Source organism: Mangifera indica, chromosome 5 (assembly GCF_011075055.1).
Source record: "Mangifera indica cultivar Alphonso chromosome 5, CATAS_Mindica_2.1, whole genome shotgun sequence".
Lineage (NCBI taxonomy): Eukaryota > Viridiplantae > Streptophyta > Magnoliopsida > Sapindales > Anacardiaceae > Mangifera > Mangifera indica.
In genome coordinates this window covers 4,305-73,876 of record NC_058141.1, presented here as the reverse complement: position 1 = coordinate 73,876, position 69,572 = coordinate 4,305, and the positions used below count along the sequence as shown (strand labels likewise).

The 69,572-nt window shown below is 32.7% G+C and overlaps 7 protein-coding genes and 1 pseudogene across 18 annotated transcripts; 5 read left to right on the top strand and 3 right to left on the bottom strand.

The window, feature by feature from the left end:
• Positions 1-1,456: 1,456 nt before the first annotated feature.
• LOC123216882 (pyruvate kinase, cytosolic isozyme) lies at positions 1,457-5,529 on the top strand. 2 transcript variants are annotated; one of them, XM_044637519.1, is made up of 4 exons: positions 1,457-1,519; positions 1,830-2,115; positions 3,335-3,796; positions 4,463-5,529. In XM_044637519.1, the coding sequence occupies exons 2-4, from the start codon at positions 1,858-1,860 to the stop codon at positions 5,273-5,275; spliced, it is 1,533 nt and encodes a 510-aa protein (XP_044493454.1). In that variant the 5' UTR covers positions 1,457-1,519; positions 1,830-1,857; the 3' UTR covers positions 5,276-5,529. The 2 variants fall into 2 exon arrangements, with proteins under 2 accessions (XP_044493454.1, XP_044493455.1); XM_044637520.1 differs by having other exon boundaries at positions 1,474-1,553.
• A 7,814-nt stretch (positions 5,530-13,343) lies between these two features.
• On the top strand, positions 13,344-16,429 carry LOC123217473 (alpha-galactosidase 1-like). 4 transcript variants are annotated; one of them, XM_044638522.1, is made up of 15 exons: positions 13,344-13,520; positions 13,942-14,000; positions 14,108-14,164; positions 14,276-14,310; positions 14,414-14,517; positions 14,657-14,732; positions 14,814-14,872; positions 14,975-15,040; positions 15,144-15,227; positions 15,310-15,374; positions 15,486-15,568; positions 15,643-15,733; positions 15,825-15,874; positions 15,959-16,099; positions 16,189-16,429. In XM_044638522.1, the coding sequence occupies exons 1-15, from the start codon at positions 13,357-13,359 to the stop codon at positions 16,279-16,281; spliced, it is 1,227 nt and encodes a 408-aa protein (XP_044494457.1). In that variant the 5' UTR covers positions 13,344-13,356; the 3' UTR covers positions 16,282-16,429. The 4 variants fall into 4 exon arrangements, 3 of the variants coding, with proteins under 3 accessions (XP_044494457.1, XP_044494455.1, XP_044494456.1); XM_044638520.1 differs by having other exon boundaries at positions 14,108-14,310; XR_006502491.1 differs by having other exon boundaries at positions 14,108-14,310; positions 15,969-16,099.
• Positions 16,430-18,760: 2,331 nt separating this feature from the next.
• LOC123217472 (alpha-galactosidase 1-like) lies at positions 18,761-21,642 on the top strand. Its single transcript, XM_044638519.1, has 15 exons — positions 18,761-19,051; positions 19,151-19,209; positions 19,320-19,376; positions 19,551-19,585; positions 19,669-19,772; positions 19,896-19,971; positions 20,055-20,113; positions 20,208-20,273; positions 20,350-20,433; positions 20,518-20,582; positions 20,673-20,755; positions 20,845-20,935; positions 21,031-21,080; positions 21,174-21,314; positions 21,394-21,642. Exons 1-15 carry the CDS (start codon positions 18,858-18,860, stop codon positions 21,484-21,486), a joined length of 1,257 nt encoding a protein of 418 aa, XP_044494454.1. The 5' UTR covers positions 18,761-18,857; the 3' UTR covers positions 21,487-21,642.
• Positions 21,643-22,874: 1,232 nt separating this feature from the next.
• Positions 22,875-25,731, top strand: LOC123217471 (alpha-galactosidase 1-like). Its single transcript, XM_044638518.1, has 15 exons — positions 22,875-23,356; positions 23,448-23,506; positions 23,603-23,659; positions 23,735-23,769; positions 23,857-23,960; positions 24,048-24,123; positions 24,208-24,266; positions 24,337-24,402; positions 24,480-24,563; positions 24,651-24,715; positions 24,810-24,892; positions 24,966-25,056; positions 25,136-25,179; positions 25,253-25,393; positions 25,478-25,731. Exons 1-15 carry the CDS (start codon positions 23,184-23,186, stop codon positions 25,580-25,582), a joined length of 1,242 nt encoding a protein of 413 aa, XP_044494453.1. The 5' UTR covers positions 22,875-23,183; the 3' UTR covers positions 25,583-25,731.
• Positions 25,732-31,697: 5,966 nt separating this feature from the next.
• Positions 31,698-34,593, top strand: LOC123215813. Its single transcript, XM_044636060.1, has 8 exons — positions 31,698-32,105; positions 32,187-32,274; positions 32,400-32,485; positions 32,953-33,031; positions 33,211-33,270; positions 33,798-33,919; positions 33,998-34,069; positions 34,176-34,593. Exons 1-8 carry the CDS (start codon positions 31,825-31,827, stop codon positions 34,276-34,278), a joined length of 891 nt encoding a protein of 296 aa, XP_044491995.1. The 5' UTR covers positions 31,698-31,824; the 3' UTR covers positions 34,279-34,593.
• A 712-nt stretch (positions 34,594-35,305) lies between these two features.
• LOC123217062 lies at positions 35,306-43,978 on the bottom strand. 4 transcript variants are annotated; one of them, XM_044637812.1, is made up of 8 exons: positions 43,850-43,978; positions 43,526-43,730; positions 43,364-43,397; positions 41,846-42,039; positions 41,602-41,746; positions 41,425-41,510; positions 41,120-41,211; positions 35,306-35,926 (listed from the first exon to the last, which is right to left on the bottom strand). In XM_044637812.1, exons 2-8 carry the CDS (start codon positions 43,621-43,623, stop codon positions 35,649-35,651), a joined length of 927 nt encoding a protein of 308 aa, XP_044493747.1. In that variant the 5' UTR covers positions 43,624-43,730; positions 43,850-43,978; the 3' UTR covers positions 35,306-35,648. The 4 variants fall into 4 exon arrangements, with proteins under 4 accessions (XP_044493747.1, XP_044493749.1, XP_044493748.1 ...); XM_044637814.1 differs by lacking the exon at positions 43,850-43,978 and having other exon boundaries at positions 35,306-35,752; positions 35,831-35,926; positions 43,526-43,838; XM_044637813.1 differs by lacking the exon at positions 43,850-43,978 and having other exon boundaries at positions 42,767-43,397; positions 43,526-43,837.
• A 6,648-nt stretch (positions 43,979-50,626) lies between these two features.
• On the bottom strand, positions 50,627-66,586 carry LOC123216789 (katanin p80 WD40 repeat-containing subunit B1 homolog KTN80.4-like). 5 transcript variants are annotated; one of them, XM_044637358.1, is made up of 21 exons: positions 66,444-66,586; positions 66,047-66,190; positions 58,525-58,630; positions 58,287-58,414; positions 58,028-58,158; positions 57,711-57,828; positions 57,356-57,582; positions 57,127-57,229; positions 56,460-56,530; positions 56,281-56,355; positions 56,032-56,175; positions 55,690-55,921; positions 54,993-55,523; positions 54,425-54,499; positions 54,219-54,340; positions 52,977-53,111; positions 52,213-52,287; positions 52,000-52,112; positions 51,424-51,540; positions 51,258-51,326; positions 50,627-51,138 (listed from the first exon to the last, which is right to left on the bottom strand). In XM_044637358.1, the coding sequence occupies exons 4-21, from the start codon at positions 58,312-58,314 to the stop codon at positions 51,075-51,077; spliced, it is 2,430 nt and encodes an 809-aa protein (XP_044493293.1). In that variant the 5' UTR covers positions 58,315-58,414; positions 58,525-58,630; positions 66,047-66,190; positions 66,444-66,586; the 3' UTR covers positions 50,627-51,074. The 5 variants fall into 5 exon arrangements, with proteins under 5 accessions (XP_044493293.1, XP_044493294.1, XP_044493296.1 ...); XM_044637359.1 differs by having other exon boundaries at positions 58,525-58,618; XM_044637361.1 differs by lacking the exons at positions 66,047-66,190; positions 66,444-66,586 and having other exon boundaries at positions 58,048-58,158; positions 58,525-58,914.
• Positions 62,177-64,960, bottom strand: LOC123216790 (annotated as a pseudogene).
• Positions 66,587-69,572: the final 2,986 nt, after the last annotated feature.

Sequence of the window (69,572 nt, the reverse complement as noted above, 5' to 3'; positions counted from 1 at the left end):
AGTCTTACAATGATTAATATCAAAATATCCCTCATATTTTTCTAATATTTCATTTAATCCCTTATAATTATTTAACATTTCATCTAACACCCTTATATGTTCTATTGTATCAAAATACATATATATATTCTTAACATTCTATTTAAAACGTTTTTACAATGTTTAATATCAAAATATCTCATATATTTTTCTAATATTTTTTTAACCCCCTATAATTATCTAATATTTTATTTAACACTCTTGTATGTTATCTTGTATCAGAATGTATCTATCTATTCTTAACATTTTATTTAAAACGTTCTTACAATTTTTAATATCAAAATACCCCCTATATTTTTCTAATATTTCATTTAACCACTTATAATTGTCTAACATTTTATTTAACAACCTTATATATTATCTTATATCAAAATGTATCTATCTATTCTTAACATTTTATTTAAAACATTTTTATAATGTTTAATATTAAAATACTCCTCATATTTTTATAACATTTCATTTAGCCCTTCATACTTATCTAATATTTCATCTAACACTCTCGTATGTTCCCTAATATGAAAATATATCTATTTATTCTTAACATATTAATTAAATCATTCATATATTATGTAATATCAAAATATCCCCCTATAATTATCTAATATTTCATTTAAAACTTTTTTATGTTGTCTTGTCTCAAAATACATCTATCTATTCTTAACCTATTATTTAAATCTTTCATGTATTATATAATATCAAAATACTTCTATATTTTTTTTTTATATTTTATTTTACCTTCTATAATCACCTAACATTTCATTTAACATCCTTGTATATTGTCTCATATCAAAATACATCTATCTATTCCTAATATTTCATTTATAATGCTCTTACAATGTTTAATATCAAAATACCCCTCATATTTTTATAACATTTCATTTGATCCCCCATAGTTATCTAATACTTCATTTAACATCATTGTATGTTGTCTTATATCAAAATATATCTATCTATTCTTAACATGTTATTTAAATCTTTATATATTGTATAATATCAAAATGTCCTCATAGTTTTTTAACTTTTATTTAACCCTTATATTATTATCTAATATTCAAATACTCCATTTAGATGATATATAAACTAGATTTAACAAATAAAATTAAGTTTTGAGTTAAGATTTATATAAATACATTTTTTTCATAAATTGACTTTTTTCGATTCAAATTCAAAAATACGAACTTCTTCTTTTCGAACAAACTCATACTAATTGATATTGAGTGAAAATGAGAGTGAGAGTGAGTGTTTAAGTGATATAAAAAGTGTGTGTAATAAGAGTGAGTGAGAGGGTTTATATAGATGTGGTGAAGGGTAATTTTGGTATTTTAAAAAAAGTTTAGGACATTTTTGCTTAAGAATAGGAAAAATGACATTTTTACTTAATAGAGGGGTAAAAAGGGCATTTAATATAATTTCCCTTCTTTTATCTACCACACTACTAGTTACCTCGCAAAGACATAGCCTCTTCAACTGTTTCGATTCGGTCAGTGTCTTCTTCATCTCATTTCTGCTACTGGGTATCGCTTTTTTCTTTGAAAAGTCTGCTTATTTTCTTTAAAAATTCGTTCTTTTTGGTCCACTTATTGAGATTTGATACTGTGTGAATCTCTCTTATACCTATAGATTGGATCTTTTTGTTTTTATTATTCTTCTCTTTACAGTGATGTTGAAAGTGTCTATAATTATAATTTTATGTTTTTTTATCTGAGAAAATTTGATTTCGAAAATGAAAATATGACGAAATATGGTGGGTTGTTTTCCAATTTTTTGAAATTCCTGATTATGATTTGCAGCTATTAACTGCAACTGGTAAAGTAAATTATGGCGAACATAGACATCGACGGAATCTTGAAGGGAGTTCAAGATGATGGGCGAGTTCCTAAAACTAAGATTGTTTGTACTCTGGGTCCTGCTTCGCGTTCTGTCCCGATGCTTGAGAAGCTTTTAAAGGCTGGTATGAATGTTGCTCGTTTCAATTTCTCTCATGGTACTCATGAGTATCATCAGGAGACTTTGAACAATCTGAAAATTGCCATGCAGAACACCCAGATCCTTTGTGCTGTTATGCTTGATACCAAGGTCTCTGATTTTATTACTTTTCTTCCCTTGTGTTAGCTTACGTGCTACCTTGTTGGTAAAATACTGTGTTAATGAACTGTGTTAATAAATGACAATAGAGTAGTCAAATGTTCATTGTAAAGTTGGGGGGAGGGATCAGCTGATGCTTTGGTTATTAGAAAACTAATTCGGAAAATTTAGATTCAGCTAAAGTTAATATAGGTGTGTTTGTGCATATTAGTAATTGTGGCTGACATGGATGGTTGAAGTTAGGTTGGCGAGGCTTAAACTTAATAAAGATCTTTTAAATTAGTATTTTCCCATGGTTTCTCTTGTTTGTGAACTTAGTTGAATCAGTTTTCCTCGTAGTGTCTCATATACTAGAGTTTTCTGCCTTTGGTACTTCCTATACTTATATATGCTACCCACCTTTGCAAGAGAAGGCTTACCTTGAGCTAGGCCTATCGTATCATTGATAAGGTTGATGGCTTACCTTCGAAAGAGAAGGAATATTCCCTTTGCACTGCTTGCAGAATGTTACCTCTATTTTTCATTGAAGTGTATGGGCTGAGAGAAATATCAGAACTTTTCAAAACTGGTATTTAGAAGAGTTTATTTTCTTGGTACTTCATCTCCATTGAATCTGATTTTTCTGTTTCTTCTTTTAATTTATTTTATGTGCTAGATTAAGGTGTTAGTTTTCTTGCCTATTTCCTTTTCTTGTTTCTCTCATATATTTACTAAGTGACATTCCCTCTCTCATCTCCTTCTCTTTTTTAGATGTTCTGTTAATAATTGATGTTGCTTGAGGAGCTGTATAGAAACTTTGATCATTTCTTTCACGAAACATACTGATAGTGTTTAGTACATATTTCATGACCATTTGTAAAGCAAGATATTTGATTTGTGAATGTGCTTGTATAAGAGGTACACAAAAACACACATACACTCTTGTTTTACTACAATAATCGGTGAGAAAGAAAATCCTAGTTGTCAAAAATATTTGAATAGACAATGATACTTGTCACTTATATTGCTTGCCTACTCTGCTCTACATTTTAATTATTACCATCTCAATTCTGCAAATATTGCAAACATATACTAGCTTTTTTATTGGCTGAAATTCAAAATGTGCGCTATCACATATTTGTTTATGAAATCTGCTTCAAGTGCTTATAGCTGGTTAGACCCGTCATCGTTAACTATTCTGAATGCATTTCATTTCCTATTTTGGTTACAGGGACCTGAGATTAGAACTGGTTTCCTAAAAGATGGGAAGCCTATACAACTAAAGGAAGGTCAGGAAATTACTGTAAGTACCGATTACACCATCAAGGGCGATGAGGAAATGATTTCCATGAGCTACAAAAAGCTGCCTGTTGATGTGAAGCCTGGAAATACTATCCTTTGTGCAGATGGCACCATTACCCTGACTGTTTTGTCTTGTGATCCAAATGCTGCAACTGTGAGGTGTCGTTGTGAGAACACTGCAATGCTAGGTGAGAGAAAAAATGTCAATCTCCCTGGTGTTGTGGTGGATTTGCCTACATTGACAGACAAGGATAAGGAAGATATCCTACAATGGGGTGTTCCAAATAATATAGATATGATTGCTCTTTCATTTGTACGGAAGGGCTCAGATCTTGTTAATGTTCGTAAGGTCCTTGGGCCCTACAGCAAGAATATAAAGTTAATGTCAAAGGTATGTTGATTTTTCATATAATTACTTTCAGGTTGCTCAAGAATTTGGCTAATATAGGCTAATAACATAACTTCATGCATGGATTTCTTTATGTTTTGGATTACCATTTAATTGGTATTATTGTTATCGTTGCTAGTAGGATTTAGGGCTTGCGGACCACATATTGTTTGTGAGGATTGGTGCTATTATTACTTGAATTGACTTAGTAAAGTGGTCTGTCAATCAAATGTATGATGATTATTCGTATGTAAGATGCCCTGTCTTTAAATTGTTCCTATTTTCTTTTTAATTAGTAATTGGGAAATTATATTAAAGAAAAGAGAAATAGGTTCATTAGTGGACTAGAAATGCTTTTAAACATCTAATTGGAGATGGGAAAAATCTATACAAGCAAGTGGCTAAAACTCTTTCATTTTCTTATATTTGTTTGTTTCTTAATTTCTATCATATATGCTGATCTGAAAAGCCTGGTTACATGCTTCCTCCAAGCATGATAAGCTTTCTACTTAAAAGAGCTTCCTTTTTCCTCTAAAGGGATTCTTTTTGCTGATGTGATCACTTGTTTGGTAGCTCTAGTTTATATGTTCATTTTTCTGTTGAAACTACTGTGTGATTCTCTTAAGCAGCAGTTATCCTTTGGTGGTTAATGATATTTGATTTCCCTAGGTTGAAAACCAGGAGGGAGTTGTCAACTTTGATGATATCTTGCGTGAAACTGACTCATTTATGGTTGCACGAGGTGATCTTGGAATGGAGATTCCTGTTGAGAAGATTTTCTTGGCTCAAAAGATGATGATATACAAGTGCAATCTTGTGGGCAAGCCTGTGGTCACTGCCACTCAGATGCTTGAATCAATGATCAAATCTCCCCGGCCAACTCGTGCTGAAGCTACTGATGTTGCTAATGCAGTTCTTGATGGCACAGATTGTGTAATGCTTAGTGGTGAGAGTGCGGCTGGAGCATATCCAGAGCTTGCTGTGAAGATTATGCGCAGAATTTGCATTGAGGCAGAATCCTCCCTTGATTATGGGGCTATATTTAAAGAAATGATAAGATCAACTCCTCTACCTATGAGCCCATTGGAGAGTCTTGCCTCATCAGCTGTCAGAACAGCTAATAAGGCTAAAGCAAAGCTTATTGTTGTGCTGACACGCGGTGGTACCACAGCCAAGTTGGTTGCCAAGTACAGGCCAGCTGTTCCAATCTTATCTGTTGTTGTTCCAGTCTTGACTACCGATTCATTCGACTGGACCTGCAGTGATGAAACCCCAGCAAGGCATAGCCTGACATATAGGGGCTTGATTCCTATCCTGGCAGAAGGGTCTGCAAAGGCCACTGATGCAGAATCCACTGAAGTGATTTTGGGAGCTGCTATGAAGTCAGCAACCGAGAGGGGATTGTGTAAGCGTGGTGATTCAGTTGTGGCACTCCATCGTATTGGAGGTGCTTCTGTTATTAAGATCTGCATTGTCAAATGAGATGGATAGCCTCAAGAGGCAGTGAGGCCATGGATTTTATTATGCTTTAAAAACCTCTTTATGCTTATGCTATGGTACCTTATAAGAAGTGGAGGATTCAAATATTTACTGTATGACCCGAGTTGTTTTACAGGGTACTCTTTGATTATTTTGGCCGTTTCCTGTGTTTTTAACTAGCTAATATTGTCTTACTTTCCTATGAACGATTGTTGTCTAAATAAAATCCGGGGTACTTTCTGGAGCATTTGTAGTTATGATCTTGCCATTCAATGATTAGTACTCTTAACAAAGTAAAATACTTATTTTTGTAACTCAAGATTGAATTGTTGACGCCATATAAAATGATGAAATGAAGTGATAGATACTGTAATAATACCAAATCGGTTGACAAGTTACTACGGAGACAAGGATGAGATGTTAACATTGTAAAGCAGCTTCATTTATTCCTATTAGGACTTTTTAACGATCCCTAAGTCACTCATTTCTGGCTTTGTAGTAGTCAATAAAAAATTAATTTGTGTTATTTTTATGTCAAAAATTTTATGTACAACAGGAGTTCATGTCTTTGAGTATTGTCTCACCGGCTAAAATCACACGTTGTAAAGAGATGTTGCTGCAGCTTGGTACATCGGCCTGGTAGTGTCAGTTCATTGACAAGAAATCATTTACATGTTCACATGATGATTGATTTGTACACAGGCTTTTTAGTTCTCACAAGATACCGTGAAAACATTTATAAATTATAGGCCAAAAGACTATGTCCCACCCAAGGTTTAGTGAAAACCCCCTCCTATCCATCAACTTTCAAAAATTGAAAGTCCCTCCCATCATCCAACTTCTATTAGAATTTTCTGATAAAGTTAAGGGTAAAACCATAATTTTACCAAAAATATTAAAAGAATTATAATTTTATCTCATTCTTCTCCCATTAAAGGTTTTGAAAAGTAACGTTTTATACCAATCTAAAACTTTTCCAGTTTTAAAAAATGACTTCCTACATATTTGTCGGGAGATCATCGTTGTCTCTTCCTCTTCTATTTGACAATTCTTATCGTCATATATAGTGGCCAGAGATAGAAGATAGAAACCCTAGTGATTTAAGAGGGGGAGGGGGGGAAGCTATTTTTTTTAAATTATAAAAGTTTTAGGTTGTAATGAAATCGTTACTTTTCAAAACTTGAAAGAAATTTAGATAAAGTTATAATTTTTTTAAATATTTTGATAAAATAACGGTTTTACATTTGATTTTAATAAAAATTGGATGATGGATGATACTTTAAAATTTTAAAAATTGATCGATAAAAATTTATATTTTCCCTAAAACTTGGTGAGAGTCAGTCTCTTGGCCTAAATTATAATTATAAGCAAGCAAGGAGCTTACTCTTAGCTTTTTCTGGTTCGTAGTCCATAAATTTGTTCTTGAAATAATGCTTACTTGACAAGGGGATCTCTTAGACATAAAATATAATAATAGTTTTGTCAGGCTTTCTTTCATAAACTGTGCTTGAGGTAGTCCAATCATCTCGTATTAAAATATTCAATCATATTTTAATTCTTAATTAATAAAGATTATTTTGATAATTTATTTGTTATCATTTATATTATTTTATATAGTTTTTCAGTAATAAAATATTATAATAATATTTTATTATCAATATAATTTGATTATCATCTTCATTTTAAATATTAAAATATTATCAAAGTAATTTTGATTTTATTATACTTATATTTTTATTTAAAAAATTTTTAAAACAAAAATAATTTTATTTTCAATTAATATAACAAGTAATATAAAAAATATTTTAGAATAATTATACTAAAAGATATTTAAGTAAAATAATTTATTAGTATTTTTTTATTACATTAACTAAATACAATAATTATTTATATTTATCAAATTTTACAAAGTATAATAATTATTTATATCTAATAATTTTTTAAATAATTTATCTTAGAGGTCATCTTTAAATTTTGATAATAAAACATTAATACTCTAAATGTAATGTTTATTCAAAAATAAAATACGAGCTTTTAAGTGTTTATTAAAAAATAAAACATGAGCTTTAATTTACTAATTTATTTCCCTGAGATTAGAGGGACCAAAGAACAATGAAATATGCTTGCAGATAGACATGTCCATGGGCTAGGCCGGCCTTCGGCCTGCACAATGATGGACCTTATATATATAAGGCGGACCTTAATCTGGTCAATCTTATTTAAACAATTTTTTTAAAATTTTAATTAAAAAATTTAAACACAAATCATTTTTTAATTATTAAAACTGAGAATAGTATCTCAAATATTTTATTTATAATCCCTCACTTGTAGCAGAAGAATACTGTGGTACTTGATGAAAAGTATTATAAGTTTATAATATAATACATATAAATTAATTTATATACTGTATAATTACAAACATAAATAAAATATATATATCATATCATTTATCTACTCATTCTCAACATCTAAATTTTTGAATTCATTTGACATTGGATCTATTTATAATATTTTATAATAATAAAATTGAAATGAAAATAAAATTATAAATATAAAGAATTATTATTTGTGAATTTAGACAGTTTTTTAAAAAGAGTTGATGAGAGAAAATGAGATTGAGAATATAATGAAAGAATTGATATTGAAAGATTTGTAAATAAAATTATAAATGAAAAAGATTTGGATTGGTCTATGTGGAAAAATAAAAAAATAAAAAATAAAACAATGGCAAGAGCCATTGAGGGTTTCTGCCATTTTATTTTATTTTTTTAATTGTTAAACAGTATCATATTGTGCTGAGTTGACAGTCTACTATTAAAGCTTCACAATTTGGCTTAGAAGTCCCATAGGCTAAGCTAGGTCTGAATTTAGAGCTTTGATCTGAGCCCTCATTTGGTCTGACCTAATTGATATGTGTATTTGCGGATAATTGCAAATAGTTGACTAGCAAGAAAAATTTAAATCTTGTTATGCTAAAACATAATATATATTGATTCAGAAAATTATAACCTTCCTTGTCCTCTGTGGTCCTTAGGAGATCCGGGTCAGAATTTGCATGCTTCTTGGCAACTTCAATGTTCTGAAAGGACATGGGTATCTTCCATGTGTATAGTAGAATAATCAAAGTAAGGTGAATGCTAAAAGAAAATAACTTTCTCGAGAGTTCTCTTTCTATTTGTGTAACTACATTTGTGATTGAGGAATATCGATGAGTTGATGCGGTGGTGGTCCTTGGCCTTATATGCATGGCTTGATGGAATCTGAAAAACTTTGGCCAACTTTTATATAATATGTTGTTACTTGTGGGGGTAGATTCGAGTTGAATTAAATATAAATAAGATCAATTTAAGTTCAGTTGAAATACGTAATATTCAGTTGAAATTTAAACTTATTTAACTGGATATAAAATGTTTTCAGAATTAGTGTGGATGAATAATATTGTTGTAAAGTAATTGGTATTTTCAGAATAAAAAATAAGTTGAATTCAAACCAAATTGTCAAATTGGAATTCTAACTAGAATTTGACTCAAATGAGGCATAAAACATAGTGTGAAATATGGATAGTTGAGTGATTAATTCAAGGCTAAATTTTAATAACCATTTATTAGAGAGAGCAACTCTTTATTTTGTGATTTTATGTTATGAGTAATATTTTATGTACAAACTTATTTGCTAATAACATTAAATGATTTTAAAGTGAAAAAAAAAGTGAGCACATTATCTAATCATAATCTACTATCTCAGTTTGTTTTATATAATTTATTTATAGGTATAGTTTTATTCTTTAGGGAGAAGGACTATTTCCCACCTAACTTTTGATGCGTTTTCAAAATGTTACCCACGACAGATGAAAATCCACTTTTCCCACCCATGAGCCGTTAATATGGATGATATTTATTTGCATAAGGGTAAAATGTTCATTCTACACAATTCATCCCAAAATTGATGTGAGGGTTTTACCATTCACCTCCCTTAGGTTTTAGAAACTAACATTTAACCTTACCTAAAGTTTTTAAACTTTGAAAACTAACATTTTCGCCCTCAAACCTAGGGTTTCCATATTTTTCAAAATACAATCGCCCCCCATAACTTTCAAAACTAGCAGTTTCACCCTCATTCTTCAATTTCATCTCCCGACGTCGTCTCCGGTGTCGTCACCGACCTCCTCCTTCTTCTAGTGTGATAGCGGTGGTGCAATGAAGAGATCTTCATCTCCTCGTCGCATCATCCAGACGCTACAACGAAGCGTCGTCCTTCGTCTGTTCTTTCAGATCTGGACGACCCCTCATCGTCCAGATCTGGGCAACAAAGTGTCGTCTTTCGTCGTCCTTTGTAGTCGGAGATAGGAGATCGATCGATTGCGTCGATTGTCGGTGATGGCCGGAGAAGGAAGCAAACCCTAGGGTTGAAATCTAAACTTTTCAAACTTTGAGGATGGGTTAGTTATTAGTTTTAAAAACCTGGAGGGGGGAAACGGTAAAATTTTAAAGTTTTAAGGTTTTAAATAATAAATGACGATTTTGCCCCTGTCCTTAACTGAAAAATTGGACGGCAGTTTGGTCATGGGTGAAAAAAGTGAATTTTCATCTATCGTGGGTGGCATTTTGAAAACGCATCAAAAGTTAGGTGGGAAATAGTCCTTCTCCCTATTCTTTATCCTATACTTGAAAATAGAATAGTTGATGAACCTACACTTTGGTTTGCATATGCTTTTACCATTTTTCACTTACTTGAGTTAGCTTCTTCTACATAGATTTTCCCTTTGTAATTTTAATATTGGTACTAACATGGATCTGTGAATGATTATTCATATATTAAGTTGATCTGCCAAGCATGCATGCTTGCATGAATATTACTGCTGATTAAAAGCTCAAATGGAAGATGCGGGCTTTAGAATTTAAAGAACTGAGAATCCCAGTTTCAATTTCACAAATTTTGTTGCAACAGATGAGATATTGCAAAAAGAAAGAATTACAAGGCAATGGCTTTATTTCTTTAGTGGCAAAAGGACAACCCCACGCCGTGTAAAAAACTGGCTGGTGGGATCAAAGTTGGGGTGTCTTATAAACATTAAAGCAGCAAGCTGTCAATGCCAATGGCACGGATCTCAAAAGATAGCAGTAAACATCCACATATACTTACAAATTTATCCGGTCACAATATATAATATATTTAAAGATCCACATGCTTTGCCTTTACCAATTAATCATTCAATTAATGTAAATGGTCTGATCTCCCATTTTTTATAATTTAAGTAATGCATTATTATTCCCTGGTTTTATCCTGATAGCCTGGTTAAGGAAAACAAAGCACTTCCTTCTTGACGATTATGAATTCCCTTTTAAAGATTGTATATGCAATTAAGCAATCGTTGAGTCAGAAGATTTTATATTCTGAAAACGGAGGAAATTATGCTGATATGTAGTTAAAAGCGATAATGGATTGGTGACTCTAAATTTGTCAACTGGGTTTGTGTTTCTTTTGAAAGGGATTTGCTTCAAATTTACTATATATAATAGGGAAATTGAAATTTTTATCCTCGTTTGAGCCCACGTATACATTTATACCACACTTTTTACACTCTAAATATTTTTATCACTTTATAGGATAGAATGTCTAAATTACTCTTATCTTCAATCTTGAGAAACCAAAACTAAGTTTTCAGTATTACTTACTTTTAATGCACTGTAGAGAAAGAAAATATATAGATATTTAGTATCAATATTTGAAAAAAGAATTTATATTTATGTGTACTTGGTATTAAATATGTAAAGAATACATCGATATATATATATATATATATCTGAAGAATCAAAACAAAAATGAATTGCAAAATCTTGTAGGGAAAAAATTGCAGAAGCATGAGAGAATAATTTTTATTGCAGAAGAATCTTGCAGAGAATAAATTGACTTGTAGGGAATTATTTGTACAATAGTATTCACGTGATTTATCTTTAATATATATATATATATATATATATATATATATATATATATATAGCATTGATATAACACATCTACATCTATCTTAAACATACCATAAAAGAGAGAGAGATCTATACTTTGCACGAAAAAAATTTAATTGAGCAATCGACCGACGAAACTTGTTGAATTTACAAAGAGGAAATAATGGCAGGACAACAAGTAAGGTTTTCTTATAAAACCAAAACATAAATGTATTGTATTGTACCAAAATTATTTTAATTTGAATTCAGTCTAAATCACTTCAATTTAATTCTATCGGAATTCAATTAAATAAATCAAAATATTGTTAAATATTATAATTTTAATAATATTATTAATTAGTCAATTGGTTCAATTTTAAAAATAAAAAAAATGTCATAAAACTGATTTTGGTTGGAAAGATTTGGGAGGGGGGTTCGGCTGCACAAATTAATGGGTTGGCGTGTAAAAATAAGGGGTTGGCTACACCAACCCCTGTTTAGAAAAAAGCCAACCTCTTTTTTTTTTTAATTTTTTAAATTTATTTATATTTAAAAAATATTTTTTTTATTTTGACTTAATTTATTTATATTTAAATTAATATATATTTTTTGTTTAGAGTAAATATTTATATTGTTATACATGTATAATTTATTATTCTCTATTTGTTGGTCATATATAAGGTGAACATATTGACTAAAGATTACTATCTGAACTATAAGATGAATTAAGTGCACAACATTTTCACTCACCTTAGTGTCATACATAAGAGATATTATGATTTAAAAGAGAAACGCATAAAATTAACTGAAAATGAGAGGATATATGGATTACTAAGGTCATTATCAGATTATTGGACTTCAATAATTTCTAATTTTGTCCGAGATAAGAAATTCAAGAATTATTGACAATGTGTGGATGAATTACAGCTTGCTGAAGAACGCAGAATTGTAATGAATATAAGAAAATCAACTTCTCTCTCTATTTTCTGAAATCAACAAAGTGCGAGACATATAGGCTATCGCAAGCATTATAATAACTTTATCTTAGATAAAGTTCCTTCTAATATTGTTAGAGATAGAGAAAATGTTTTTTCTCAATCTGATTAGTAGAGATCGAATCCCTATAAATATGGAGAGCGTTTGATTATCAAGATGTCATATTTTAAATAGTACAAATCTCAAGCCAAGAATAGTTCAGAAGTTAGTCATAGTCATTGAATTTTACGTCCAAATTTATTTTCGTACGTATTTGTTCATTTATTAATATGTTATGGTTATTGAATTTCATGTCCAAATTATGAAAATATTGAACTCCATATTGATATAATATAATATTTCTTATGGTTATTTGTAGGAATTCTAAGACTGGTGAAAATATAATATAATATATTTCATGTCCAAAAATTATTCATAAGAGTAAAAAAAGGGTATAAAGTGCCAACCCTTTTTAACCTTTTTTTTATTTTTAAGTATTGTTTTTTTTTTCAGTTAAATGTCAATCTTTTATTTTTTTCAGTTAAATCCTACTAAATGATCTTCTTCAATCGTCATTTCTTCCAGGTATAAAATAGATGTGATTGAGTTTTGGTGAGTTGTTTTTTTTTTTATATTCTTACTTTGAAGAATTCTTAATCTGAAATCCGTTTCACTTTTCAGTTTTTTCCTTCATTTTTTTGTTTTTGAAGCACTGACTCTATTTTGAAACACTTATTCTATTTTTTACAATACAGTTTCAAAGTTACAGAGAAAAAGAGAGAGGATCTATCTGCATGATTTTTTTATTACTTGAAATATGAGTAAAAAGAGAGAAAAAGTTACAGAGAAAAAGAGAGAATCTCTGCATGAGTCATTTTAATAGGGATATTTTAGGAAAATTGATTACTGTTGTGATATATTTATTTAAGTTTTGAAATAAGTGACATATATTTATACACGGATTAAAATAAGGGTAAAAATTCCAATATCTCTAATAAGGAAATTGAAATTTTTGAAATGAGTGGCTAATATACTTACCCTTATAATAAGTATATTAGCCATGGTAACGAAGAGGGTAAATTCGGTACAAAAAGATTTTGCAGTGAACTTGTCGAGTCTATATATTTCGTCCATTAGACTGCTTTGCTTTAGTACTGGCTTCAGATGGAGATTAGGAGGCTTGATGTTTCCCTTGTCAAGTTGACATGTGTGTTGCTACCACTGTCATCCTCATTTATAGTGTTGAGTCTGGCTTCACTAAATGCCAACTTCAACGATAACAGGCGTAATCTTTTAGCAAATGGTCTTGGCAACACTCCTCCTATGGGGTTTGTTTTCTCTCTTCCTCTTTCTTCCTGCTCTTGTGCTTCACTGTCTGTTCTCAGATCATATAAAACATCTGAGATTTTCCAGTAAATTTCTTGGCTTCAATCATTGCTTTGGTGTTTGCTAATACCCTTTACTTATCAAAGCAATTAGTGAATATATATCAACAGATTTGATTTTTCTTTAATTTTTCTAATGTGATCAGCACACCTCAAATAGTTTTCAAAGAGCATTTGGTATGTAACAAATAGAAACAACATTTTCATTTGAGGGGACCTCAGCTGATTGAATTTGTTTTCCATTATGTTGTATTGATGAGTTCTTTATTTTATACCAGCTTTTAAAAAATCCCCAGTTCCAAAATTGATTTTAGATATGACAGGCTGAATATTTAACTCAAAATACTGGCGTTCTTTTCTACAGATGGAATAGTTGGAATCACTTCAGCTGCAACATTGATGAGAATGTCATCAAGCAAACTGGTAATTCTCCTTAACTTTATTTTCTTTTGTAATTCTCAAACCCAGATTCTTAGTTAAGAAGACTAAGAATATAAGAGATTTATAAGTTGTTTATTTTGGTTTGACAGCCGATGCTTTGGTTTCCACGGGTCTATCCAAGCTTGGATATACCTATGTTAACATAGGTAGGTTGCAATTATGGTTGGAAGTTTCTCTTTCTGGAAAGGGTTTTTTTTCTTACCATTATTGCCATAAATTGCTAACAATGGACAATAAAAAAATATGTTTTTTCTTAGATGATTGCTGGGCTGAAATATATAGAAATGACAAGGTATGGTTTGCTTTGTTTTTTTAACTGCAAAAATTTTTGAACTGTTGAACATTTCGTTAAAGAAAAATGATGCAGAACTGAAACTAAGAAATGGAAATGTCAGGGTGAATTATTGCCTAAGAAGTCAACATTTCCTTCTGGTATTAAAGTTCTGGCAGACTATGTTCACAGCAAGGGGCTTAAGCTTGGCATATACTCAGATGCAGGGTAACATAATGACTTCAACACATCATGATAAAAACTTGTATAACATAATTATTGGAAAAAAATTACATATCCTTGTTATGGAAATAACTGAACAAATACACACACACACACACTCACACATTTCTATCTATCTCTGCAGGTATTTTACTTGCAGTAAAACTATGCCTGGTTCACTCGGTCATGAGGAACAAGATGCGAAAACCTTTGCCTCATGGGTATCATAGTTAGTGTTTATTTTCTATTTTTTGAATTCGTGCTCATACCCCAAAATAATATGCAATTCATATCCCGTGCAGGGTATTGATTATTTAAAGTATGACAATTGTAACAATGATGGCACGAAACCGACTGTCAGGTGATGAATTGCATGTACAATTAAACTATTAATATTTCTTCTCATCTTCAGTTGAATCTGCCATAACATACATAGCATGTTCCATCACGTTGTTAAATGTAGATATCCTATAATGACCAGAGCTTTAATGAATACTGGCCGTCCTATTTTCTTTTCACTATGTGAATGGTAAGGATATATATCTGATGGAGCAATTTTCTTTTACCTCCTAAGTTGAGTGTTTTCTATGTCTTTATTCTTGATTTAACAGATTATTATTAATGTAATATAGGGGAGACCTGCACCCTGCTCAGTGGGGTTTTAATGTAGGAAATAGCTGGAGAACAACTAATGATATTACTGATACATGGGACAGGTGAAGAATTATATTGAGAAATTGAGTTTGATTATTTAAGATGTTGGTCAGAATGTTATAGCTATTTGTTTTTGTTTGGCAGCATGATGTCCAGAGCAGATATGAATGAAGTATTTGCTGAGCTTGCAAGGCCTGGTGGTTGGAATGGTTAGAATTCCAAGATCCTTACTGTCTTTTCGCCAATATAGAGACGGGTTTGATATTCACCAAGATATTTCCCTTCTCTGTTGAAACTAATTCTAACTGTTATTTCAACAGATCCTGATATGCTAGAGGTGGGAAATGGCGGGATGACAAAGAATGAATATATAGTCCACTTCAGCATGTGGGCCATTTCCAAGGTATATACTAGGACTCTTATCTTTCCCTTGGACCCAAAATATTTAAGACTCTTATGATTAAGTGGGAATTGCAGGCTCCCCTCCTTCTTGGATGTGATGTTAGAAACATGACAAAAGATACCATGGGAATTGTGGCCAATAAAGAGGTCATTGCTGTCAACCAAGGTATATTATCATAATCTATTCATCTTTAGGTAAATAAGTGTGCTTCTCTGGACTGCCTACATGCTGATTTTCTGTTGCTCATATGTGACAGATACACTAGGTGTTCAGGCAAAGAAGGTTAGATCTGAAGGTGATCAAGAGGTAATATATTTATAAACTTCCATATAAAACCGATGTATGCCTAGCTTCCAGCAGAATTACAGAGCAAAGTATAAATTTTGCCAGATATGGGCAGGACCGCTTTCAAACTACAGGGTGGCTTTACTCCTTGTAAACCGAGGTCCAATACGTTATTCTATTACGGCCAACTGGGATGACATTGGAATCCCTGAAAAAAGCGTCGTTGAAGCTAGAGATCTTTGGGAGGTAATCATTTTTTTTTTTTTTTTGGTTTCCTTGCATGCAAGTGATATTCTGCATGCGCTTGAGTGCTAATATGTGCATGTTTTATGCAGCACAAGACATTAAAAACCAAATTTATGGGGAATTTGACAGCCACTGTGGAATCTCATGGATGCAAGATGTATATGTTGAAACCAATTGCTTAAGTGTTAACTTTGCTTACACGATTTGCATAGCATGCATGATGCAAATGGTGTCTTCTAGTTTGGTTGACTGAGGTCACAGCTATGTGACACAAATGGTACTAGACACTAATAATAAATAAAAGGCCAAAGGACTGTTTCCAAGTTTCAATGCATTTTCAAAGTCACACTCATAAAGTTTGAAAAACCCAAAGTTTCATCCATGAGTCAACTAGGGTTAAAATTTTCTATTAGAGGTAGGGGGTAAAATCGTTAATTTACTAATATTAAAAAAATATAAAATTCATTACATTTTGCCTCCTAAATTTTAAAAACTAACAATTTCACTCTTACCTAAAGTTTTCTAACTTTAAAAAGTCACATTACCTCCCCCCAACCCTAGGATTTTTTTTCTCCCCTTTGACCATTATATCCGACGTTGACGGTCTTCCCTTTCTACCCTAAAACATTGGCTGGCCCCTCCTGCTCTAAATTTTTTCGTCTCTAACGAAGAGTCTCTTCATTGGAGATGAAGAGATACGAAGAGATCTAGAGAAGGGAGGTCTTCATGCCCCGTTGTGTGTCGGTCAACATTTTAGGATGAAGAGGGGAGGTTGTCGGAGCCGGAGATGATGGTTAGAGGGGTGAAGGAAAAAACTTTAGGTTTGGGGGGAGGGGATTGTAACTTTTCAAAGTTAGAAAACTTTAGATAAAGGTGAAGTTGTTAGTTTTTAAAATTTAGAGAGGAAAATGTAATGAATTTTATATTTTTTTAATATTATTAGTAAAATGATAATAGGTGGGACTTTGGATTTTTCAAACCTATGGTGTGACTTTGGGAACGCATCAAAACTTTGGTGGAAATAAGTCCTTTAGCCTAAATAAAAGTAGGGAAAAGGACTATTTCCCACCAAATTTTTAAGTTATTCTCAAACTTATACCCACGGGAGATCAAAAACCCTTTTTCCCACCCATAGGCAAACTTCTATTAATTTTTTCAGTTAAAAGGAAGGGTAAAATAGTATTTTACTGTTTATATTAAAAAGTTATAAAGTTTATTACTCTCCGCCCCTCTAGGTTTTAGAAACTAACATTTCACCTTTACTTAAAGTTTTTAAACTTTGAGAAGTAACATTTTCACCCCCAAACCTAGGGTTTCCACATTTTTTAAAAATTAACCGCCCCCTATATCTTTCAAAAATAACAATTTCACCCCCATTCTTCAGCTGCATCTTTCAACGTCGTCTCCGACTTCCTCCTTCTCCTGGTGCGATGGCGATGGTGTGATGAAGAGATCTTCATCTCCTCATCGCACAATGTGACGAAGAGACGAAGAGACAGAAATCTCTTCGTCGCTTCACCCAGACGACGAAGGACGACGTTGTCTTTCGTCGCTCGTCGCATCATCCAAACGTGACGACAATGCGTCGTCCTTCATCGTCCTTTGTAGTCGGAGATGAGAGATTGGTGGAATGCGTTGGTTGTCGGTGGTGGCCGGAGAAGGAAGCAATCTTAGGGGTGAAATCTAAACTTTTCAAACTTTGAGGATGGATTGAGGTGTTAGTTTTTAAAACTTAGAAGGAGGAAATGGTGAAATTTTAAAGTTTTAAAGTTTATAGGTAAAATGATGATTTTACCCCTGTCCCTGACTGAAAATTTCAACGACAGTTTGGTCATGGGTGGGAAAAGGGGTTTTTCATCTTTCGTGGGTATAGGTTTGAGAATGGCCTAAAAATTGGGTGGGAAATAGTCCTTTTCCCATAAAAGTATGGGAGAAGCCAAGCTCTTCGTTTTTCTGTTGCGTTCCAAAATGAAACCATCTGCACTCTCATTGTTAATCCTTAACATGGTTAAAACGGTAAATGGTTTTTGTCATGGATTGATATTAGAGCGGTAGGCTGACTGCCACGAGTCTTTCCTGGAATTGGTGGATGATGGGTCCTGTTATGAACATTCAAAGAAAACAATAATGGAAAAAGTGAATTTAGATGCAACATACACAAATTGTTAGAGCATTTGCAAGAAAGTTTTCAGGAAACAAATAGTGGTGAAATCACAATTTTGCAGCTCAAAATTCCTGAAAACCTTTGTAATTTCTTAGAATAAGTTTGTCTTTTTCCAGAGATTCCCACAGACCACACCAAAAATGAAAACTGAAAAATATTCATATTAATCTCCTGGAATTTCTGTAATGAATTTGGCCTTTGGTTTGAAAGAAAGTGAAATTTTCCTCATGTAACAGGCCATTTAAAGCTGCTATGTATTATCCATTTTGAACTTCCTTGGCCCTCACTCTTGTTCATGTTGACCCAAGGCCTATGTGGGACTCTTGAATCTTGATATCAACTTTTGTGTAACCAATTTAAAATTAGAATAGATATTACGATACTAGAATTGAAATTTGAAAGATAATTGGTATCCCGATAAAGATGGACGAGTGAAAGTGATTAGAGTTAAATCCTTAAAGTTCATCAACTAAAATTATCTAATGATAATCCCTGATATTATGTTAAATCAAGAGTTGTGAGTCTTTAAGGACTCTATAAATACCACTGTCACATTTCCTTTTCTCCTACTTTCTATTCAGCAGAGACTGAGAAATGGAGAGAAGGGTTGATACTTCACTCCTCAAAGCGTTATGTTTGTTCGTAATGGTGATCGGTGTTGCCTCGTCCAGAGCAACAATGATGGAGAAGTCGAAGTTTAAGGTGCTCAGCAGCAAATTTAAATATCACGATCATGCGCACAGACGAAATTTGCTTGAAAATGGACTTGCCGGAACTCCTGCAATGGGGTTTGTAGCTACTTCATTCAATGCATGTTTTTGTTTCTTTAGTTCTAACAACCTGAAAACGATATGAAAGAGCTGCCTTTATCTTTTTCTTCTTCATAGGTGGAATAGTTGGAATCACTACTGGTGCAGTGTCAACGAGACTATCATCAAAGCAGCGGGTGAGCTTTCCCACAATCTTTATTTACTACTCTCTAATAAACATGTTCACGCCCAATCTGAATTTCTTGATTGTACAATGGTTTTGATTTTATTTTATCTGGTTTGACAGCTGACGCTATTGTCTCCAGTGGGCTATCTAAGCTTGGATATGAATATGTTAACCTAGGTATTTTTAAACGACATTTGGGTATATAAATGTGAGAGAAAGCCTCAACTTGAACTAGCTTTTCTGATTTCCCTGGTTGGGAGAGTTTGAATTTGTTCTGAGTTTATACGTTTTTTTGTTGGCATTGTTGTTGTTAAGTGCTAACCAAAGTGTGAACAATCTTTTTTTTCTTAGATGATTGTTGGGGTGAACAGGATCGAGATAGCCAGGTATTATCTATTTCTAGTTATGCTGATCTCTGTATGGAAATGTGAAATGGTAGTATGGTACTAAACAAGAACAATAATTTCAGGGCAATTTAGTGGCTAAAAACACTACATTTCCATCTGGTATTAAAGCTTTGGCAGACTATGTTCACTCCAAGGGCCTTAAGCTTGGGATATACTCGAGTGCAGGGTAACATTGCTGGTTCTATTGCATTCTGAAACACTTTTATTCCATATTTATTACTGATTTCAGTCAGCTAAGGATGGCTTTATCTTCATTTTTTTTTTTTTTTTTTTTTTTTTTTTTTTGCAGGACTTATACTTGTAGCAAACAAATGCCTGGTTCACTGGGTTATGAGGACCAAGATGCTAAGACCTTTGCGTCATGGGTATGAACTGTGTTCATATTTCATTTCTTCTCTATATTATTGTATTTCCACCCAAAAAATGAATTGATTCACTTTCTGTGTAGGGTGTTGATTATTTAAAGTATGATAATTGTTACACTGATGGAACTGAGCCAATGATCAGGTAAGTTACAAGTATATGCATGCTCCGAAGTAATTTTTCTTCTGGTCATCATTTAAGCTTCTTGTTATAATCTGATGTGTTACATTTTTTTTAGATACCCAGTGATGACCAGAGCATTGATGAACACTGGACGCCCTATCTACTACTCTTTATGTGAATGGTACTCTTTTAACAGTGTTTCTTACAAATAATTTTTTCCTTTTATTTAATGGTGGTTTAATTGGCATTCTGTACAGGGGAGACCGGCACCCAGCTACGTGGGGTGCTCCCGTTGGAAATAGCTGGAGAACTACTGGTGATATATCTGATTCATGGGATAGGTAAAATTTAATAATAACATAAATTTGGTTATAAAAGACATTAGTCAACATACATTTTTAGGATAATTTCTTCTTCCTTGGCAGCATGATCTCAAGAATAGACTTGAATGAAGCTTATGCTGAGTATGCAAGGCCTGGTGGCTGGAATGGTTAGCTACATTAAAAGTAGAAAATCTCCGACCATGTCGAAACAAATAATTCTTAGATTAATAGTCTACAATTGTGTTATTTCTGAACAGATCCTGACATGCTTGAGATCGGAAATGGAGGGATGACGAAAGATGAATATATTGTACACTTTAGTTTATGGTCCATTTCAAAGGTATATTATCTTTGAATTGGATTTATGAATTAATCATTGTTGCTTTTAGTGAAGTCTTCTGTTAGCTTATAATTTAATTGATATTGCAGGCTCCTCTTCTCCTTGGATGTGATGTGACAAATATGTCTGCAGATACATTAGAAATCATTAGTAATAAAGAAGTAATTGCTGTTAACAAAGGTGATAAAATTTCTTGTTGTACGGTTGCACCATTGGACTCATCTTGATATTGATTTCATGTTGCTTAAATGTATATTTTTATGTATGTGTATCAGATCCGCTTGGCATACAAGCAAAGAAAGTTAGGTGGATGGGTGATCAAGAGGTAGAGTTATTAACAACTCTTTCTTCTTTAGGCTTGTGGTTAATCTTAAATTCATATTTTTGTTGATTAAACTGTGTGTTTTGGGTTGCACAGATTTGGGCAGCTCCTATTTCAGGCTACAGGTTTGCTATAGTGCTAGTGAACAGAGGTCCTTGGCGTTATTCCATCACTGCTGCATGGGAAGACATTGGAATTCCTAAGGGTACTGTTATTGAAGCTAGAGACCTGTGGGAGGTAATTTTCAGCTATCATTTAAAACACGTTTTTTGTGTGATTGTGTGGTTCTAATTTCCTTAATTCTTTATTAATGCAGCACAAAAACTTGCCAACACAATTCATAGGCAACATTACAGCCATGGTGCCTTCTCATGGGTGTAAGATGTATCTGTTGAATCCTGTGGGCTGAGAGTTCTCATCTGAAGTTTAATGCTCTGGACAGTTTATGTTTTGTACTGGTTCTCTTCTAGTTTTGAAATTAGTGATTATGTAGTGACTTTTTTTTCATGGAATTTAATTGTTGATGAAAATTCACATTGAGAAATTCCCATTGTTTAAGATATCAGTGAAGTTGCTCCATTTTCAAAGTTTAAAATGCTATAATAAATGGAAATAATGAAAATTGTTCTGGTGAACCTTAAACTTTTGCCGAGTTTTACATGGGTCATAATTTGAAGTTTGATGTGGCTTCGATCCGCAGAGATCACTTAAAAATCTGTAATATATTGACATTTTGATTTTCATTGATCTCACGGAAAGGGAAATAATAAATTTGTATTGATCAAGACTTTCTACTTTTGTTCAATGTGAGATTTTTGGCAAAAACAAAATTATCTCATTTCTTGATAGTTATCTTGAAAGGTTTTACTTAAGTATAATAAATGTAAAGTATCTTTCATTTTAATGATATTAGAGTTGAATTGCAAGCAACAAGCCCCTAAAATCATTTCCATTTCAGGTGCCGAAATTTTAGCTTGGGGGAAAATTGTATGAAGGTTGTTTAATTTTATAAACTGAGTATAATTTTATTGAACTTTTACTCAGTGTGTTTTTCAAAACAAGATTCTTAATTGGGGTTTGGGTAATATGATAGAACAAAAAACAATGTTGGATTTGAATTTTGAAATGCAACTAATGTAGGATTAGAGAAAACAAATTAAAAATATTGTTTATGGCCATTTGAGTAACTTCAAGTTTGGTTGCAGTTGCAGTTTTGAAACGAAAGGTTGGTTATATTTTCTGGGAAAAGCAAAAGTATAATTCATATTTAAAGAATGAAAGGTTGGGTCTGTCTGAGCATAAGAAAAGATTGGTTAAGTAGCCCTGAGAGCAACAATATTTTGACCAGGACATTTCGTATTATTTAAGTTTGTAATGTTGAATCTAATTTGTTGTTAAGGGAAAAAAAAAACATTTAAGGATCCTAATTTATGATTATTGTGGTTGCAGTCATATAGCAACAGGGTTTGGATTGTAGTAGTTTATTTCTGAAGAAATTAAAACTTGAAAAATCAAGAAATTATGGAATGGGAAGGTCTCTGGTAAAAGTTCCAGTTCAAGTGGTATCGTCTACAGTTCTACACACACACCAAAAAAAAAAAAAAAGCATCTGATAAAATGGTCACAAAAGCAGTCAGAATCTAAATCAGAATCATTCACCTTTTCACGCGGCAAAAGAAAATGGGAACTGGTCCCTTGATAGCAGAGGGACACTCACCCACACGCCAGACCCCACCAACTTACAAATATGATATGATATCTTCTACCTTCAACAGAATTATATGAATTAATCTCTTTCAGAAAGTAATATCTGTTTTATGATCCTATTAGATATCTTTAGTCTCTATACTTATCATATCAAGCAAACAAATTTTGAATTAGTTCATCCTAAAAATCCCGAAGTAGATGGTCAGTTTTTTGAATTAAAATGGATAATTACTGAAACCAATACTAGATTTATCCATTTATATTGTTTTATCATTTGATACGTGAAAATATGTGAGCCTGAGTTTGTAACTCTCTATAAGTAGCCTGATTCCTCTCACTCAACTCGTTCCCCTTGTATTTGATCTGTAAAAGCAGAAGACAACGGTAGCAGAAGTAGACATGGAGAAAAAGCTGGCATATTGTTTACTATTAATATCATTAATGTTGATTGGAGTTGCCTCATCGGGAGCAAAAATGATGAAAAAGCTCCCGAACACCAAGTTTCACTATTACAGTGAGCGCCTTAGGCGAAATCTGCTTGCAAATTCTCTCGGCCTTACTCCTCCAATGGGGTACTTATCTCATATATATATACACACACATGCACTTTTTATTTTTCTGATTGATTAGCTCAAATATCTGATAATATGTTGTTCTTTATAGGTGGAATAGTTGGAATCACTTCAACTGCCATGTTAATGAAACTATCATCAAAGATGCTGGTGAGTTTTGATCTGGGGTATCATTAGTTTTGCAAGAACAGAAATCCTCTTAGAGGACTCCTTTTAATTAATTTATATTTGTATCTTTTCTTTCAGTTGATGCTCTGGTTTCCTCTGGTCTAGCCCAGCTCGGATATACCTATGTCAACATAGGTAACTTGTTTGTATTTATGTTCTTCTCTTTCATTGACACAAGTGGCTAACTAAAGTTATATTTTGACTTCTCAGATGATTGTTGGGCTGAAAAAGTTCGTGATGGAAATGTATGTTTTGTTTCTACATTCACTGTGTTTTGAGTTTTCTTCAGAAATAGGGAAATGGCTGAACTGAACAAAGAATTATGATTCCAGGGCAGTTTAGTGGCTAGAAGCACTACGTTTCCATCTGGCATCAAAGCTCTTGCAGACTATGTTCACAGCAGAGGACTTAAACTTGGGATTTACTCCAGTGCCGGGTAACATTATGACTATTGAAAGATGAAAATTCCTTTTGACCAAAATAAAAATTCTAAGCAGTCAGGGGCATTCCATCTATTTTTCAGGTTTTTTACTTGCAGCAACACCATGCCTGGTTCACTTGGTTATGAAGAACAAGATGCTAAGACCTTTGCCTCATGGGTATAGCTTTTTATAATTTTTTATTGGAATTTCATTATGTCTCATTCCACAAACTTAAAATAATATAGCTCACTCTCTGTGTAGGGTGTTGATTATTTGAAGTATGATAACTGTTTCAACGATGGAACAAAGCCAATTGACAGGTGTATAAATATATCTCAATATATTTTGTGCATGCATGTGGGTCTAACATCTTTACTTTACCTTGTGTAGATATCCTATAATGACCAGAGCTTTAATGAAGGCTGGTCGCCCGATCTACTACTCCTTATGTGAATGGTGAATCTCCTTCATCTCTGTGATTATTTCTCCCAAGTCCCTTTTCTATTAGCTGAACTTTTTCTTCCTATATAAAGGGGTGACATGCATCCAGCTACATGGGGTTTCCAGGTGGGAAATAGCTGGAGAACTACTGGTGACATCACTGATGACTTTGACACGTAAATACTTGGATTCAGATCAGTTTGAGGTTTTGTTTTAGTTTCAGATACTGTTCAATTATTAGGATAATTTTCATTCTTTTGCAGCATGATGAATAGAGCAGATATGAACAACATGTATGCTGATTATGCAAGGCCTGGTGGTTGGAATGGTTATAATTTTAAAACTTCTCTCATGTAGAAATAGTTTCAGCAAATTTTTTACCTCTTCTTTGAGAGATTTACTTTTGTTTTTGTTATGAACAGATCCTGATATGCTTGAAGTTGGAAATGGAGGAATGACAAAAGACCAGTACATTGTACACTTCAGTCTATGGGCCATAATTAAGGTATAGAATGTTTCATTTAGATTCATTCTTGCTTAAGTTAATTCATCAAGCTGTAATTTAATTGGTGTTGCAGTCTCCCCTTCTCCTTGGCTGTGATTTGAAAAATATGACTCAAGAAACATTAGATATCATTGGCAATAAAGAAGTTATTGCCATTAACCAAGGTAATTAGCTTTTTATTTACTCATAACAATTAGCTTTTTATTCTATAAGATTTATAGAGCATGCTTTGATTCCTAACAGATCCGCTTGGAGTTCAGGCAAAGAAGATTAGGGAAGATGTTGAGGTAAAATTTCCCACTGGGAAAGCCTTGTAACAATTGTTTTTTTATGCATAATATATATTTTTGGTTGGAACAGATATGGGCAGGACCTCTTTCAGGGTACAGATTTGTAGCACTGCTAGTCAACCGAGGTACATGGTCTACTAATGTCTCAGCACATCTTGAAGATATTGGAATTCCCCCCAAAACTAAAGTTAAAGTTAGAGATCTATGGGAGGTATTCACCTGTTTAATTCAAATTTATTTATGTTATATTGAAGTCATTCGTCTGGGTTCTAATGTATGCTATTTTCATTCTCAGCACAAGACATTGGAAGAACCAGTGACAGGGAACCTGACAGCAAGCCTTGGTGCTTATGGAAGCAAGATGTTTCTGTTGACGCCTGTTTTGGAGCAGTCATTTTGAATATATATAGACTTCAGAATTTTCATTTTCTCTAGATGTAATAGGCCCTTTGAGTTTAGTTAATAACAGTTTCATTAATTTTATTGTTAGTGACGATTTGGTAGTAGAGTTTTCCATTTTTAAGGGTATCATGTTCTTCAGTTTTGGTATTTATTATTGGCTACACAAATTTTGTGGAATGGTAAAATCTTTTGGTAATGTTATATGGTCTCTATCTAAACATGTATGCAAGATAGAAACCAAAACTAAAATTTGTGGAATATTAAACTCTAATCTCCAACCATTGCTTCTCAACACATCCAATGACATCACATGTCAGCAATGTTTCTTATATCTATATAAATTTTTTGCCTTTTTTTTCGTTTTTTGTTTATAAATTGTTTGCATTTGTTTAGTATATAAATTGTTTAGTAAAAACCACTCACACGTTTTTTGCGCTTGAGTGGTTTTTCAAATCCACGAGTAACTATTGACTTTTGGAATGGTGAATGACACAAAGAGAATGAAGGACAACATAATAATGGAAGGAAAAAATAATTTTAATTCCCCTTGATTCAAAAAACAAACTTACAACAAACTTAAATACAAAAATAAAAAACATATTACTAAAATTAAGGTCCTAAAATCAAGTCAAGCCATAACAAAAATAGAAAGTTTATTTAATTCCTAAAAAACTGGATCAATATTTGAATTATTCAACAATAAAAGAAACAATTAAAGACAATTTGAAAGATGACAACTAGGATGCCATTCTAGTAGTCCTAAACACTGTTTTCAACACTCCTCCTTGTTTAGGAGCTGCAAACACCAAGTCTTGCCCTTAAATCCTCAAATTTACTTGCTGATAAAGGCTTAGTGAACATGTCTACAATCTGGTCTTCAGATTTGCAATGAACCAGAACAACATCCCCATTCTTCTGCACTTCTCGTAGGAAGAACAACTTTATATTGAAGTGCTTTGTTTTCCCATGAAACACTGGATTCTTTGAGATGGCAATGGCAGCTTGATTGTCAACAAAGATTTTAGTGCTTTTTCTCTGTTCCAAATTGAGATCAACTAGAATTTTTCTTAGCCACAAAGCTTGATTAACAGCAACTGTGGCAGCAATAAACTCAACCTCAACAGTGGACTGAGCCACAATCTCTTGCTTTTTTGAACTCCAACAGAATGCACCTGATCTAAGAGTGAAAAAATGACCTAAGGTGTTCTTCATGTCATCAATAGAACCACCCCAATCGCTGTCTGAAAAACCCATCAACTTGAACTCCTTGCACTTGACAAACTTGACACCAAAATCACAAGTTTGCTTGACATATCTGAGCACCCTTTTTGCTGCCTTTAAGTGCAATTCACTTGCACAATGCATAAACCTTGATAGAATACTAACTGAATTGAGAATGTCTGGTCTGGTTGCTGTAAGATACATGAGGCAACCAACTAGACTTCTAAAATGAGCTTCATCAACCTTTTCTGCCCCGTCTTCCTTGCAGAATTTCTCCTTTGAGTTCATTAGAGTGCTCATGCCCTTAGAATCTTCAAGCTTGAATTTCTTCAAGATTTCTTTGGCATATTTCTTTTGACAAATAAAAACTTCATGTTCTTTTTGCTTAATCTTCATTCCAAGGAAGTAAGACATCAGTCTCAGGTCTGTCATTTCAAAAAATTCCATCATTTCTTTGCTTAAATTGTTGTACTAAGTTTACCTTGTTTCCTGTCACCAGTAGATCATCTACATACAAAGATATAATAAGAATATCAGTTCCAACTTTTTTTACATACAAGGTTGACTCAGAAAGGTTTTTAGAGAACCCCAAACCAATTAGATGCTAATTAATCCTGTTATACCAAGCTTTGGGAGCCTACTTTAGGCCATAAAGTGCCTTTTTCAATAGATAAACTTTGTCCTCTTCACCTTCTTTTTTAAACCCATCTGGTTGGTCTACATAAATCTCCTCTTGTAAATAACCATTCAGGAAAGCTGATTTTACATCAAGCTGATATACTCTCCAATTCATCTGTGCTGCAACTGCAAGTAAAAGTCTAATTACATCCAATCTGGCCACTGGCGCAAAGGTGTCAAAGTAATCAACACCTAGGATTTATGCAAAGCCCTTTACCACCAACCTGGCTTTATACTTGTTGACAGTGCCATCTATATTCAGTTTAGTTTTATAAACCCATTTAACCCCAATTACTTTCCTGTTTTGAGGTCTGTTAACAAGTTCTCATGTCTTGTTCTTTTCTATCATAATAAGCTCCTTCTTTATTGCAGCTTGCCATTTCTGACTTTGATTTGCTTCCTCAAAGCTGGTAGGTTCACATACTGCCACATTACATCTTTGATAAACATCTGCAAGTGGCTTTGTCCCTCTAACAAGTCTGTCATCAATTAGATCAATCTCACCATCTTCAAAAGACTGGTATGTTATATTCAAATCAGTCAACTTGAAGTGTTGCTCTTTTTGCATATTTTGTTTTTGATCATCCCAAATCCATTCCTCTTTTTCAATAAAGTGTACATCTCTGCTTACAACAATCTTGCCATTTTGAGGTTGGTAGATTTTGCAAGCCTTGGAGGTTGAGTTGTACCCAATGAAAACTTCAAGTAGAGCTCTTTCATCTAACTTATCTCTTTTGATCTAAGGAACATGAGTGAAACAAAGGCAACCAAAGATTTTAAGAAAATTTAGAGAGGGTTTATAGCCATACCAAGCTTCAAATGGTGTCTTGAGCCCTACAGCACTTGAAGGAATCCTATTCTACAAAAACACTGTTGTATTTGCTGCCTCTGCCCAAAATTTTTTAGGCAGATTCTTTTCATGCAACATACATCCAGTCATCTCCAAGATGTATCTGTTCCTTCTCTCACTTACTCCATTTTGTTGTGGAGTATAAGGAGATGTTAGCTGATGATAAATGCCCGCCTCTTCACAGAAGTGTTTGAAAGCCCCTGAGGTATACTCCTTGCCATTATCAGATCTAAGTGTCTGAATTTTACAGCCACTTTCATTTTCAACTTTGGCTTTAAAATTCTAGAATACTTGAGCCACCTTAGACTTATGTTTTAGAAAGTAGATCCAACACATACGAGTTAGATCATCAATAAAAATAGCATAATAAAGACTACCATTCAGTGAAGGTGTCCTTTGTGGTCCAGCAATGTCTGTGTGAATCAATTGCAACTTCTTGGTAACTCTCCATGCAGTTTTAAGGAAGGATTTTCTTGTCTGCTTCCTTGTTTGACAAGCCTTGCATTGTGAGACATGATTTTTAAGTTCTGGTAGCCCATTCACCATCTCCTTAGACTTTATTTGCAGTATCCCTTGATAGTGATAGTGCCCCATTCTTTTGTTGGGTAAGCAATCTGCTCCTCCTCCAAAGGATTGAGAGCAAAGCTTTTTCCCTTCATGTTGACTTTGAAAATCTCCTTACCCTTTGCATCTTTTATCAAACAACTATTATCCTCAAACACCACTTTGTAGCCTTTTTTAATTAGTTAACCAACACTTAACAAGTTCTGATCAATTTCAGGGACAAATAACACATCTGAAATAAACTTTGTACCAGCACAAGTTAAGATAGCAACAGTACCTTTGCCCTTTACTGATATGTACTTTCCATTTCCCATTCTAACTTTTAATGAGCTAGTTTTACTTAGTTATGTGAACAGCTCCTTGTTGTAGGTCATGTGGTTGGTACAACCACTGTCAATGAGCCAGCTTTCACTAGACTCTATGCTAGAGAAACAGGTGGCAACAAACAGATGATCCTTTTCTTGTTGATCTGCTGCCTTTGCTTTCTCATCATGTTGCTGCCTTTTGTTTTTGCATATAATTGTTTCATGTCCCATTTGATTGCACATGGAACATTTAGCATCAGGTCTCCTCCAACATTTGGAAGGTGGATGTCTTTTCTTATTACAATGTTGACAAGGTGGGTAATTTTTCTTCTGTGAATCCTTTTTGCCTTTACCATTTGCTGAGCCTGCATTGTTCCCACTGCTTTCACCTTTGTTCTTTTTGTTTTTCCACTTGCTCTTACTGGTATTTTGATGTTTGGCTGCTAGAGCCCCTTCTATTATTGTGTCTTCCCTCATCATCCTTCTTTGTTCCTATGCTTGCAAGGCATTTAGCAATTCTACTAAAGAGATTTTTGACAGATCTTTGGTGTTTTCCAGGGAAATGATAGTTGCTTCATATCTTTCAGGAATAGTGACAAGAATTTTTTCAACAATTCTTGAATCTGTGAATTCGGATCCAAGAAGTCTCACTCTGTTTGCAATTCTTAGAAGTCTGTCAGTATATTCTTTTACTGACTCAGACTCCTTCATTCTTTGCAATTCGAATTCCCTTACCAAGTTTAAAATCTGCATGCCTTTGATTCTCTCATCTCCAGCATACTCATTTTTTAGATAATCTCATATCTCCTTGGCTGATTTTAGAGACATGATCCGTGTGAAAATGGTGAGGGAGACTGCTGCAAATAGACAGGCTTTCGCCTTTGACTTCCTTGTCTTTCTTTCTTTATGTACCTTTATTTGAGTCATGGTGGGATTTGCAGGAAGTGCAGGGACTTTATAGTCTTCCTCCACTGCTTCCCAAAGATCCAAGGCCTCTAGGTATGTTTCCATCCTTACTGCCCACATTTGATAGTTTGTTCCATCAAAAAACGAATGAGCTATTGCTGTTAGATTAACTTCACCTTCCATGATCAAATTACAGGTCCCTCAAGAAGAGAGCTCTGATACTAATTGTTGACTTTTGGAATGGTGAATGACACGAAGAGAATGAAGGACAACAGAATAATGGAAGGAAAAAATAATTTTAATTCCCCTTGATTCAAAAAAAGAACTTACAGCAAACTTAAATACAAAAATAAGAAACATATTACTAAAATTAAGGTCCTAAAATCAAGCCAAGCCATAACTAAAATAGAAAGTTGATTTAATTCCTAAAATACTGGATCAATATTTGAATTATTCAACAATAAAGGAAACAATTAAAGACAGTTTGAAAGATGACAGCTAGGATGTCATTCTAGCAGTCCTAAACACTGTTTTCAACGGTAACTAATATGTCTTGGCTCAACTGCTCGCTCAGCACCTGTTTAATTGGGCAAACTCAGATGTATACTTGAATGAAGAAAAGTACTAATTACAGAGTTCTGACCTGAAAACCTACCTAGTTGAGATATGATGCTCGGAGGGCTACTGATATCTTCAACAAATTTCTCAAGAACAGATACTGGACTTCGATGCTCTGCTTCATGTTTCGTAGCAGCAGAATTTTCTAAACTCTTACTGCTCAAGGCACTTTGAACTATAAACATCTTCTGAAGATGCTGATGTACAACTTTCTACAGGCTGAAAATTTTCCAAATTGGTTCGAAATACAGAAGACAATAAAAAGAGTTGATGGATTGATGCACTCCTGAAAGGCTTGATAGATAATTATTTTAAAAAACAAACAAAATGTACCAATTTTGAGCACTGCAGAGTGCTTTTTTCAACTCAGTGGGCTATTATAGCATTACCAAGCTATGAATATCATGTACCGCCTCTCTACCTATTCATTAACTGGAATTCACTACAAAAACAAACTGAGGAATGTTAATTAATTAATAAAAATTGAAAATTGCATGTAAACAACATTCTATAAATAGTAATTTTTGCGTGTAACAGCACAATTTGTGCACTCGTTTGCGTTTGTGTCTGCATTTGTGTTTCAACGAATTTATGCGTTTTACGTACGACTTTCTTCTTCGTCAACGATAACATATTAAGGCTAAATCAAATTAAATCACAAGTATTATACGAATGGTAGAGTGATTGTCAGGTGTTCAAACTATAATAATGGAGTCGTTGGTTGTGAGTTTCTGATTTGTTGTCTTCGGCCGGTGATTGCGTTTGCTTTGAAGAGAAAACTTTTCTTTTCTTGCTTTCGTTTTAGATTTTTAACACTAGGGGCAAATTTGGCAAACAATATTTAATTTGCTTTAAAAAATAACTCTTTACTGTTTTGACCTAAAAAGGTCGAAAATTATTGTTTTTTTTTTTTTCTTATTTTAATTAATATCTCTATATTTATCATTATCATTTATGAAGTTAACTGAAATTAAAACAGTAAAACCTGTGTAAATAAACCAAAGTCGTACATATGGATATGTGTGAAACAGGAACATAGAAGAAACTGAAGGTGAATAGGGATATGAAAAGAGTAAACTCCATCGAAAAATTTCGTCAATGAGAATGTTGGGTTTGAGTTGCAAAATACATATTCATGTTCTGAGTCAATCATCAAATTTTGCTTTCGTTCAAGATAAGCTCTTCTTGTCTTGTAATTCACTTACAGTCTCACCCATAAAGACACCCATTCGTGCTGCTAATGATGACAAAACTGTAACTAATGAAGTTCTTAGTAAAGGGTCAGGAACCACGGCAAGGGGAAGGAGACTTCTCAAGGTTCGAGAAGAGAAGAGGAAAAGAGAATACGAGAAACTTCACACATATCCTGTTTGGGCAAAGTAAGTGTTTGAATTAATGCCTCAACGAGTGAGCGTTTTTATCTGTATTTATAAAAAATAAATATGTTGCTTCTGTTGCAGAGTCCTTGAAAATGCCTGCAAAGATGATGAGGAGCTCCGAGCAGTTCTTGGAGATAGCATTGGCAACCCTGAACTTATGAGAAAACGGGCAATTATTTAACTTAACCCTCTAACTTTCTTCTAACACTTTTGTCTTTGATTTAGTGTATGTCAGCTTTTATGTATGAAGCTTATGCCCAGATGAGTTTTAATGTTTTGGGCAAAATGTTGCAGGTTGAAGAAAGAGTTAGAAAGACGGGTAGAAATTTCCAAAAATCGAAAACTGGCTCTGTTCTTGCATTCAAAGTCAGCTTTAGAGAGTAATCTACTCTTACTTTTCTTCAATTTCAGACTTAAAAATGTCTTACATATTTTTTATCTTCAAAATTATGTGATTGCTCATGAGATTATAATTTATTATCCAAAGAAATGATGATATGTTATATTCATGTTGATGATAACTCTTTGAGGATTAGTTTGTGAATGCTCTAGCACTTTTTTTTTTTTTAAAAAAAAAACTGATTGAAGTCATACCCTATTAGTGATTCAAGATGATTTGCTTGGCCTTTAGAAGTTGCTTTTGCCACAAAATTCATTTCTGAAACTGAATGGCTTTTTTTGAAATGGCTGAGAGCTGTATTAGCACTGGAATTGCTTAGAGTAACATGAGGGTGTATGATTGATGCTGTGGGGTTAGTTTGGTTACTGTTTTGGAAGCTGCGTTGTAGAGTCATTAATAAACATGGAAACTTTACTATTATAGTTCTTTTTTCTTGTGACTTTACAGCTTTAATCCTCTTGATTCATACATATGGTTTGAGTTATATGGATCACCATCTGATCGAGACGTAGATCTTATTGGTAGTGTAAGTGTTTCTGCAAGCATTCTCCACCTAGTTCCCTTTGTTGGCATTGAATATTTGTTCTACTATCACAAACAAGTTTAATTTTTATGTCCTTCTGTTTGTAATCTATTATTTATTTATTTTTTCCATTTTATATATGTTTATGGGTCATTAACAACTTATGGCGGTTATAACTACAGGTTATTCAATCATGGTATGTCATGGGGCGACTGGGAGCCTTTAATTCTTCTAATCTGCAGGTTTTTTCATACTTTTCTCAATAACATTAAAATGTTGTTTGCTCATTGAATTAGCATGGGGTTTGTACCCCATGGCTGAATGTAAGAGCCTTTGGTTTCAACTAAGAGGTGAAAGGGTTCAAATCCTGTACGGCCATCTACTTGGGAAATTATTAAGAATGCCAAGATGTATTAGTTTGTGTTGTTTGTTTAGACAATCATCTGTGTGCTTAGGATATCATTAGGGATGACAAAATGTGTTAATTTGTGATATTTATGGACAAGATTGAGGGATTTATGGGTGGGGGCTCGCATATTTAATAAGTTTTAGTCCTAATTTTTCCTTGCATGGAATGGTGTTTTTTATCGGCAAGTGGATATTAAAAACATATTCATTGTTTAAAAAAGAGGCATTTTTGGTATTCTGACAAATAAATGAATCAACTAGAGATGGAAGTTATTTGTGATTATTAACTGATTTGTTCTAGTTTTAGTTATTATCGTGCAAAATTTGAAAATGATGCTTGCTAATTCAGTGTTAATGACAGTTGGCAAATTCATCAATGGAGTATGATCCCCTCTATGATGCAGATAAAGGTTTTAAAGTGATGCCATCATCATTTCATGATATCAGTGATGTTGAGTTTCAGGATAACTGGGGCCGTGTATGGTATGACTCAGCTGCTCTATGTCATTTTATCTCATGACGCATTTGTTTCAATCTGAATTATATTTCATAATCTAACAGGGTAGACCTGGGGACGGCTGATTTTTTTGCCATTGATGTCCTCCTCAACTGCTTCACAGTGTTGAGTTCAGAGTAAGTTATAAGAATAGCTGTTTGCAGCGGGTAGATGTACCATCTTGATTAAACCTATTTGTTGAATCTCAAGCTTAACCATTTTTCCACTTGGATCCTTTGGCAGATATTTAGGCATTCAGCAGATAGTTTTTGGTGGGCGCCGCATGGGTGACTGGGAAGAGGGCATGACAGACCCTCAGTTTGGATACAAATATTTTGAAATCTGAAGCAAATTTGGCGTCTGGATTTCGGGTTTTTTCCTTCTTGTTATCTTTATGAATGTAAATACCGTCTCTCCGTTGGAATGAATGAATTTTCGTTTATTAAAGTTGTCTACACAATTTTAGGTCTCTTAATTTTTTGCTTCAACCGGAACGAGCCTGTTTGCTAGGTGTCCAATTTGATTTGAATAAGATTCAAACTCGAGTTTTAACTCGACAACTAGACTCAAATTAGACTTAAATTCCTTTTTTGTGACATTATTTATTAGACCGATGATACTATTTATCCTATCGATGATGACAATGAATTTGGTTCATTAATGTTGTCTCCTCAATTTTAGTTCTCATAATTTTTTGTTTCAATTAGGACAAGCCTATTTACTAAGACTGGATCCTTGTTAAGTCGGCTCAGCTTTGCTAAGTGTTTGGCTTGATTCAAACGTAATTTGAATTAGAGTTTTAATTTAATAGTTCAATTTAAATTCAATTAATATCTCATTTTGATAATACTATTTATCTCAATAAGGATAATTTATATCTCATCAACAATATTATTCATTTTATCAATAATAATATCTATGACAAGTTGGAATGAACTTAAATTAAAACTAACTATTATGTATTTGAGTTAAGCATGAACCAAACTATGTTTGAACTTAGTTTAACTCAAATCCAATCTTATGGTTTTTCATCCTACATCTAAAATAATTAACTGATCTATCTCTTCGTCTAAATGGCGTCTCAAGACAGCCTTATTGCTAATGACGACCAGAAAATATACAATGAAATGGAAGGCTAGATTCTGGTGTTTGCATTAATTGAAATACAAAATGCCAACTAAGATGCATTTATCATGCAATTCTTTTTACACAAGCCAAGTATACTAGTATAGCTTAGAGGCCACAATAATGATATGAATAATTTTTAAAAGGTAGGACAACAGATTGCAACATAGGATATGAACCTCGAAACCAAATGCCAATAAAGTCATTGTCACCTGTTTCCATTAAATGCAAATTCACAAGAGAGGAGAGGCCTGTAAATGATGGTTAAATAGATGATCTTCATGCATGAAAGCAGTAGCTTGCCACAGCATAATATATGCATACCAGTAAACTTAGAATCCGGAAATATTATGGGATTGTTGTCGTCTATAGGTTATAAACATAGAAAGAACCCGGAAATATTACGGGATTTTTGTCATCTATAGGTTATAAACTTAGAAAGAATCCAGAAATATTATGGGATTGTTGTCATCTATAGGTTACACCCTCAAATATTAGTCTAGCTGTTTGTGCAAACTGCCACAACTTAAGTTTTTAGTTGGTGTTACCCGAATCAAACAAAATGCTGAAAGATATGGGATTGATTGCATATCAGAACCTTCGAGCCATGAAGAAGTTGAAGTCATTGTGCTGAAATTCAAGTTTCTTCAACCAGGTTGATGCAGCGCTCAGATAACCAGCTATTCGCTCCTTATCTGAAATTTCAGGATTTATCCAAAGTCTCCCAAACAACTTGTAAGTTGCCATTGCAAAAGGAGGAAACGATATCTCACCTCTCCCATTTCCTTTGGACTTAGCAGCAGATTTTTTTTCCCAAGAAATCATGGATTTCAGTTTCTCATCCTCGTCTTTGATGGAATTTGGGAGACCTAAATTGCAAGAAAAAAAGATAAGATACATGTTATTAGCTGAAAAACAAACACACTTTAGTGAAAAAAAAAAAAAAACAAACCCATTGACTCATTGTTATTAGCTGATAAACATCACAAACATTTACTTAAACAAGCTTTATATAGATTATTAAATTACTAGGAAAGTAATCAACATCAGTCTGGACAAGATTTTTGCAATGGTCATTTCTGAGCAGTTGAACAGTTTTCTTGCATAAATGAAATTCAAATGAAGCCAGACAAGATTCATTCAATTTAAAAATCAAATAAAAATATTAATACACTTTGCTGCTCTGGATACCTCTTTAAGTGCTTGAAGTTTACACAAGGCAAACCACAATCCAAGAAGAGTTCAATAAAATTTTCATTATTTGGTCCCATTTCTCTTCCTCGGAAGATCAAATTCATACACAATTAATTTTTTTAAAAATGAGAACAACACTGGTTATTTCAAGAAAATCATTGTTTACGAACGAGACTCTTAATTTTAGATACTTCAACTACTTGGCTTTTTTCAGTACAGAGTTTCTTAATTTAAAACTCAAAAAAAAAAAAAAAAAATCAACTCTAACAAGGAAAAGGTTTTGAATGAAAAAATTAAGAATAAACCATAAACTATCCCAGTCCAACTCTAAGAACACTCCTAACTTAAATGCAACCCTTTGTTTACCAGTAATCTATCTATATGAACACACAATATTCCTTTCCCTTGTATCAGGTCTTTGTCCTAAAGTATAAATATTTTGTATTTTAAGTTTATCATACCAGTTCAGTAAAGAAAGTACTGACAAATGAAGAAACATTTTGGAAAACTAATTTCAACCATAAAATGTGAAAAAGTGTAAAGACAAATTGGAAGAGCTGGCCGGCAGGACAGACTAGTTGTGGACTATTGGAATGTTGAATGTGACCACAGCGGTTTTACTATGGGTTCAGGTTTAGGTTCTAGTACTTCATGCATGTTGCTAAGGTTGCAACACAATGACCCATGCCTGAGCTTCAATACTAAATGTTAGATTATATGCCTAAAAAATGAATAAAAAAAATCTTTTTCAACAGAATTTCTTAGTAGGACAAAAATATTTGAAGTTACTTACACTAAAAGCTACAATTAAAAGACCATACACACATCAAACTTGATTAAACAGATAAGATTTCTGGGGTTTATTTCATTTGTCGAATATATGTCATATAACAATATAGGTACATGCTTGATTGATGGAAATCATTCAACATAAAAGAAAAAATGTCTGCATGACTCTCCATATGGAATAGAATGTTTAAGTAGTGGAATTTAATTAAATTTCTAAATATTTTGCCATATATATTAGGGCAGTTGGGACTGCCACAAGGACCACAACATAGAAGAAAAAAGTTGTAACATTAATTTTCCTAGATGGAAGAATAGCAATCAGATTGTGACAACTTAAAGATAATAACCAAAGTGAGGAATTCATTCAAGACACTCGCAAGCATAGGCTAAACGACAAAAGGGACAAAATAAAACAACCAATAATCTGAAGTTCATTAAAAAAGGCAAAAGTGTGAACTACCATCAAGAAGCTATATATAAGGCAAATCCACAACTTTGGCTTGAACAAAAAATGCCAAGACAATATTACCCAAAAAAAACAAAAAATCAAGACAAAACATTGCTTTGGCCCAAATACAGAAACCAAGAGTAGAGGGCAAGCACGCACTATCATTTAATGGATCACATTCAAATAGTTAAATAAGGCAATATCTGACAACGTAGGAAGAGACTCATACAAGTCCATTACAAAGAATTTTCAAGTTCTTACACAACAATCATTTTATATTCCCAAAGTAAGATATTGGTTACAAGTTCTATGTCACCATCCTTTTATTTTTTAAATCAAACTCTTGCTTATGTACTGGAATGTCAATTGCAAGTACATGATTTTCAACTTTAGCGAAGATGCAGATGCACTAAGCCTTGATCTATCCCTAAACAAATCCATTACATCTTATTTGATCTTCAAATACATGTATGCAAATGTTAAGGTTTCAGAGTCATTTTCAAAAAAGGACAATTTGAGCCAACCACCTGCCATGTACTTAGTTGGTATAATGACCATCGATACATTAAACCCCAAGGTTTGTCTTGTTCTTGCTATATTATCACTATATATCCCCAAAAAAATCAATTATACATTCTATGTTACATCCATTAAATAGAAATCAGGCTCTTTATTAATTAAGTATTCAACCATCATTTGCAAGGGCCCACATTTTGAGCTCCAACATAGATGCAAAGATGCTCAACAATGAGATGTCCCTGACAAACTCTATTAAATGCTTTACGAATTTGAAATTTGAGCTCCAACTAACTCCCTGTAGATATTAAGATTTCGGAGTCATTTCCACAAAAGAAAATTTTGAGCCAACCGCTTATCACACTCTAAATTTGATTTTAATGGCACTTGATATATTAAAACTTAAGGTTTGTCTTGTTCATATTACAAACATCACTGTATATTCCAAATTCGGATATTATCATCGCATTTTACTTTGGCTCCCTTTCGCTAAAATCAAGCTCTTGCTCAAGTATCAAAGCATCATTTGCAAGAACCTCAATTCTAGATCCATATGGATAAGCAAAGACACTTAAGCCCTTTCGAAGTAAAGTGCCATTTGATAGTACCTACATTTCCAACTCTTAACAAAGAAGCAAAAACACTTAGCCTACTTATTCTTAAACAACTTCATTAAATGCTTAATTCACCATGAAATATTCATGCTCCAACTAACTTCCTTGTAGATATTAAGGTTTTGTAGTCATTTCCAATAATGACCCTTGATATGTAAGACCTCAAGGTTTCTCTCGTTTTCACTATAAATAAAATTGTGGATAACGAAATATCATATACTATAAACGCCTTCATTTTGTTAAGATCAGGGTTTCACCGAAGTATCGCATGTCATTTGCAACATACATTTCTGCCTTCAACAAAGAAGCAGAGAATACTTAACCTCATATCGTCCTTAAATGCCTTTGTCAAACACTTTTGGGACATTGAGCATCCAAACACCAACTAGCTTTGTAGTAGATATTAAGGTTTCAAAAATGTTTTCCATAAAGGAAACATCAAGCCAACCATCAAATTTGTTTAATAACCCTTGATATGTTAAACCTCAAGTTAGCAAAAGAAATACGAGACTTACAACACTAATCATATCATAAAAGTATGAAGTCAAAAACTTTTAAGATTTTAATCATTACATATTTTTAAACTAGTTTGATATGTTGAAACACTCGAATTGTTTGAAAATCTATAAAATTTTTGTCAATTTTGATATTCTTCAAAAACCACTTATCAGTTTGCCTAGCCTCTCTTGGAATTTGTTTGAATTTACAATGTACAAGGTTTTCATGATCTATTTAGTTATTTAAATCGATTGGATTTCACATGAGTTTAGACAAATTTTCAAGGAAACCTGTTGATTTTAAAAGTTAGCCTATCCTATAAAGTAGGAATTTTAACAACATTCATTCAAAAATTCTAAATGATTATATCAATTACTTTTCTGTTCCAAAATTATATTATTATAGACTAATTGATTCAAATTCTCTTGTTTATGTCGTGTTATCTTTCCCTTTATATATGATGACTAACCTCACATATACTATATTTTATTATTATACCTACAGAACTCCATAAAAGTTCTTTACATTTAGTTTCTTATGATCATTGACTAATATCAAATGAACATCAAAAAATTTAGAGGCACTCTTCTTTTCTTTTACTCTTATTTCCATATTGAGCTAATTCGATTAATTTACTAAAGTAAACACGAAAAAAATTTTGTTTTAGAGCTTTCTGAAGCTTTTTTTTTTTCAAAAACAACTACAGAGCTCATGTTACTATGTGTTTTGGATTTGCAGAATGAAAACTAGTGTTAATTTGGAAAATAACATAAATGTTTCTAAATTTTAGTGAATACAATTATAACATTTTAATAAGCTAACTCATAAAAAGAAAAAAAAAAATTGTCTCAGCCTTTGCCCTATTTTAAATACTCTCCTATCTCTTTCTTCCATGCCATTTATTTCTAAGAATGGCTGATAACACCCAAGTCTACGGCATAAAAAATACTTGTGACACGTGGAGTAGGATAAAAAATTCCCCAATCACATATAAGTGGTTTAGGGTCACCTTGAGTTGTACTAGTTTCCATTTGCCACTCTTCTCATAAAAGCATAAGCTTTCTTGTATATCAACTTTAGTTTATCACTCACTATCATAAGAAGAACCACTTTAACTTTAGACTATAACAATCACCATTTGCTCTCACAATTAGAGAGTTGTATGTCAACTTTAGTTTATCACACTATGTGACATGTGATTATCATTAACGATTCAAATCTACTGTCAAATGATCCCAAATTGGTTGCTTGGCACTGAATAGTGGAAGTATTCAACAGAGAGGTTCTTGGTATCATGAACTGAGGACAAATCTAGCCAATAATGTCTTAAGCTGTAGGATCTAGGCCCACCTATGTTATAACCATGATCAGTATCTCCATATGTGTAACACATTTTTCTTGATAAGAATGGTGAATAATAATTCACATGAACAATCACTTTCTACATCATAAAATTTTTGGAAATGGACAATCTTTACATCTTGCATAGGACTATAACTCAAAGTACTTGGTGAATCTACCTTCAGCAAACATTAATTTGAAAAAAGAAATCTTCATCTTAATAGATTAATAATCATATCTTCTTTAATATATTAAGAGTTTCCGTTTACCAACAGTAGAATTGAGATTTATCCAGGATCTAGTTCATTCGCTATAAATTTAACTCGAAGTTTGGTGTCTTTAAAAAATAAAAATTAAAAAAAGGGGAAAAGAAAGAAAGAAAAGGGAAAGAATGCAAACAAGTATGTAAGCTCCAACATAGTATGCATATAGTCTGAAATGATCAAAAGAAGAGGAGAGGAAGAAGCAAACTATGCATATAACCTACAAAAAATGTGTATACAAGGAACTTAACATCCATGCCTACTTTCTAGAAAAGATACAAGATCAAACCCACCCCAAAACCAAACAACACCACCCCCCCCCTCTTTCAAATCCTTCCCCCACCCTTACAATAAAGGACAAGAAAATTGTTTCTTTTGTTAGAGAAAAGGGGCACTTACCTTCAAAAGGTGGAGACAATCTATGATAAGTTATGAAACATGCAGATAGTTCCCTTACATTTGTCATTGTTGGAATCTGATAGATGGGATACCTAAATAAACAACAAAGAATTATATAAGAATTTTTGGAACTACATATCTGGTAATCCTAATAAGACATCTTCATAACAATCTTTAGGCAATGATTGAATAAAAAAATGTAATTTACAGTTGATGCCTAAATTAACCTTGTGAAGGGATTAATTGAAACACTAAGCAAATTTTCATTCAGCTAAAACCTCATAATTGTGGAAAGTCAAACATACCAAGCAACGGCCATCCAACTATAAGGAGAGATATCTGTGCTTTTTAATTTTAACAATCCTGGGTAGCTTTGAGCTAATTCATTGATCTAATTAAAGGCACAAAGAAAAAACACTTATTGAATTGTTTGAGCCCCAACCTTAATAGAAAATGAAAACCAAACTAAAATGATCAAGCACCTTTTCTATGAACGGTAGTCTGTTATAAGGACTTGTTATCTCGTTGTATTGGCAGTACAAAAAACCAAGTTGATCTTCAGTTTCTGGTGCTCCATAGAATTTTTTATTGATTGAATCATTAAAATTTGGATTGGCATCTCCATTCCTATATAATTAAAAGCATAATTTACCTCAAAATTAGAATTTGCATTCATCTATATCTATAATTCAACATAAATTAATGGTGCAAGCTTAAACAGAAAACCTGATCAAAGGAATGGAGGGTCTGGCAGCACTAGTATATAACTGAAGGGCTGATAAGGAAGGAGAATAATATTGTACCACACTCTCATAACTGTTCAACTTAATAGGGACTCTTGCACCATAACTGCTCCATTCAACATATAAATTCCAGAGATCACTTAAGTAGAAGCAATCAGCTTCATCTTTGACTAAGGGCTGCCAGAAGACATTGAAGATTTCAAAACAAGAATGGCTAGTTTTTCAGAATATAAGAAACAATGTAAATGAAACCCAAAACTATTTCTATGACAAAAAGAAAAAAAATTATTTTTATACAAATAATTTAAAGAGTTGCTATGATTATAAATGTAATACTAATTTATATTTTTTATAAGATCTTAAGTTAATAACTGAATTTTGTATAAAACAGGTTTAGTAATTGAATATGAGTAAACTAGGAAGTTGAATGCATTGGGTAATATAAGTTGCGTCATATTATTCAATTAATAAATGGGTTATATCTGGGTAAATCTAAACTTCATGATACTCTTATCTCAGCAACCAAATATTCCACTAACAAATTCTCATTCTGAAAAACTTGACTTTATCACCTAAAAGGTTAAAATTGGTTTAAGAGTATAAATTCCACAAACAAACATCTTCAAGCAGTTTATAATGCATAAATAAAATATTAAAACTCAAGAATTTGATCTAAATGGAATATAAATCGCAAGCATTTATCTATACAAATTAGTTTAAAAAAGAGGAAGTTGATTAGAATTAAAAGGTAACATTTAAAATAAAAATAATAATCAACCTCATCAACTTTATAAACACTGGAAATTTCTATTTGACTGTTCAAATTTCAACCATTCACTCACAATCATGTCTAATCATCATAAGGTAAATTAGAGACACTTTAAATGAAAATGGAAATTATTACCTTTTGCTGGAGATGGATTGTAAGAGTGGGAGTTATATATTCAAGAAAGCATTGAATGTTGGAGTGGGTGGAACTAGGTGGGTCTTGTAAGTCCAAGTGAGAGAATGGCATGATTAATGATAGTTACTGCTTTCTCAAGGAGGAAGAAAAAAGAGAGAAGAGGAAGAAATTGTTGAAAGTTTTAGAAATTAGTGCTTAAAAGTCTCCTTATCATTTAAAAAAAAAAAACATTAAGCAGGGATAACAAAGAAAAATTTAACTCTTGCATGTTTGTTTTTACAAATGGCCTATAACAATATATCCTCATTGATTCCATCACAAAACATTTCACAATTTGTTTTTCCTCATTCAGTTCGCTCACCCATTATCAAAGTTTTGTCTCTTTTTTCTTATCATTATAATTAACGCACATTTCCATTACTAACATACTAAGAAAAGAGAATCACATTAATTTCATGCATTGAACTTCGCAATATATCATAATTAACTGAAGGATCCAGGTCGAACAACATATTATTTGACACTCATATACGATTTTCCATTTTTGGAACTGCAAACAAAACAGAAGAAGACAATTACTTAACTTAATAAAACCACCTCTCTGATACGATTCCAGATAAATGAGAGCCCACTGGATTACAAAACCAGACAATAATTCAAGTCAAAAGTAGTATTACCTCTAAACCAAGTCAAAAAATCTAATCTCTTCCAAATGACAAATTATAACTCTTGACATGTGTTTGTTTGGGTAAAGCATACCTTGATATTTTGCAAACAAGTTTCATTTTTTGGCGTCGTCTTCTTCCCCAAATGACATGGGTGGTGTACATACTCTTTTGACAAAACCCAGTAACCATGAATTTCTTTTACAGCCGGCGAAGCTTAGCGTTGGCTTATCATTTGATTTAGGAATTTAAGATCAGAAGGATCTGAAATAAAAACTCAGAATCCCAAAAAACAACATCTGCGATTCAAAAATCAAATATTGTAATGAATTTTGTAAGAGAGCAGATTTTTTTTTTTAAGTTGTCAGACGAATTCAGTATAAACCAAAGAAAATTCGAAGGTATCATCAAAACTCACCTAAAATTCAAATATATTAGATATTGAAACATGGCTATTAGAAATGATAGAACAATCGAATTAAAACGATAAAATAGGCACATTATATAATATAATATAATATATATTAGATATTATTACTACATATTAATATATTATATATTATATAATCTAATCTAATATATATTACAATATTATTAATACACATTAATATATTTTTTTAAAAATAATGATATGATAAAATGTATTTAAAAAATTTTAAAATTTTAAAGAGTATTTGTTATAGTTTTTTAAGATGATAACATAATATTTAGAATATCTTATTATTTCATTACAATTTTTTTTAAATATATCATACAATTCGATATAAGATACATAATATGAAAAATTATATATTCAATATATAATATGACATACAATTACTTTCACATAATGAAATGTGCTAAATTATTTTACAAGTTTATTTTTTTTACGTTATTTATCAAAAAATAATCTACCTTCCTTAATATTGGTAATTCGGTAGTCTAATACATATTGGTTTGGTTAAATAATTTTCAATGAAATAATATACACACATTTTTTAATATATAAATGATATATTATTATATAATTATATAATTTTAAATTATGAATAAAATAATATTAAATTATATGATAATACATCATTTATATATCTAATTATAAATCCAAAATTATATATGCACAGTATTGCTTATAATCCTTTAATACAAATAATGAAAGATTACACATACATAAATTAATTATAAGATTATTAAGTGGAAAATTTGGTATGAATAAATAATTATTATATTTGATTGACAATAATAAAATTAATAAGCATAAATTAGTATTGTGTTTGAATAAGTATTTACTTTGTATATTTTCTAAAATATTTTTCATGTAATAATACGCTATCATTTTTATGTAAAACAAATTAATTAAATTAATTTTTAAAATTAGGGAAATTAAAGTAATTCTCTAAAATAAAGGGGGTTTAAGAAAATTGCCCAAAAACCTAAGGATTAAGCGAAAATGCCCCATTTTGTGCATGACCAAAATACTCTTATATATAAACCGAGAATTTTACATACCCCTTCCCACATTTCCCCAGGTTCACTATTGAAATCAAAAGAAAATCATGGGTTTTCATGGTTCTTTTACAAACATAGCAAACTTTCGTGTTTTCTATTAAGTTTTCGTGTTTTTCGCTAACCAAAAATGATAAAGAAAGTTAGTATATCATCTCTAATCTTGTTTGAATCAATTTATTGCTAGAATTATTACAATTTGATGAAGATTTTTGAGCTTTGAATGTGTAGGGTTCTGATTTTGAACAATACAAAAAATGTTTTAATTCTTGATTGTTTTAGTTGAAATATTTTAGGGCTATTGTATTATAAGACATGTAGAGTTGATTTATGTTGAAATTGGAGGCTAAAATGATGATTTTTGATAGGAAAATACGTTAAAATCATTAGAGATCCATCCCAAGGGACCCCTAGATCCCTTGGGATTAATTAGATCCCTTGGGATTAATTAAATCCCTGGGGTAATTTCACTTTTTGAAATTATTAGGGCCTAGGAGTGGTAGGGGAAATCCAGGAAGCTGGTGTGAAATTTTACATTATCCCCGCAGGTGATCCGTGGAACACGTGAAATCCAGGGGGTTAGGGGGAACTTGACTTTTTTGAAACTTTAGGCTTGTAGAAGATTAGAAAATTGATAAGGTGACAAAGGAAAACTATTAGACCTGCCAAGAGTAGAAAATTTATGAAAAGGTAAATTGATATTTTTTACAATTAGGATTTTTTTATATATAGTTTTCGAATTTTATATTCGTTTTCTTGTTTTAGGGTTTTTTTATATGTAGTTTTCGAATTTGATATTTATTTTTGTGTTTTTTAGACCTGTTTTACGATGTAATTATCCAATTTTAAATCGATTTTTCGATTTTTATCATACTAGCTAATTTAACATTTAGTTTTCAAATTTCATGTCCCTTTTTCTTGATTTAGGGTTCTTTGACAAGTCATTTTTAATTTCATGTCTATTGTATTATTTTTGTGCTTTCTAGGTTGTTTTCTAAGGTAATTTCCTAATTTCAGTTTAATATTTCGATTTTTTTGTTTTTAAGTTATTTCAATATTTAGTTTCGAAATTCAGATTCGTTTTTTTTTTTTAATCATTTTAGGATATTTCAATCCGTGCTTTTTAGATTTCATAGTAATTTTTTTATTTTTGACATTTTAGGGCATTTCAATATATAGAATTCGAATTTTAATTTCATTTTTTTTATTTTTGTCATTTTAAATTTTTTGGATATGTTGTTTTCAAAATTTTGTCCAAATTTTCGATTATTGTCATTCCAATGCGCTTTCATATGTACTTTCTAAATTTCAGATGAATTTTTCAGTTTTTATTATTTACGAGTATTTTAACGTTTAGTTTTCAAAATTCAAGACAATTTTTTTTGGTCAATCCAGGGTATTTTCACTTGTAAGTTTCAAATTTTCAAGTGATTTTTCGATTTTCTACATTCTATGGTATTTTAATATGTAGTTTTTGAATTTCAATTTTGTTTTCAAATTTCTACATTTTGGGTTATTTTGACTCGTGTTTCTTAGATTTTTCAGCGATTTTTCAATTTTTTATATTCTACAATATTTTAACGTGTAAACTTCGAATTTTAGTTCTGTTTTTTGAATATTTGTCATTCCATGGTTTTTGGACATGTAGTTTTTAAATTTTAGATTAGTTTTTTGATTGTTGTATTTCGAAATATTTCGACTCGTATTTTTTAGATTTTCATCTAATTTTTCAGATTTTGATATTCTATGGTATTTTAACGTGTACATTTTGAAATGCAATTTCATTTTTTCAATATTTGTCATTTCAAGGTTTTTGGACGTGTAATTTTTAAATTTTATTTCAGTTTTTTTATTGTTGTTATTCTTGGATATCTCAACATGTGCTTTTCAAATTTTAGTTTGATTTTTTAATTTTTGTCATTTCAGTTATTTCAAATCTACATTCCTCCTCATCCTCTTCGACTCCCCCCTCCCCTCCCCTAGATAGGAGATAGAGTATCTCTGATGATGCCACCTATTGGTAGTCTTCAAACACCTGAGGAACTTATTCGACTATTTTAATTATCAATCCTGCAATGACAAATTTTTTTGAAAAAATTAAACATTTATAAAAAAAAAAAAATCTACAATAACTATTTATTGATATATATGCCACCTTTAATTTCCCAAAATGTCTTTACTTATTTCTAACATATCATTTAAAACGATCTAAAAATATTTAATATTAAAATACCTTTGTATTTTTTTGATATTTCATTTAACTCTCTATAATTATCTAATATTTCATTTAATACCCTCACATGTTGTTTTGTATGAAAATGCATCTATTTATTTTAACATATCATTTATGTTATTTTGTATGAAAATGCATCTATCTACTCTTAATATATTATTTAAAACTATTTTACTACGTTTAATATTTAAATATTTCCCATATTTTCTAACATTTCATTTAACCACATATAATTATATAACATTTCATTGAATATCTTCACATGTTGTCTAGTATGAAAATACATCTATCTACTTTTAACATATTATTTAAAACCAGTTTACAATGTTTAATATCAAAATACTCTCATATTTTTCTAACATTTTATTTAACCCCTTATAATTATATAATATTTCATTTAACACCCTCACATGTTGTCTTGTATGAAAATACATCTTTCTACTTCTAACATGTCATTTAAAACTGTCTTACAATGTTTAATATTAAAATACTCCCATATTTTTTGAACATTTCATTTAACCCTCCATTAATATCTAATATTTCATTTAACACTCTCACATGTTGTCTTGTATGGAAATGCATATATCTACTCTTAATATATCATTTAAAATCGTCTTACAATGTTTAATATCAAAATACCACTTATATTTTTCTAATATTTCATTTAACCCTATAAATATCTAACATTTTATTTAACACACTTATATGTTGTCTTGTATCAAAATGCATCTACCTATTCCTAACATTTCATTTAAAACCTTCTTACGATATTTAATATCAAAATACCTCCCATTTTTCTAACATTTTTTTAACCCTCTATAAATATTTAATATTTTATTTAACACTCTTATATGTTGTCTTGTATCAAAATACATTTATCTATTCTTAACATTTCATTTAAAACCTTCTTACGATGTTTAATATCAAAATACCCCCCATTTTTCTAACATTTTTTTAACCCCATATAAATAATTAATATTTTATTTAACACTCTTAGATGTTGTCTTGTATCAAAATACATATATCTATTCCTAACATTTTATTTAAAACCTTCTTACAATGTCTAATATCAAAATACCTCACATTTTTCTAACATTTCATTTAACCCCCTATAAATATCTAACATTTTATTTTGTATCAAAATACATCTATCTATTTCTAACATTTTATTTAAAACCTTCTTACAATGTTTAATATCAAAATACCCTCATATTTTTCTAATATTTCATTTTATTTAAATCCCTCATATATTGTGTAATATCAAAATGCCCTCCATATTTTTTTAACATTTCATTTAACTCCTAAATTATTACCAAATATCCAAATGCCCCCTTTACATAACATACGAACTAGATTTAACAAATAAAATTAAGTTTTGAGTTAAGATTAGTATAAAAACTTTTTTCTCATGAATTGATTTTGTTCGATTTAAATTCAGAAATACGAACTTCTTCTTTCGGAAAGAACCCCTAGTAATTGATATTGAGTAAAAATAAGAGTGAGAGTGATTATTTGAGTAATATTAGAAATGTATGTAATGAGAGTGAGAGTGAGATGATCTATATAGATATGGTGAAGGGTACTTTAAGTATTTTAAAAAATATTTAGGATATTTTTGCTTCATAAGGGGTAAAATGGGTAATTAATTTAATTTCTCTTTAAATTATAATCTTATTGTTAATATATATATATTTTCAATATTCTTTATGTTTTTTATAATTTTAATTGAAAACAAACAATATTGGTCATAAGCATCAAATTATAATAAAATTAAAATTATTCTAATAATATTTAATATATAAAATCAAGATGATAATCAAATTATTCATATATTATATATTACATCACTGTTATTAACAGAAGATTACATAATAGGCCGAGCTAATGGGTCGGGCTGGCCTGAGGCCCATATATTAATGAGCCTTCGGGTCGGGTCAACCCATTGATATATGAAGGCTCAAAGCCCAACCCATATAATAATAGACTTTAATTGGGTCGTGTTGGGCGTTAATCAAGCCAGACGTTAATCAGGCACGTTGACCCATTCAAATAATATTTAAAAAATAATAATTAAAATTTTTAAATATAAATTATTTTCAATTATTAAAACTGAGAACAATATCTCAAACATTTCATTTATAATCCCTCATTTGCGGTGAAGGAATATTGCGATTATATGATAAAAAATATTATAAGTTTATAATATAGTACAAATAAATTGATTTACATATAGTATAAATTACAAACATAAATAATAAATATATATATATATATATATATATATATATATATATATATATATATATATATATATATATATATACACACACACACACACACACACACACACACACACACAATCTATCTCCTCATTTTTAACATCCAAATCTTTGAATTCTTTTGACATTGGATTCATTTGTAATATTTTGTAATGATAAAAAGAAATGAAAATAAAATTATAAATACAAAGAATTATTATTTGTAAATATAAATAATTTTCAAAAGATAGTTCATGAAAAAAATGAGATTGAAAATATAATGAAAGAATTGAGATTGAAAAAAATTGAAATCGATGAAGAATTGAATTGGTTTATATGAAGAAAAATAAATAAATAAATTAATTAAAAAAAAGTTAAAGGCTTCTATGTTTGTGCCGTCTTATTTTTTTAACTTTTATTTTTTAGATAATAACAAACTGGGTCAAACCAATCCATGGACTTAATATTAAAACTCATGACCCGGTTTGAAAGACCCATGGGCTAGACTCGATACGTTACAATACCAAACTGAGCTTCATTGTGTTGGACTTTAAATTCGTACTTCAGACCAGACCTCCATTTGACTTTGCCCAATTGATGTGTCTAACCTCAAATCAAATGCCCTCTAATTAGTTTGTGACTTTTTTCTTGTGTAATACCCCTAAGCAAGTTTTACATCAATAAAATACAGAGCAATAATAGATATATATATATATATATATATATATATATATATATATATATATATATATATATATATAGACTTTCCACGTCATCAAAGGTAATAAAATAAAACTGATTAAATAAAATATAATCTTCTAACATGTGCAGACAGGTTGCATAGTTAAAAAAAAAAACCGTTGAATCCTGTGACTTTAGGTGATTATAACACCTTTACAATGGGTATGTATGGTTATCATTTGGGAACATTATCTTATCAATAGATTCTGTTTTGCACTTCCAACTTCTCTTCCGATTTGACATTTGAAGTATATTTGAATTATGGTATTTGATTAATGATGATAAAGTATACTTTACGGGGTTTGATCAATGTTTAAAATCGGATTTCTAAATAAATGAATCGAGCGTATATCCCTCAAATTATAAGGATCTTTGCCTTGCCTTTGAAACATCCAGTATTTTCACTCGGAGAAAAGTTCCAAATCATCGTATTAGGTGCCAAACTCACCAGCCAAAAGGCGCAAATATGACACCGTGCTCAATATAACCTCAGCTTGCTATGTTTCAAGATTTGATTAGGTTGAGAGTCCATGTGTTAGGAGTTTGTATATGCACGTTGAAAACAATAATTAGATTTAAAAAAAAAAAAAAAGACACACACACACACACAAACAAAAGGTACATCTGGATGAGCTACCGATTGGGTTAGAAGGAAATATAATGTGGACGGCCTTGCAGGTTCAGAGTTGATAGTTGCTAACTGTGCAGAAACCAGCAGCAGGTTCTATTTACCTCCTTTTCCAGTTAATTTAGTGGCCAATGCAATGCCTCCAGTTAGCAATGTACATTGAGGACCCAGGGCAAGGAAAGAAATCAAATAATGCTTTCTTGCACCAACAAATTTCAATTCCATAGCAACTTAACAAATTAATCCATGCAAACTTGAAACTGGCTGCAGCCTGCATTTAAGCCCACCACGATTTCACTCATGAAACTTCTTGGAGTGCCAAACTCAATTCTTGAGCAGATTTTGCGACAGAACCCCCTCTTCTACAGGGAAAAAAAGGAATGAAAAAACAACAACAAAAACATAGAATGACATCTCCAGCATTATTCATTGAAATATCCAACAAAGAGAAACCATAAATAAGAATGATTGTATTACTAACCTGGTCAGAGTCGGCAAGCAGCACTTGACTTTTTCCAGCTCTACAAAGCAGAGGTTGCAGCGTTCCATCCTACAAATCCAAGTGAGCATTAGATTGTCATACCATTTAATAAACTATTCTCCCATCTATAACTGAACAAAGAAATTCAAGACAAAATTGGACAAACCTTTGCTCAGCCTCAATATCAACCCCCACAGATGCTGATGCTGACAATGTTGAATAGATCATTGAACCAAATATTCTAACAAGCTTAAGCAGCATGTCCAGAGAGATACTTAAATGCCTAAATATGGACAAACTGTTAAACCGCTGATACCTCAACCCGCAAAATTAATAAATGTGATAATATTGCATTTAAAAATCAAGCAGGTTGTCCCAAGCAAAGGAAAATAAAAATTCTGACCTCCTCTCCATCAGTTTTTAGGTTCAGAAAAAGATCTACAAATTTATAAGCATACAAAGGAAACTAAGAAGTTCTTACTTGACGCAAAGGTATTTGCACAAGTAATAGAAGAGTTTTTATGAAGAATTCCTGGCTTGTGTTGGAATCCACAAAGGACTGAAAATTTTTTACTGAAACATGATTTATAACTTCTCACTTCTACAAATTCATAAGTTCTCACTTAAAAAAAAGAAATTACTCACGGATTGGGAAAAGATACATAGCAAAAACACTTCTGGATCTGCAAAAGTGGGATTCACTATTGGATACTAAAACAAGAAAATATCACAATCTTCTTACCTATCCATGTCACTTTCAAGAAGACCTGACAGAAGAGGAAGAAGACAAGTGCAAATATCCAACGTCACTATGTCAATTTTCTCAGTTACAATGCTTATTACATCAGCAAGGACCTGCAATTTAAATGGCACCGGAAACAGGGCAACTAAATATTTGTTTCAACATCTGATCTTTTGAAATGGAAGAACATTTTATTGAAAAACAAGCTCTTACAGCATGATCGGCCATCTTTTGCATAGCACTTATGGCCCCCTTGAAATCGTTCCTTTCCCAATATCTAGAAACAGCCTACACATGGTCAAGCAAAGAATCAGCAACTTTTAATATTAACAAATGTCATACAATAATACCCAAACCAAGAAGGCTGCAGCTAAGATTAAACAAGCTAAGGAATATTTGAGAGTATGAATTGGAGAGGTTCTAAGATATAGATTCTATAATGTAAACAAGGGAGAAATAGAAAGGCCAGAACCAAAGAATTACATAGCGGAAATTTAGATAGAAATTTAACTAGCTTGGTTGACTTAGAATTTGCTAATAAAATATCCATTGAAAGAATATTTTGATTTAACAATTGATACTTAGTAAAAAAGAGTAAAGCTGTTTAGACAAAACCAAATAAGTAGAGGATATATTTATCAGAATATGTGAAACTCAACAAATAGTAATTGAACAAAACACCAGAGTAGGAAACCAAGAGCTAGCAAAACAACTAAAATGTTTGAAAAATATTATAAGGATCTCAAAACACCTATTTCTTATTCAACGTCTAGAGCAAGAAGCTTAATAAACAGTCTAATTCAATAAAAGGTCAGATGAATAACATTCTCCAAGATGATGTCTCCTGAATTGAGAAAGATTTAAAATCATACTATAGTTTTTCAAGTGTCAAATGAGAGTAACTTCCCTAACATTCATGCTTCAGAAGAACCAAAGAGTTTCTTGGTATCTAGTAGGATAACTCTGTAGAAGAATACCTGTAACTTAGCCAAACGTGATTGCATGCAGCTGACAAACTGATCATGTGTTTCCATTACATCTGCAGTAGCATCCTCATCACTAGCATAAACCATTTCTTTTTTGACAGCTGGAGTATATCCTCTCGGTTTAAGCTTTATAACATTAAGTGACAAAATAGCATAAATTAGCACACAGCAAGAAAGTTAAAGTAAAAAATGAAAACTTGAAAACACAAAGACATTTGTTGAACGAGAGAAATATTTAAGGGTCATTCAATTACAGTTTTCATCTAAACATACACCATAAAATGCAAATCTGTAAAATTTTTAAACCTATGGGGAAACATGCTGTTAATAATCAATGAAGGCAACCATAACTTCACTCTCACTTCACTTAAAAGGTACAATAACCTCGTTCAAACTAGGCTGAAATGAAAATTTTAGAAGGATTTCTCAAGATTGTCCATATATTTATTATACATACACAAAGAACATCTTTATAACACAACATTGACCAGAGGTAAAAATTATCAGTAGCTTCAAACAAAATGCGAAAGATAATACATGCGATTTTGAGTAAGTAGATCCGGTCGGCCTATGGCTCCACATGATGGTGACAGTCTTTGTATCACCAGCTCAGTTCCAAAGGCAGCCTCTCAGCTCCAAATCCCCAAACTTTATACACATTAGACTAAATTGATAAATATTAGTTCATCAAAAAAGAAAAAAGGTACTAATTCACTATTCCATCAGATTCTTTATTAAAGGAGCCAAACTCAGAAAAGATTGTATGGAAACAACATATAAGCTATATTTAAAAAGTCGAAGTTCCTTTGCTTCACTATTCCATCTAAAATTGTGAAGCAAGCCATTTAGGGTAGTTCAATTACACTATTGGGGATGTTGTGGAGATGAGGCTTTCCTTCTCTTTGATTTATAGTATGATAAATTGTTTCTTGCGATTTATGACTAATGCTAAAACTTGTAGGGAATTGGCTTTCTTCTGGCTGTTAGTTTGATATACAAAGCAAGGAACAGGGCCCCACTTCCTTCAATGAGAGCTTCACGTTCAAAATTACTGAATAGATATACAAATTTACAGGAAGAAAGATGAAATGAGACTAATAACATAATATCTTTGAAAAAAATATTTCTTACTTCTGAAAATGTTCATTGACAATGGTAAGGAAAATATATAATGCCATAGTCAGCTCTTACAACTACAGTTAGTGTCCAATCCAAAATAAAATTTGTTCATACCACATTGAACTGAGGCATGCTTCCAGTAGATACTGTTCCCTGGGAAATACTAGAAGTCTGTCTCTCATAATGAGGAGATCTTCCTCTTTTCTCCCAATTTATGACAAGTGGACGCATTCTTCCTAAATTTGTTTTCAGAATGTAAGAAAAGTTAGACACTAACAGATTGCTTATAACCATAAACAATGAATTAGGCACATCTATACCTCTTTTTTGACTTTCCATAGGAAAAGCATCTCTAGTTGATTTATTGCCCAAACTGTCATCGTGCAAACAGTCATCTGAAATGCACGTTTAGAGCTTTAAAGTTTAAAGTTCAACATGTCATTGCCAAGTGATCAACGTATAAAAACTATATATAGACTAAAACATTCTCAAAAAGAGGTTATCAAATATAGAAAATCTAAACACATGAACTGAAATTCAAGCAACACAAGTAACGGCAAAAAAGCTAAAGATATTGATAAAAAAAATTATAGTAATTCGGACGACATTTAAACTGCAAAGGCATCTGTCTAAAACCATATTAAATGGGCATTAAGACTCAGAAACTTTATAGCAACTATCAAGACTGGTGACCTAGACATATATTTGAGATATTGCAGTATATGTTGTGTTCTAGTCTATGTGCATACCAAAAGATGAAGCTAAGCACATGCAAGAAGATAAAGAAAATTCACAACACCTTCATAAGCGAACTACCAACAAACATCAAGACCAAAATAAAATTTAAATTGAATGAGAAAAGAATATTTTGAAGGTATGCATACATACATCTATTATCCTGGTTGCTAGCAGGAGACTCTGACATTGGCATTGATTCACTCTGACCAGATACTACAAACCTATCATCCTTCATGTTCCTTTCAGCAGCAGATACTCCCTGGACTGAGCCTTTAACTGCAGGGAAGGTATTCCGATCTGCAACACTACCAAATTCAGAAGCCTTAGAACCTGTGATTTCAGAGAGAACATGGACAGTTGGCCGGTCAACCTCATCTCCACCATTTGGAAACTTCCGGAAATCAGCTGTCTTAGATTGCAAAGAAAACGGCATTGTTCTTCCAACAATGTCAACTTCTTTTCTGGATTCAGCTGATTGCTCAAACCTAGTATTTGTTCTGGGGACAATAACAGGTACAATATCTGACTTGTTCAAGACTGAAACGTTGGATGTTGAATTGACTTTTGTAGAGTTCCTCTTTGAAACTGTTGCACTAGGAGCTGATACAGAACTGGTCACACTTGTCTTTGGAGCTGTATTTAAATTGACCTTTTGAGGGGTACCAGGAACACCTCCTGTGGCTTCAACCAGGATAGAGAACCAAGAATCAGAAGCATATGTCACACTATAGACAAAAAATGGAAGTTTATACCAAGAAATATGAAGAAATAATGAAGGGGATAAAAAAAAAAACAGAATAGAATGGAATATCAAGCTAAAATGACAGTAAATTTTAACACAACATACATGACAAAATTTTTGCCTCCTTAGCAGGATCTGAATTTTGAGAAACAGATAACCTTCCAATAGATTTTGTTTCCTTCATCAAGGGATCTGAATTTTGTGAAACAGATAACCTTCCCAAACTAGCCTTACCAATGTTCTCATTTTGTACCGACAAATTCCCACCTGAACTAGATTTACATTCTGAAAGGCAATTTGATTGGGTAACACTGCCAACAGCATATGGCTCTATGCGCTGTGTGTGAGATAAAACAACACAACACAGTAGTTTAAAATGTGATCAGTTACAACCGCACTAGAAAACAAATAAAAGCATTATCAAGAGTAAACAAAAATAAGTAATACCGAGATGTCTACAACCCACACTCCCACACAACTTTGATTATACGAGCAGCCAAGGAGTTTTCCCTCATGTACATTAAGATCTGACAATCTTGACCATCCCACATCCACAGCGTCATGACATCTAATTGGTTCCCAGGAGAAAACCTGCATTGAGATAGAAATTAAAAAGAAAATCAAAAGCATCTTCAGACGACTTACCTAGCATACGATGTGCGTAGAAAAATGGATGAAACTATAAATACGACTTACCTTCAGACTCTCATGCAATCCACAGAGTAAGGTCCTCCCATCGGGATTAAAGGTCAAACAGCGCACTCCAGTGGTCTGCAGTAAAGAAGGAAATTTACACAGACATTTTCGTTTTATCTTATTGATGTGGGAATCCACAAAAATTCAAAAAACGATAACTCAATAAGGCATAAAATTACCTCAGGGCCAGCTGAACCAATCAGTTCAAAAGTTTCAAGGTCCCAAAATTTCACAGTCCTATCAGCTGAACCTGAACAAAAGCAATACCAAAATATCTCATAAATCATGAAACCAAATTTTGGCAACAACTGAGATGATGTTCTTAAACCTAAGATCAACTCATGCTCTCTTTACTAAAAATTTTGCACAAATGACAGAATCAACATCAATGCATAACCAGAATGACAATGTTTAACAGGAAACAAAAGTAAAAAACTGGAAAATTAGAAAATTCACATATTATTTCCCGTAATTTTAAAGAAAGAATATGGAGGAGCCAAGCGTGAGGTGTTGAATTTACCCAACTATAATATTCATTTAGGCTAACTCTGCATCAAGCAATAACTTATGGCAACACCTATGCAAATATACCATATATAGTTTGGAGCTGTATATTCACTTAGTAATTATCTCTACAAGTACTTTCGATAGGAAGGAGGAGAATTGATGGGGAAAGCACCCAGGAACAAACATATACATTATCTCTCAATTGTGACTCTATAATTACCAAATAATATTATAAGAGTAATAAATAGGCCAGATATTAAATTGCAGAACTAGTCAAACTGTAGACAAATTATACTTGCAGTACAAAATTATTTATAACAAATGAGAAATATAACTAACCTGTTGCCAGCAGAAATTCATGAGGATGAAAATCAATGCACTGAACCTGACCTTCATGACATTTGAAGTCATGCAACAGCTTTCCCGCAGTGAGATCCCACAGCTGTTTAGATTGTGTACAAAAGTCAGCCACAAAATTTATTTATGCGCAAATGCTTTTATCTTTATCATATAACTGTGGATACATAAATTCCAAATGCACCTGAACTACAAGGAAAGAAATTCTAACCTTCACAGTATTGTCTTCTCCTCCAGATACAACCCAACGACCATCTGGAGTAAATCTAATGGCATTCACCCCTCTGGTATGGCCCTTATATGTGTGGATACATCCCTTCTTTCTGATATCCCATATCTTAAGATTTGTGTCAAGAGAGCCAGACGCAAAGAATTCCCCAAATGGATGGAAGTCCACAGATATGCAGTTGGATCTGTGACCAGTAAGTGTGCGGACAACTACGAAAATAATAATAATAATAATATGATGCAACAGAATAAAGTATAATCAATATAGATATAATTTTTTTAATGAAGTTGAAAGCATCATTTTTTTTGCAAAGCATAAACAAAATTAAGAAGCTTACTCTTTGCCTCCTCTAAATCCCAAAGCTTGATTGTACCACTAGCTGCTCCAGCAGCCACTAAAACTTCTGAAGAATCAAAGCTTACAGAATCGATTCCACTAGAATGTCCAGACAGACTCTGGATAATAGAAAGGAAATGATAGTTTAGCCAAATGGCATTCACCACGTTATTTGGTTTTTCAGTATGTGTACTTATTACCATTAATAAAACCATCAAGTATAGCCCTCAGTACAATAAAAGGTTGAAAAGGAACTTTTCTTTTGTGTGCGTGTTCTGTGAGACATAAAACAAGATGAAATAAAGAAAGATAACTGACCAGAATGGCATTGGGTTTACCGATGGCCCAGAGATTGACCTTGTGATCTTCACCTCCAGTGACCAAAACCCTCGATGACTTCCTTCCAATCTTGAGACAATTGACTGTAGAAGCATGTGCTACAAATTCCTCTAAAAAAATAGTGTTCTAGTCAAGGGAACCAAACTCATTAGCATATAAACAACAATGACAACAAATTAAAGATTAAAAGAGAAGAGATCTGAAGGAGCAAGGTGTATTTAAAACCCTAGAAGGATACGTAGCTTGTAAGCGCGTTTGGTAGTCATTTTGAATGGAACAGCGGAAAAAACCCTATTAATGCGCCTGACATTCAATTCCAAAATCAAATCTGAAGAAAATTATGCTGTGTTAATCTTCCTCGTATCACTGAAAAATCACAAAAGATGAAAACTGAGAGATCAGAACGAAGAAAAAATACATAAATAAAGAAATTGCTAAAAAAACAGAAAAAGAGTGAAGGACACAGTTTAGCATACCAGTAGCTGAGAGTTAGGTTGAATGGGAAGGCAATGGCGGTGATTACGGCGGGTGAGTACAGCAGTAGTAGTATGTCATAAGCATCCAAAAAATCTAACAAAGAAACTAAAATGCAGGTAAGGAAATTGGTGTTTGTATTATTTCAAAGAAAAATGGGTTGAAAATTAAATGACGGAATATTTATTAGAAGAAGAGGGGTGCGTGACAGAGAAGAAGTGAGGAGACTTCAACGAAACAATGTGCAACTCAATTCAAACTAAACTCAACAAATTAAATTAATCCGGAGGAGAGAAGAGGAGGGGGGAAAATCAAGGTAATTAATAAAATACGAAAGACAAAAATATTTGAAATTATATTTGGGTAAACAATGGATTGTGCATTTGTGATTGAGATAGATGGCCCATGGTGAAAACTACCGACCCTCTTCCTTGAAGTTGGACGGTAAGAAACTTAGACCTCCCGCTTGTCCGGGTCCGGGTCTGGGTCCGGCCCAAGTTAAAGCTCCCTCCCACTCCAACTAAAAATTGAATCACCTTACCTTTTTCTTCATATCTTATTTATCTAGCTTTCTTTTTCTATAATCATTCCTTCTTTCTGTTACTTTTAATTTTTATTTTAAGGGTTGAACCGCGTGGCTCTCTATTCACGTTATCTTTCTTTCTTTCTCCCTATTTTTTTCATGTTATCTTTCTCTTTTTTCTTTTTTTTTTTACTATTCAATCTCATGTTCAGATTTAATTAAATTGATTAAAAATATCGTTAAGGATAATCAACGAAATGAATTATATTACTAATAAGATAAATTATATAATAGATAAGAGAGATTTGAGATTGAATTTGTTTTAAAACAAACCAAATATCAAATTAAATCGAATTAATTGTTTTAAATCGAACCTGATTACAAAAAATGATTACAGTAGAAACAAAGACATCATGAGATGCGAACACACTATTAGCCACTAGCTTAAAACAGGAGATTCATGTTATCTTATGCCACTATTAGAATCTTGTTTTATGTGGCTAACATCAAACACAAAATTCTACATTTCATCAACAACAGGTCAACAATCAATCATATCATTAACTCATTTGTCCTCTCTCACCTATTTACATAAAATCTTTTTCTCTTTCACCACTAACGCCTATGCCAATCCTTTCCTTTTTAGTGAAACATCCAACTCGATTTCAATCAAATTCTCATTCCATACTCTTTGCTTTATATTTGTATTGTGCCTAGACGAATAAATTGATTAGATGCCTATATAGCAAGAAATCTATGACCAATCTCTCTTTACCAAACCTGCAAAAAATATAAATTTGAAGAAACGTAACACCAACACGAAATGTATGATCAGAAATGTAATTTTCCATTTCAAATTCGACAATGTGTTTTTCATTTCTAATACTCCTCACGCTGAGTTGCTTTGGATCATATTATGACTGCTAAGGACATTGAAACTTTCATCTACAACCACAACTTGGGCTTTGCCAAGTCAATGTTGACAATTTCTTACATCAACTGCAGGAGACAATGACTACATCCACAATAGACCTTGCGGGAGGTTCGTAAAAATATTAAAATCGTTCAGGTTATATTAAATCTAATTTCTTTCTTCATGTCTTAAGTAGATAAAAGAATACAAACTTCCTTGGGTCTAACTTTCAACGCTTGGCGACACCAAATCATTATAGCGGTCAAAACTATGTTATAAGCATCCACCCAAACTTATCTTGACAATATAAGATCTATATCAAGACCAAATTATGCAGCTTTGAAGTAAAATGCAGCACAAATTGAACTCTCCATTGATTTTAGAATATGTAACTCTTGTTCTATTTTCTGAAATCACGGCATACACAGGAATCACGCAAAAAAGAAAAAATAAGGTAAGATGAGGAAGAACAACATTAGGTTACAATCAAATCTATTAGCACAAATTAGACAGGAGATTATCACCCATCCATTCTTCTTATGTTAGCCAGTGAAACAAAGCACTTGTAATGATAACGGTTATTAGGATTAATTAAATATCTACTATATATTAGTATTCCTCTGCCTCTGCTACATGACTCAGTTCTGCCATTAAGTTATTAAAACTATAGAGACTATACAGTGATCTGACAATGATCCAACAATGATCTGAAGAGCCATATTGCCTCACACAATAACTTATATCATAGCAGGTTAACTGCTTGCTTCTCCTTAACTTTAGGAATTCATAGTGCTATTGACATTTGACAAGGAAGAAGCTTCAGAGTGTGTGCAGTGGCTGCAATACCATCAAAATAAGAAACACAATCACAAAGATACAGGACTTGTAATTCAACCGAAGCCTTTCAAAATAAATAAGCAAGCATTAAAGCCCATATCATTATTAGAGTTTTTCCACACCCTTTGAGATAAAAAAATTTCAATTAGAAACATTACAACCAAAATTCATTCAGTAAAGCTTTCTTATTTCTAAAAGCCAGTCTTATAAGAAATCTAGCAGATCAGGATAAAAAAAGCAAGAAATAATTTATTATATTTGATTTTCATCATGTACAACTTATTTTGCACACAATGTACAGTACTGTACCGATGGCATTAAGCCAAGCATAGCAACAGAGGCCAAAAATCACTCAATCCTTTCAGACAATCTAATGTTAATTTTAAGCTGACTTAAAGAGATCTCATTTCAGATCTCATAATTAATGCAAACTAAAGTATATGATTCAGACACCAACACGAAAGATCCTAACATAAGAACTATGCAGAACACAAAGGAGAATAAATAGTTAATCAAGTGTAATTATTTTAATATGATATTCGATCTTGAATCTCCATACAAGTTTTTGGTACTTCAGTAAGTTGATAACATCATTTCTACTACCTACATTTCCTCACTAAATCAGGCTTCCAAAATAATCTCAGTAAGAAGTTTAGGAGTAAAAATTAGAGAAAAATCAATTCTAATCTTGGAATTTCTTTCACCAATCTGATGTGTGGTTAAGATTTAGTCAAACAAGAAAAAACACTTAAAATGAAAAAATATGGTAAATTCATTAAGCTCCCTGCAACTCAACAGTGATGGCAACAGAGTGAAGAACATCTTTACTTAAAAGAAGCCTCATATCCAAATCCACAAAGATCACATCAATTTCCTATTCTCACAAAGATCAATGCCACACACTGTAAACTGTGTAATTTGCCATATTCAACCAGAAGCTTCTCAACTCTATTTCTTTGATTCATATTGTAACATGGACCTAATGTAAATTCCAAACTTGTATATTTGCATTATGCTTGCTTTCAATTATGATGACTAGATTGAATGTCTGTCAAGTACATGCTTCACAAGGGATCACGCATTTTCCTGGTTAAAATCTACGTTAATGATGCTAAGTTATTCAAGGCAAAAAAGATGTTCTCATCATCACCAACGGAGAACATGCCTATTTTTCTAACTGTATCCACGGTTTGAAGATATTCTCTGATTTCTAATGATCCACGTATGATAGCCTGGAGCTCACTGACACAATTTCCCTAATTTTGCTGAACTCGGCAACAGAATTTGGGATGCTTATGGTGAATAGTGAGTTGTATAAGAAAATAGTATTAGTAACAACCCAGACTAGAAGAAAAGCCTTAGTTCAGCTTCATTCCCAAAATAAATAAATAAATAAATAAATAAATAAACCAGATACTAGTCTTATAACAGAACATAGCCGCAAGTGAAAATAAGGATAATTATAAAAATAATTAGCACAACATGCGAATCGATGTGAAATTCGTACAAACTAGTAACAATTATCGTTGGTTGTTACCAGAGAACTAATAAAATATGGATAAATAATTAATCAAGGTAATCGAACTCATCTTCCTTGAGATGGGCAAAGAACTTGACAGATCCACGACCTTCAACTTGTGAAACAAACTCGACCTTATAAGGCAGATTGGCGGAGATTTTCTTTCCTTTAAAAACGACAATGTATTGCTTGAGCACACCTTCCATACCAATGAGATCAACCTTGGGAACCCTAGGGACATGGTACACTTTCAAAGGAACTTTGACTCAAACTTTTGCACCAATCTTAGCTTCGTGTTCAGATGGATTGGTCTCAAGTCTTAGGGATGGCGGTAAATTGTTGGGTTTAACAGCCACTTGGCAACAGATCATCCGCCCTTTTCTTCTCTTGCTATTCTCATTATTGTCGCGAACGGAGAAGGAAGAAACTGCAACACATGAGGAGAAACATGATGAATTTGAAAAAAGAGGGCGATTTATTAGCGAAGATGTCGCTGATGATAGAGCCAGGTTTGTACCACTCATCTTGTTTAACTCTTCTCTTTAATCAATCTTTCTACTCTTCTCTCAATTTTCAATTCACTCTCAACCTCAACCTCTCAGCCTTAGCTAACACTACATTGACATGACTCTTTTCTATGCAGTGTATACCATATTCATATTTCTTGCCTATCCTACACGTGTCGCATATCCTGGAAACCATCACAATATTTTAAAAGATGATAATGGTTTATGTCTATATATTACATTTAATCTAATACATGAGAAATGTGAGGTGGAAGATTCAACTTGTCACTGTCTACTCCAAGTTTTTCTGATAACAGTTGGTAACAAAGAACAGCTAACGTAGGTTAATGAATTGTAGATTACAATGAACTGTTATTTTAAGTACACGTTGAGAAAGAATTTACCCTCCGAACCAATTCGATGATGAATACAAGACAAGTAGAAATTAAAAATTTAAGGAAAAAATATAACTAATTTCATTACATTGAACAGATCACACTCGGAAGCCAACGAGGGGGAACAATGTATCAGAGAAAGTAACATATTATAGTGATAATTTAAAAAAAAAATAAACAGCAAAGGAAATCTGGATAACCGAACAAAAAATTTATAGGAACCTCAACTGTGTAAAGGCACAATGCAGGAGTAACAGAGAAAAATATTTAACAAGCAATTTTCTTCTTTCTTCTGGTGGTGAAACAACACATATATCCACAAAATTTGTCAAAGAGAATTCAAATCAAAGGCTCATTTTCATTTCTTCTGGCACAATCACAAACACTTTTCCTAGTTATGTGTGATGGTTAAAAGAGTGACCAATAAGTCTGCACTGCTCTGGAAGCAAAGAAGAGATGATTTGTCCATTGAGTGGAAAAAGCTCACCATTAATACCACAACTTTTGTGGGTATGCTTTCCAACCTTAATTTTCACTGATTTAACTTGTGTTTGATCAAAAGTTAAGTTAGTTTATGCCAATACAACTAAATACACTTACTAATCAGTATAGAATTTTGTAGCATAATTGCATCATTCAGGTCCTCGCCTATGACTTAAGCTGCTGTTTATGCAATTAAATGGACTCAATTACTGTTGGATGGGTACTTCATGCCTAATGGAATATCTTTAATATTAAAAGGTCAGAGGTTTTAGTTCAAACCTCCTTTGCTACACAAGTAGAAGCCCTTCTCTCAAATATTGAAAGCATCATCAGAGCCAAAGCTCATACCTTCACATATTCAACATATGGCAATGAAAGATGTCGGCCTAATCGCAACAACAAGAAAAATCTCATCAACCGAAACCGCCCACTTCCATGAACTAAGAGCATATCCATGGTATCGTCATCATGCTCTGCTTTTGGTGCTACCAACTAGGAACTCTGCATAGTTCTGCATGCATGGTTGCAAACTAAGATGCCAAGAAATTGACCTTTAGTAACAATCCATTTATCTTCATGCCTAGGCATGACTTCCTTCTTTGCACCAGCTTCTACATCAGCCAAAGGTCTAGGTAATTCAATTGGATTTTCCACAACCCAATTAGGCTTTGTATCCCACTTGGGTTCAGCATCCCAAATTGGACCTGGATCAGATAGTGTTGAAGATATATCTTCTCTATCGTTGGTTGCAGTATTCCCCTAAGAGCATCTAGAGGGACCATGTGTGATGGTCAAACCAGTCCACCCCTTGTCTGTCTAAGACTTTAACCTTGTCCTTGGCCAATTTGGAGTTTTAGATAGTGGTATCTGAGGATGAATAACTTCTGGCTCTGTTGTTACATTGGTCCTCCCTAAAGACAGGCATTTTGCTTTCGGATCCAGGCCACGGACATACTCTGATGGTTAAGTGTTAGCATGAGTGCTACTACATGTTGTATCTGAATCTCCAACAGACATTCGACTAATGGTCATTATAGAATCAATACTTGATAAACTAGAGGCTCTGGGCATGCCATCTTTTGATTTCCTCATAATGTCTGTGTACAGGTCTAACATGTCACTATTTCACGTTCTGTTGAGTGTCTCCCTTCCATATCCTCTTTTGATGCAGGAAGATATTCCACTTCATAGTTGTACTTTGGCAGACATAAGAACTTGAGAAATCCAGCAACAAAATACCGCAGAGGGCCAAAGCGTTTTTGTTATTTCTCCGAAAGTTCCAGCACTGCAATAAATAAGTTATGAACAAATCTAAATGCATTTCAAACTGGTGAAAAAGAAATGTTTCAAACATATACCCTTTTCCAATTAAAGCAATACTCAGAAGTCATTCAGAAGGAGTAACAAAAATTTATGATGATAACAACATTTTCATATATGTAGGCTGCAAAACAGTAATGCAATTACTAACAAATGACACTAAAACTCATGCCTATATTGGAGACAAATAATTACTGTTATATATGAATACAATATCGGCTTTTTTTTTTCAGTTTCAGAACACTCAAATGTGCATTGGGGTACCAAGGAATATCATACATAAGCAAGTGCAAAATGAGCGTGTTGATTCAAAATATACCAAAGCTTACTTTGGCTTTACCAATTCAGGCCAATATCATTTAAAGTTCAAATTATCATATTGCTAGGAAAAGTATGTCCTTACTTCTGTCATGAACTGGATTGAAATGAAAACTCACGAGAACCTGGCAATGAATGGTAGAACTTATGAATCTCAAGCCCACAGATTAAATTATGAGCATTGTTGAGAAGTTAATTTATCAGGAATTTAATACATTAATCAGTGGTTTTATTAAGCCCAAGTCCATTAACATATTAAACCCTTTATCTAAAATATGCCCTATTATCAATATTAAGAAGGCTTAAATATCTAAATCAATCCTCAAAAAGTGGTCAGCTGTTGCCTCACTCCTGCCTCTTCCTAGACCACCAACAATAAAAATAAACCAGTTCAATAACTTGCAGGCCACATGGCTAACATTTGCCTAGAAAGATCATACGTGAAGCATGCAATTTATGCACATCTCAAACTTCAAGGCCTTCGCCTCGACTTTTTTCCTAAACTTTACCACAAAGCATTAGTCAACATAAGCATTCAAAAAACATAGAAGAAAATCAACAAACCAAATCACCAAGCTTATATAAGTTCTCCTTGAATACAGAACGAGCACCTAGGACACTAATTCATCACACACAAAATCATAATAATAATAAAAATAATAAAATGAAATAAAGATTTAAAAAGAACTAATCACAGGTTTATGACTTACCATCACTGACAAAACCATAATACGAGACTGTCATCCCATAGTGGATAACACCAGTATGAATCCACTCAACAACAAAAACATCTGTGGCAGTAAGACCACCTTGAAACCAACAACATTTCACTTGTGAGCATCTAATAGCCTAATCTGCATTGGAAGGAACACCGAAGCAAATAGCATAAAAGAAAAATAATAAAAATAAAAAGGTCCCATTACATATCTGAAAAAAGAAAATCATTTTCAATTGGAAAAATCTGAAATGAGTATATAACAAATATAAGGTTGCATATGGTTTTCAGTGCATAACATCATAACCAAAGACGGCTGTTAAAAGGTACGAATTATAACAGTATCAACAATGAATATTAAGAAATTATGGAAAATGTATAATGAATTTTACCTTCATAATAGCTATGGTAGTAGAAATTGGATCTCTAACTCCCAAAACTGTCCAAACTAATGAATTGTAAGAACCAACAGGAATGATTCCAATTGGTATAGAAATGCCTTCTTTCTAGTTGTTTCGACTAAGTGAACCATTTAGAACCTGCACGGAAAGAAGGGGATCTTATTTTAAGACAGTTCGAACTTGTACATTATATTTTAATGTTCTTACCCAGTCACAGCTAAGGACCATAAGATCATAAAACCAAAGTTAGCAACTAACCTACAAATAACTTAGAAAATATTCTTATGGTTCCTAAATGTCCACAAAACTAAAAGCTACACATGAGATAAGTGAATTAGAGGTTTGAGAGAAAGAGAGAAAGTTGTTTGAATATTAATCCCTTCGGTAGATTAGGTAAACATTGTATTCAACCTAAAATCATTGTCCTAAACAATCATACTCTACCCAAAAAGACAAAAAAGCATAGTTGACCACCTAGACACTTATTTTTGTCTTTACAATTACATGCACAAAATGTTCCAAATCTTGGTCAATTAAAGCTTGAAATAAATGAAACTTTGTACCATTTTGAAGACTAAACCATGAGGCAAAACTTCATTTGTGAGTTGGTTAATTCTAGAAAGAATACTGGTATTCACAACCTCAATAAAGAATCACTCCTCTCTATATTCAGAGGAAAAGTGTTTGTATCAATCAAGCCTTTATTGAAGATCATATAACTAACTAGGCACCAGATGAAATTATGCATTCAATAATCAGTCTCTTGGCTAAACAGTAAAAGTAATTCCAATTATAATTACACAGATGTCCATGTACACAAAGTACAAGCGAAAAAATCATGACATCCTTTCTTAGATATTCTAAATCAGATTATACTATCCTCTAAGACTCTTAAAGCCTTGTAACTAAGGAACACAGTAATATGTGAGCAGATAGAAGAGGCAGTGAGTTCTTTGCACAAAAGAACATAATCGAGATCAAGGTATCTTATTGTGTAAAAGAATAACATGTTCTTTCACATCCCAATAATCAATTAATCATGCATAAACAATTAAAAAGCTAGATGGAAATAGTACATAAAATATTCCCACTTGCCACAAGAGGCAAGAAATGTTGTTTCAAAAGTTTGTCAACCAATTTTCCAGTTAAACAACTTTTTAAAATAAATAAATTTGTTCAAAATCCTACATATCTCTCAATCTATGAAGCAGTTAAAAGTTGGCTTCTCCTTGCCTCTAAATCCTACATCTCTCTCAATCTAGGGTTTAGGGTCTCAATAAGGGTTTAGGGTTTAAGGGTTTTTAAGGTTTAGGGTGTAGGATTTTGGGTTCAGGGTTTAGGATTTTAAGGTTTAGAGTTTTAGGGTTTAGGGTTTAGGGTTTAGAGTTTAGGGTATAGGGAAGAAGGGTTTAGGGGAGGGAAAACGCTTTCAACTTGGTCTGAACTGTACTCCGTTGATCGGTGATTCATGTCGATTGTTGGAGGCCATGCATCGACGCCACTGTTCCATCCATCTTTGGTGTTGATTTTCACTGTTTTTTCTCTCCTGTTTGGTCGACTTTTCTCTTTGTTTTTGCCTTGAACAATTTGTGTTCTGTTGCTTGCATATTGTTGCGCCTCCACTACTCTCTGCTGCATTTCCACTACTCACCGTCGTCACTTCGTCGCATTTGAACCTCATCACCTGCATCATTTCTCCCTCCATCGTCTCAATCCAGCAAGCCATAACGTCTTTTTTTGCTACCTTTTTCACAGGTTATGGGTTTTTCTTTCGATGGAATTTATGATTTGAAATCTAGAATTGAAGCTTAAATTGTGTTACTGAAACTTTAAAGTTGATTGATCTGCTGTGCTATTTGGATTTTAATTTGGGATCCTGGTTAATTAACGCGATCTAAAGCTGGCTCTATGAAGTCATGCGCAGCTGGTGTTTGACGGTTTGCTTAAATGAAGAGGGCATAAAGTGTTTACTGTTGCTTGTGAAAATTTTCGCTTTAGCAGTATTCTGCCACTGTCCAGCCGCATTGGTCCACACCTCAATCACTTTACCACACCTCCATCCTGCCCATAGCCAACTGACACAAAATCACACCAGTAGCCACATTCCACTCCTCTGCTACACCTGCCATAATCCAATACGCCAACTATCAATTGAAACAATTTTCTTACAATTTCTAGTAGCCATTTTGACCTTAAGCACTCACTTGCTAGCCTCTCCATTCCACAGCCTACTGAACATAGTTTTCACACCACCTAAAATCATACAATCCTAGCCATCACATTTTTCTTAGCCTCACCGCAGCCTGCCACATCTTCCTGCCAATTCAGCTCTACCACAAACTGCATTTTCCTGCCAACTCACTCTCCACCAAAGTTTGCTGCATTGCCTTTTCACGCCTCCTACTACTAGGAGAACCCAACCTCCCAACGTCACTTTAGCCACCAATTTTAGCCACCTTTTTCACAACTTTCTCCACTCCTTAATTCCTCATGTCAGACCCACAACCATCATCCTCCAAATTAACCAAACATTCCACTACTCTCTCCACCAAAAATGTGCCTACACCCCCTACCCAAACAGCTGTTGCTCCTACCACCAAAACACCTCGTCAACTACCTCAAGACCTATCTTGGGCTGATAAAATTCGGGTTTTAAGCTTGACGTCCCATTTTTCCTTTGACCAGGTGGAATGTGTTATTAAGGGAGAGGAATCCAATCTAATGATAGATGATGATGTTATTAATGAGAGTGCCACTCAATAGACTAAATGTATAATTGGCTTCTTCCTGGGATATGTTATGCCATACCAAGCTGTGAAATCAATTGCTATACGAGCATGGAAACTATATGGCCTAGAGCATGTTATGTTCTCAAACGGGTTTTTAGTATTCAGATTCAGAGATAAGGATGAAGTTCACAGAGTACTTGAGGAAGACCTTTGGATGTTTGGAGGAAAGCACATAGTTTTACCGCAATGGCATGCATATGCATCCTTTGACATGAATAGGATTTCTAAGCTACCAGTGTGGGTTCGTTTACATGAAGTGCCTCTTCCATTATAGACTCAAAAAGGATTAGGTATGGTTTCAAGCATGGTAGGCCGACCACTTTCATGTGAC

What these genes read in the sequence shown, in the direction of transcription:
- LOC123216882 (XM_044637519.1), top strand. Translation starts at nt 1,858, where the DNA reads ATGGCGAACATAGACATCGACGGAATCTTGAAGGGAGTTCAAGATGAT. An exon ending in CTGTTATGCTTGATACCAAG is followed by an intron (nt 2,116 to 3,334) that starts GTCTCTGATTTT and finishes TTTTGGTTACAG; the next exon opens with GGACCTGAGATTAGAACTGG. An exon ending in ATATAAAGTTAATGTCAAAG is followed by an intron (nt 3,797 to 4,462) that starts GTATGTTGATTT and finishes TGATTTCCCTAG; the next exon opens with GTTGAAAACCAGGAGGGAGT.
- LOC123217473 (XM_044638520.1), top strand. Translation starts at nt 13,357, where the DNA reads ATGGAGATTAGGAGGCTTGATGTTTCCCTTGTCAAGTTGACATGTGTG. An exon ending in ATTACTGATACATGGGACAG is followed by an intron (nt 15,228 to 15,309) that starts GTGAAGAATTAT and finishes TTTGTTTGGCAG; the next exon opens with CATGATGTCCAGAGCAGATA. An exon ending in GGTCATTGCTGTCAACCAAG is followed by an intron (nt 15,734 to 15,824) that starts GTATATTATCAT and finishes CATATGTGACAG; the next exon opens with ATACACTAGGTGTTCAGGCA.
- LOC123217472 (XM_044638519.1), top strand. Translation starts at nt 18,858, where the DNA reads ATGGAGAGAAGGGTTGATACTTCACTCCTCAAAGCGTTATGTTTGTTC. An exon ending in ATATCTGATTCATGGGATAG is followed by an intron (nt 20,434 to 20,517) that starts GTAAAATTTAAT and finishes CTTCCTTGGCAG; the next exon opens with CATGATCTCAAGAATAGACT. An exon ending in AGTAATTGCTGTTAACAAAG is followed by an intron (nt 20,936 to 21,030) that starts GTGATAAAATTT and finishes TATGTGTATCAG; the next exon opens with ATCCGCTTGGCATACAAGCA.
- LOC123217471 (XM_044638518.1), top strand. Translation starts at nt 23,184, where the DNA reads ATGGAGAAAAAGCTGGCATATTGTTTACTATTAATATCATTAATGTTG. An exon ending in TACTACTCCTTATGTGAATG is followed by an intron (nt 24,403 to 24,479) that starts GTGAATCTCCTT and finishes TCCTATATAAAG; the next exon opens with GGGTGACATGCATCCAGCTA. An exon ending in ATCACTGATGACTTTGACAC is followed by an intron (nt 24,564 to 24,650) that starts GTAAATACTTGG and finishes ATTCTTTTGCAG; the next exon opens with CATGATGAATAGAGCAGATA.
- LOC123215813 (XM_044636060.1), top strand. Translation starts at nt 31,825, where the DNA reads ATGAGAATGTTGGGTTTGAGTTGCAAAATACATATTCATGTTCTGAGT. An exon ending in ACGTAGATCTTATTGGTAGT is followed by an intron (nt 33,032 to 33,210) that starts GTAAGTGTTTCT and finishes TTATAACTACAG; the next exon opens with GTTATTCAATCATGGTATGT. An exon ending in TTCACAGTGTTGAGTTCAGA is followed by an intron (nt 34,070 to 34,175) that starts GTAAGTTATAAG and finishes ATCCTTTGGCAG; the next exon opens with ATATTTAGGCATTCAGCAGA.
- LOC123217062 (XM_044637812.1), bottom strand. Translation starts at nt 43,623, where the DNA reads ATGGTTACTGGGTTTTGTCAAAAGAGTATGTACACCACCCATGTCATT. An exon ending in GACTACCGTTCATAGAAAAG is followed by an intron (nt 41,511 to 41,601) that starts GTGCTTGATCAT and finishes GCCTTTAATTAG; the next exon opens with ATCAATGAATTAGCTCAAAG. An exon ending in AGTTGGATGGCCGTTGCTTG is followed by an intron (nt 41,212 to 41,424) that starts GTATGTTTGACT and finishes TTGTTTATTTAG; the next exon opens with GTATCCCATCTATCAGATTC.
- LOC123216789 (XM_044637358.1), bottom strand. Translation starts at nt 58,314, where the DNA reads ATGACTACCAAACGCGCTTACAAGCTAC. An exon ending in TTGGTTCAGCTGGCCCTGAG is followed by an intron (nt 56,356 to 56,459) that starts GTAATTTTATGC and finishes TCTTTACTGCAG; the next exon opens with ACCACTGGAGTGCGCTGTTT. An exon ending in TGCTTGCCGACTCTGACCAG is followed by an intron (nt 51,139 to 51,257) that starts GTTAGTAATACA and finishes TTTTCCCTGTAG; the next exon opens with AAGAGGGGGTTCTGTCGCAA.